At 40.0% G+C, this 72,089-nt stretch overlaps 1 protein-coding gene across 1 annotated transcript; it reads right to left on the bottom strand.

The window, feature by feature from the left end:
* Positions 1 to 29,655: 29,655 nt before the first annotated feature.
* LOC124805482 (tryptophan--tRNA ligase, cytoplasmic) lies at positions 29,656 to 53,830 on the bottom strand. Its single transcript, XM_047266049.1, has 7 exons — positions 53,591 to 53,830; positions 53,236 to 53,464; positions 52,615 to 52,797; positions 52,222 to 52,432; positions 43,500 to 43,673; positions 41,836 to 41,976; positions 29,656 to 31,331 (listed from the first exon to the last, which is right to left on the bottom strand). The coding sequence occupies exons 1-7, from the start codon at positions 53,730 to 53,732 to the stop codon at positions 31,167 to 31,169; spliced, it is 1,245 nt and encodes a 414-aa protein (XP_047122005.1). The 5' UTR covers positions 53,733 to 53,830; the 3' UTR covers positions 29,656 to 31,166.
* Positions 53,831 to 72,089: the final 18,259 nt, after the last annotated feature.

Raw genomic sequence — 72,089 nt, 5'->3', positions numbered from 1 at the left:
TGCTGAGGTCATTAGTCCCCTAAAACTTAGAACTAGTTAAACCTAACTAACCCAAGGACATCACAAACATCCATGCCCGAGGCAGCATTCGAACCTGCGACCGTAGCGGTCTTGCGGTTCCAGACTGCAGCGCCTTTAACCGCACGGCCACTTTGGCCGGCACCGTCTTCGGTCTCCCCCTTACCGTCGGGAGCTCCGGGACTTTTCTCAGGTTGCCCAGCCTTGGTACGCCTCAGGAGAACACGTATACTAATTTCTTACTTTCATATTACTAGAAGGTACAATAAAGGGAGCTGTGTATTAAATATTCAGGGCACCCATTCGCTGCGTTCTTGTCTCAGCAACATTCAAACAGGATTAGTTTCAAGTGACTGAAACAGGTGTGGGTTTTAGGAGTGTGTGCAGTCTTCAAATTCAATTCCTGCAAATTCCTGAGTAAGGGAAACCAACAGTCCATCCCATCGTGCAAATGAAAACATAAATTATTAATAATTCGACAGAGACACTGATACTCAATCTGATATTTCCGAGTACGCATAAAATTATGGTGATGAGTTCCCGCTTCTCAAACTGTGAAAAGTTGTTCCCAAAGGAGGGTTCTCTAATTGGTCGCTTCGCCTCACAGTTGAATAACGGAGAAAGGAAGGAAGGAAGGTGAGAGTTCAGCGCGCCATCGGCACATACGTCATTAGAGAGGCAGTTCTAGTTCACGACAGCAGCAGCTGGAGGGACGGGGAGTTACAGGGGCGTACAATACTCATTACAGAATCGCACGCTTCGACATTTACATCTACACTCTGCAAACCACTATGAAGTGTGTGGCAGAGGGTACTTCCCGTTGGACCACTTCGTAGGAGTTCTTTCCGTTCCATTCACGAATCGAGCGCGAGAAGAATGCCCAAACGCTTTTATGCGCACTATAATTAGTCTAGTCTTGTCTTCGCGAACCCTAGGAGCGATATGTTGTAGGTTGTTGCGTATTTCTCACGTAAAGCTGGTTCTTGAAACTCTGCAAGTGCGCTCTTCACAAGGTATTTTGGGTCTATTTTTAAGGGCCTGCTATTTAAGGTTTTGCATTTCCATGTGTCTCTCACATGGACCTAACAATTCGTAACAACTCGTGCCGCCCTTCTTCGCACTCGTTAAATACTCATTGTTAGTCTTTTTGATACAGATCCCACAGATGTGTCCCGAGAGCGTTTTGTAAGCAATCTCCTTTGTCGACTGAGGGCGTGCCCTAATATCCAACAAATGAACCGAACAAAGTCTGACACTTGCTTTTCTACGACTCTGCCTATTATGAAATCGTTGTTCCAGTTGTGACTCTTCGTTATGGTAATCACAAAGTATTACGTTTGAGTGTGTGTGTGTGTGTGTGTGTGTGCGTGCGTGCGTGCGTGTGTGTGTGTGTGTGTGTGTCTTGTGAAGTGCAAAATTTTACGTTTTTGAACAGTCAAAGAAAATTGCCAATATTTGCGTAATTTTGGTTCTCTATCAAAATCAGACAGAATGGTTCAAATGGCTCTGAGCACAATGGAACTTAACTTCTGAGGTCATCAGTCCCCTAGAACTTAGAACTACTTAAACCAAACTAACCTAAGGACATTACACACATCCAAGCCCGAGGCAGGATTCGAACCTGCGACCGTAGCGGTCGCGCGGTTCCAGACTGTAGCGCCTAGAACCGCTCGGCCACCCCGGCCGGCTCAGGCAGAATGTTTGTGCAGGTTTTTTCAGATTGTATGGTACTTCATTACAGATAAGTGAATCATCTACGAGAAGTCTGAGTTTACTACTAATATTGTCAGCCAGGTCATTAATAAACAGCATGAAGTGTAGGTGTCCCGACGCTCTTCGCTGGGTCAGGCCTGAAGTTGCTTCTACATCCGTCGGTGACTCTCCATCAAAGATAATATGCTGTATCTTCGCTACTAAGGAAACCTCAGCTCAGTCATAAATGTCGCTTAATACCCCATATGATAGTACTTTCGATAACAAGCGTATGTGTGATACTGAGTCAAATGTTTTCCGAAAGTCGAAAAATACTGAATCTACTTGGCTGCCTTGATTTACAACTTTCACGAGGTCGTGTGAGATAAGCACAAGTTGGGTTTCAAATGACCGATATTTTCGGGATCCATGCTGGCTGGCATATGGAGGATGTCATTCTGTTCGAGATACCTAATTACGCTTGAGGTTAGAAAATGTTGTAGAATTATACAACAGTCGGATGTCAAAAATATTGCACATTAGTCTTGTCCATCATTGCTGCTACTACTCTTGTAGTCTGGTGTACGTATGCTATCTTTCAATCACTGGCCAAAGTTTCTTGCTTGAATGATCTACAGTATATTGTGGTTAAAAGAGGGGCTAACTCAGATTCAAATTCTGCACGGAAATTGATAGCGATTCCATTGTGCCCTAGAGATTTGTTCAATTTTAGCGATTCAAGCAGTTTTTAACGCCACCGACACTAATATGTACACCGTTTGTCCAAAACGCTCCAAGACCGATTCTTTACCTGGCATATAAGCGACGTTAGCGTAGTAACTACGGTGGCAGCTTGAACTACCAAATTTAAACAGCAGATGTGCATTCGACCAGTCAGCTGTGAGCAGGCGGTGTTAAGCACTGGATGTGCGACCGCACTGTGTTGACGTTGTTGTGTCACAAATCGCAATGGCGTAACATCTCTAAATCAAGTGTTGCAGACATTCTCCAGAATGTTTCGAAGAAGAGAAAAGAGTGTGTAAAGTTTGTCCCTCACACCTTAACTCCAGAATAGAAACAAAGAGACGTGAACGCCTGCCGCAATTTGATTGAAACGCAAAACGCGGACAGTTCTTTTCTGGAAAAAAATCATCACTGGGGACGAGACTTAGTGTTATCGATATGAACCTACCACAAATTGACCCAGTGCAGAAATTCACACTAAGGGTCGAGGCTCTGATGACTTTGAAATCATATGCTTCCATTATAGAAACACGTGAGATGTACTCAGCCTTCAGTGGAGTTTCTGATGCTGCTCGTATGATCTACGAATGATGGAACATTTCGAAATGTCACCGGACAGCAAGAGTCCCTCAAAGCAACACACATCATGAAGTCGTGTCAAAATGGACTCCACTATTTACATAGTCCGTCATCTCACCATGGATAACACTGTCATCTATTTAAATTCTTACCCAAATATCTACCTATCAACCTCAATACAATTAATAACTTTTGTGAGACAATCAAATGATAATTTTAAACACAAAACAAAAATAATGATATATTATGTTCCTACTCGGGTAAAAGAGATTGTAACTATACAGCACGCAAAATTCTTAGTCATTCAACCTGTGTGGATTACAGCTTGCTAGAGTCGATGATGTTTCTAATTTGTTACCAAAGAAAGAACAACAAAAACAGAGTGCATACCGAAGGAGAAACACAGAACTATATTAACGCTAGCTAGAAGGATTGTCTACTTAACCACAAGTAACTGTTGCTTGCTTTTACCAGCAGTGCACAAGAACTTGGATGACATAATCGTAAGAAGCCTGAGTCAGCAGAGTAGAAAAACTTATAAACAACAGCAGTTGCTGTTCTCCATCATTCAAGTATGGTCTGGTAGAGCATTTTGTAAAAATCTAAGGGAGTATCCGGATTGGGAAGGAGCGCCTGGTCCCCGGCACGAATCCGCCCGGCGGACTTGTGTCGAGGTCCGGTGAGCCGGCCAGTCTGTGGATGGTTTTTAGGCTGTTTTCCAACTGACTCGACGAATGCGGGCTGGTTCCCCTTATTCCGCCTCAGCTCCACTATGTCGGAGATTGCTGCGCAAACAAGTTCTCCACGTACGCGTACATCACCATTACCCTACCACGCAAACATAGGGGTTACACTCGTCTGGTGTGAGACGTTCCCTGGGGGGTCCACCGGGGGCCGAACCTCGCAATAACCTTGAAAGAGTGGTTCGGTGTGGGGTGGCGGACGGGGTGAAGTGGTCTGCGGTAGTCATCGTGGGGTTGTGGACCACTGCGACTGCTGCGGGGATAGAGCCTCTTCGTCGTTTCTAGGTACCCGGTTAACATACAATACAATGCAAGGGAGTAGATATAAATTTAGAGACAGCTGGCAGCTGTGCAGCAGGAATGACAGTATAGACAAATCATGTTAAATGTCAACTATACAACAAGGCAAATCGAGTCTAAAAATAATTGTATTGTTGTTGTTGATGATGATGATGGTGATGAAATAGCTGACGTTATCACCATGCAAGATCTCGTAACATAATTCTAAAAATTTGTCAACATTTTCTTGTAGGTCGGAGCTAACTTTCTACATGGTCCAGATTCTCCATCACAATTACGTGCCACCTGCATACGTGGCATTATCCAAATGGCTACGCTCTAAACTTTTTGTGCGCTAGTGGGCAACTGAGGTAGAGACAACTTGAAATGTGTCAGACTGGAACCAGGTAGGCTGCAAATCTCGTACGGGTCATTACTTCCAAAACACAGATACACCGCTGAGCCAAAACACGAACACCGCACACCTGGAGTCTGGATGGCCTAGTTACGAAAGTGTATAAGCAGAGCAAATACGAACGGGGAATAGTTCTGACAATACGGGCTGCAAATGGGACCATCCACTACATAAGCGACGTTGACAGAAGGGAGACTGTTGTGGCCCAGCACCTGGAGAGGGCATCTCTGAAGCAGCGAAACTAGTCGCCTGTTGGCGTGCTACTGTCGTGATCGTCATGGAAAGTGGCTGAGGAACGAGGAAACCACGACTAGGCGACAAGTTGTCGGACGTCTACGTGTCATCACAGAACGCAGAGCTCGCTGGATTGCCTGCTCTGTAAATCAGGATAGGCGGCGATCTGTGGCAGATCTGCACAACGTCGGTGCAGGATCAAGTGTGTCGGAGCACACCGTCCAGAGTACATTGTCGAACGTGGCACTCCGCAGCGGACGTCCTAAGAGTTCCAACGCTGACCCAACGACGTCGTCAATTACGATTCCAGTGCACATGAGATCATCGATACCGGACCACGGATCAGTGGAGACGTGTCGCCTGGTCACATGAGCAGCGTTTCTTCCCACACCAGGTCGCTGATCGTGTCCGGATACGCCGTCGACCAGGCGAACGACTGCTCGAAACGGGCACCCCGGCCACTGCTGCGGCCCGGTAGGAGCAGTACTGTGCTGTGGAGGACGTTCACCTGGGCTTCCGTCGGACCGTGGCAGTAATCGAAAGGACAATGACATCTGTAGAATACATGAACGTTACTGTGAACCACTTGCGCCTCTTCACGCTTGAAGTCTTCCCCGACGGCCGCGGCATTTCCAGAAGGCTCACTGTCCGTTTCACAAAGCCAGAATCGTGCTACAGCAGTTTGAAGAAGTAATTTTTTTGAAATCCCCTCCCCCCATTATTTTGTTTTTCATTTCGACATTTGACTAATAGCAAAATACATAGATGGCATCGTTAATACCAAATTCAGTCATATATGATGAGTGGTATTCCAAAGACACATTTGTCAAAAATAATCTAGAAATATCTCTATGTCGCTGTACACATGCCTGATATGTGTCTGCTTCAGTGCCAATAATTGTCAAGTTGAGTTGTTTAGTGTTTCCCAGGTAAATATATTCTAAATGTATATTCTACACGTATTGTACTTTATATTTGTTTCTTTTAATTCCTTTTACATTTGGTGTATTTTTTGCTTTCAAGTTGTAACCTTTTCAGATTTAACTATGTTATAATTAAAACTGTTTGTACGTTATTGTAAATGTGTACTTATAATGAGGAAACGCAGAATCGTTCGGGGAAAAAACAAAAAATGCCCAATGTACCGGGCGGTTATAATTAAACGTTCCCTATTTAACACGTTATAACACGAAAACTAATTACCGTCGAGTACCAAATTTGGTATCATTAATGTCAAGGAGATTAGGAAGAGAAATAATGCAGAATCAATTCAATTGAAACGCTTTTAATGTGCTGCGACAGTACATCATACCATTACATACCGACACCATTACTGCTACAAAGGGGGCCAATATGGCGCCCATTAATGTCCAGCAGGGTCTGAAAGCACAGGATTGCATTCTACACAGCAGAACAAAGTATCTCCGTAGGTATGTTGGTTACCTCTCTTGATATACTGCGCTTCAGACCAGCACATGTATGAATGTTCCCCTCGTAAGCCCTGTCCTTCATAAAGCCACACAACCAGAAATCACAGGGAGTGAGATCAGGTGATCGTGCCGACCAAGCATTTGGAAACGATCGGCTGATAATTAGATCGTTTCCAAATGTGTTTCGCAGAAGCAGGTGAACTTCACGAGCGATGCGTGGTGGGGCCCAACCTTGCATGAAAACTGTTGAGTTCAATGCGCCTCTCTCTCCCGTAAGACGGGTATGACATTCTGGCGAAGCATATCGCAGTATCGCTGTCCAGTCACACTGCACATCTTTGGTCCTTGAGCGCCAACCTGTTCAAAAAAGAATGGGCCAATGATGAATGTAGCCGTGAAGCCACACCAGACGGTCACACGTTCACCGCACAGAGGAACTTCATGCACTGTGACTGGAGGTGAAGATCCCCCCACTTCACCCTTCAGAGAAAAAAGAGCTTCGTCTGTCGATAGGATGGTCCAGGGCCAGCCCTCGTCAGCTTCAATCCTAGCTAAGAAGTGGAGAACGAAGACAACACGTCGTAGTGCGTCCTGTGGAGCAAGCTGCTGTACGATACGGACCTTGTACGGTTACCATTTGAGAATGGTTCAAAGAATCTTCCGTACAGTGGACCACGGGACGTTCAACTGTCGTGACAATACGCGCGCTGCCTGACGATCGGGAATTGCGTGCAGCGTTGTCTGACATAGCAGCAGCGATTTCATCAACCACATGGGGTGCAACCGGTCGTCGGCCTCTTCCAGGAGCGACGCCCAGGTCTCCGGACGATTCGAACTTCTTCATCATGCTCCACACAGCAGGTGGAGAAAGAGGATCCTTCCGTAATCCTTTCAGCCGGCGATATTCTCGAAGTGCATCTGCAGCATTACTGTTGTTTTGATGATACAGCTTCACCAATAATGCCATATCCTTGTGTCCGAGCTCATGTTGGCACGTCAACAAGTGCAGTACGAACGGTGAGGTGTGGAATGTCGAAGTGAATAACAAAATAGTGGAGGAAAGGATTTCGAAAAAAAAAAGACTTTTTGCCAATCGCGATGACTGGTCACAGTACCCGGTGGCCATAGTTAGAACTGGACGGTGGCGCTGTGACGCATGGAAACCATGCACCCCATACTCTGGACATTAATGCTACCAAGTTTGGTACTCGTACGATACTTTGATTTTGCGCACTAAGCACATCGGTCAGTTGCAATTTTATGATAGGACAACGTGAAAAAAATACACGAAATGTAAAAATAAAACACATATACAACACAAGATATTTTATGTTCCATAAAATTAAAAGAAAAATATACAGGGTGTTACAAAAAGGTATGGTCAAACTTTCAGGAAACATTCCTCACACACAAAGAAAGAAAATATGTAATGTGGACATGTGTCCGGAAACGCTTACTTTCCATGTTAGAGCTCATTTGTGAAAATCTACAATTTGATCACGTTGGAATGAAGCCTCATCCGTAAAGTGAACATTTGCAACGAAATGAGGATTGACACATTGTTGGATGAACCATTCGCAGAAGTGTACCCGTGGAGGCCAATCAGCTGCTGATAGTGCCTGCACACGCTGTACATGGTACGGAAACAACTGGTTCTTCCGTAGCACTCTCCATACAGTGACCTGGTCAACGTTACCTTGCACAGCAGCAAATTCTCTGACGCTGACATTAGGGTTATCGTTAACTGCACGAAAAATTGCCTCGTCCATTGCAGGTGTCCTCGTCGTTCTAGGTCTTCCCCAGTCGCGAGCCATAGGCTGGAATGTTCCGTGCTCCCTAAGACGCCGATCAGTTGCTTCGAACGTCTTCCTGTCGGCTATTGCCCCGTGCTAATCCATACATCAAATGGGCATCTGAGAAACTCCGCATTTGTAAACATTGCACTGACTGCAAAACCACGTTCGTGATGAACACTAACCTGTTGATGCTACGTACTGATGTGCTTGATGCTAGTACTGTAGAGCAATGAGTCGCATGTCAACACAAGCACCGAAGTCAACATAACCTTCCTTCAATTGGGCCAACTGGCGGTGAATCGAGGAAGTACAGTATATACTGACGAAACTACAATGAGCTCTAACATGGAAATTAAGCGTTTCCGGACACATGTCCACATAACATCTTTTCTTTATTTGTGTGTGAGGAATGTTTCCTGAAAGTTTGGCGGTACCTTTTTGTAACACCCTGTATATTAGAACAACATATGTAGAATATACATTAGGATATATTTATCAGGGAAAGACTTATTAAACAATCCAGCATGACAACTGGCATTGAGGCGGACGCAAATCGGGCGCGCGTATAGTGCTATAAATATTTCTAGCTTATTTATGATAAAAGCATTTTTGCAGTACCACTTCATCATATATGAATAAATTAGGTATTAACAATACTATACGTTTTGTTATTAGTCAAAAGTGGAAATGAATAACAAAGCAGTGAGGGGAGGAGATTTCGAGAAAAAGGACTTTCCGGTAAATCTTGGTGCACAACTGTCACGCACATTAAAAACCATAGAACTTTTATTTGAATTTCTTTAAATGTCTGTTAACATCTTACCATTTCAACGGTATTAAACTAAATTTTTTTCATGGGGATGTTTCACCCTCGTAACGACCATATGAGCACGTATAAAAAAATGTCTTATTTTGCTCTACACTACAACAATTCAAAGCCGATCAAAATCCAAATGTATTTTTTGGGTAGGTTTACTTCTCGCAATATCATATTTCTCATCTGATCTTCATCTGCTTCCTCTTCTCTTTCATAACACTGTCCTTCAGGTTGTTTCCTTTGTGCAGCCCCTCTTATATGTTCCTTCCTCTTTCCGGTATTCTCTTCTGTGCTTAGTACTGGCTTGAGCTCTTAATATTCATACAGATGCTTCTCTTTTCTCCAAAACATTTTTTATTTTAATTTTCCTATAAACAGCATCTATCATTCTCACAGTCATCCGTGCTTCTATAGCTTTGCATTTCTGCTCTAGACAATTCCACCTCGTCATAATGCACTTCCTGTCAGTGTAATTTCTTAGAATTCTGTATTGCCTTTTCTCTGCATCATTGGGTGCATTTTCTTATGTCTCCTTCCCTCATTAAAATTCAGTATTTCATGTGTAATCCAAGGACTTATACTGAGCCTTGTCTTTTTCGCCTTTTTGATGCTCTGCTGCCTACATTATTTCATGTCTCAAATTATTCATTCGTCTTCTGTCGTCTTCCTTCGTCCTGTACCAGTCAATCATTGCTTTGAAACTTTCAGCAACCACTGATTCTTTCATTTTATCCATGACCCATCTCCTTAATTTCTTACCTTCCCGTTATTTCTTCAGTCTTAATCTACAGTTAATAACCAGTAAATTATGGCCAGAGCCCACTTTCACCTATGGAAATGTCTTGCAGTTTAAACTAAGGGATCTAAATTTCTCCCTTACCGTTATACACTATGCAATCAAAAGCATGCAGACACCTGGCTGAAAATGACTTACAAGTTAGTGGTGCCCTCCATCCGGTAATGCTGAAATTCAGTATGGTGTTGGCCCACCCTTAGCCTTGATGACAGCTTCCATTCTCACAGGCATACGTTCAGTCAGGTGCTGGAAGGTTTCTTGGAGAATGGCAGCCCATTCTTCACGGAGAAGAGATATCGATGTCGGTCGATGAGACCTGGCGCGAAATCGGCGTTCCAAAACATCCCAAAGATGTTCTGTAGGATTCAGGTCAGGACTCTGTGCAGGCCAGTCCATTACAGGGATGTTACTGTCGTGTAACCACTCCGCCACAGGCCGTGCATTATGAAGTGTTCGATCGTGTTGAAAGATGCAATCGCCATTCCCGAATTGCTCTTCAACAGTGGGAAGCAAGAAGGTGCATAAAACATCAATGTAGGCCTGTGCTGTGATAGTGCCACGCAAAGCAACAAGGGGTGCAAGCACCCTCCACGAAAAACACGACCACACCATCCTAATTTTATTGTTGGCACTACACACGCTGGCAGATGAGTTTCACCCGGCATTCGCCATACCCACAACCTGCCATCGGATCACCAAATTGTGTACCGTGATTCGTCACCCGACACAACGTTTTTCCACTGTTCAATCGTCCAATGTTTATGCTCCTTACACCAAGGGAGACGTCGTTTGGCATTTACCGGCGTGATGTGTGGCTTATGAGCAGCCGCTCGACCATGAAGTACAAGTATTCTCACCTCGCGCCTAACTGTCATAGTACTTGCAGTGGATCCTGATGCAGTTTGGAATTCCTGGATGGTCTGGACAGATGTCTGCCTATTACACATTACGAACCTCTTCAACTGTCGGCGGTTTCTGTCAATCAACAGACGAGGTCGGTCTGTGCACTTTTGTGCTGTACGTGTCCCTTCACGTTTCCACTTCACTATTATATAGGAAGCAGTGGACCTAGGGATGTTTAGTAGTGTGGAAATATCGCATACAGACGTATGACACAAGTGACACCCAATCACCTGACCACGTTCGAAGTCCGTTGAGTTCCGCAGAGCGCCCCATTCTGCTCTCTCACGATGTCTAACTACTACTGAGGTCGCTGATATGGAGTACCTGGCAGTAGGTGACAGCACAATGAGCCTGATGTGAAAAACGTATGTTTTTTTTGGGGGGGGGGATACTTTTAATCACATTGTGTACTTGTTAGATATTGTATGACATATGCATTTGAGAGAGTTTACAATACTGAAAAGGAAAAACGATTTTTTATATTACCTGCTACGTGCGCGTCCTCGTTATGACTTTGGCCATTTTTCCGCGCAAACTCACTACCTGGCAGGGCTGTGCACAGCAACACACTATTTAGGTTCTTGGCGCATTAACAATGGACGTTGACTGTGAACAAAAATGGTTCGAATGGCTCTGAAGCCCGGCCGCGGTGGTCTAGTGGTTCTAGGCGCGCAGTCCGAAACCGCGGGACTGCTACGGTCGCAGGTTCGAATCCTGCCTCGGGCATGGATGTGTGTGATGTCCTTAGGTTAGTTAGGTTTAAGTAGTTCTAAGTTCTAGGGGACTGATGACCACAGAACTTAAGTCCCATAGTGCTCAGAGCCAATGGCTCTGAACACTATGGGACTTAACTGCTGTGGTCATCAGTCGCCTAGAACTTAGAACTAATTAAACCTAACTAACCTAAGAACATCACACACATCCATGCCCGAGGCAGGATTCGAACCTGCGACCGTAGCAGTCGCGCGGTTCCAGACTGTAGCGCCTAGAACCGCCCGGCGACTGTGAGCAAAGAGTGAACATTAAGTTCTGCGTTAAGCTAGGGGAGACCATTAGTGAAATGTGGAGAATGATTAAGCAATCATATGCAGGTGAGACGCTCTCAAGAAGTCTTGTTTTCGAGTGGCACAAAGGTTTCGTGAAGGCAGAGATTCAGTGCAAGACGATCCCAGAGCTGGTCGCCCATCTACAGCACATACCGATGCAAACGTGGAGCGTGTAAGGCAGTTATTGCAAGAAGACCGTCATGAAGCTGTGTGTGCGATATGAGAAGAACTTAATTTGGATGGTGGTGGTCATAAGATTTTATGCGAAGATTTAGGGAAAAGGAAACTTAATGCAAAACTCATCCCTCACACACTAGCAGCTGAACAGAAAGTGGAAAGACAAAGAATTTGTGCTGAATTACTGCATAGAGCCACTCGTGACCCCATATTTCTATCAAAGATAATTGGTGCGGATGAAAGTTGGTGCTACTAGTATAACCTCCACACGAAGCGTCAAAGTGCTGAATGTCGGAATCCTGGATCACCAGCCTCGAAAAAACTCGAACGGCAACCTTCGCTAACAAAAACAACTTTGATCGCATTCTTTGACAGTAAAGGATTAGTTCACGATGAGTATGTTCCTCCAGGTGAAACAGTGAACCAAACTCTTTACAAGCAGTTCGATGTCGCCGCCCTGATTTGTGGCGTTCTCTGGACTGCATGACAACACAAGAACCCATACTGCTTTATCTGTTACCAAGTATCTGACCAGGCATTCTGTGCCCAAAGTAGGTCAGTTCTTGTTTCAGTATCGGATCCTCCAGGGAGCAATTTCGTTTTATTTGCTTTAATACTGACCTACTCGTTCTCTTAATGTTTCATGGAACACCACTTTTCCTCCAACACCAAAATTCAAAGCTGTCTATTCTACGGCGTTCAGCCATTCTTATCATCCAGCTCTCACATCTGTCCATCACAAATGAAAAGACCACTGATCTTAGTATATAGATCTTTGTCGATAAAGTTATGTCTCTAAAAGTAACAAGCATCCCTTGATTTCATTACTGCAGTCACCATCAGCAGAAATCTGGGCGACGAGATACATGAACACAGAAACTACCTCAATTGTTTCTCCTCCTATATGCCAAGAAGCGATAGATGTAGCTGCCGTAATTCTGTTGCTTCTTCTTTCACCTTTATTAAGAGGATCTTCAACTATTCTTCACTTTCTGCTATCAGTGTGGTATCATCTGCATATCTAAGGTTACATTCATTCCAGCTATTTTAATTCTGGTTTCCTCTTTATCTAACCTGGCTTTCCTCATAATGTGCTTTGCGTACCGATTGAATAAACAAGGTGACAATAATCAGCCTTGCCGTGCTTCTTTCTGAATCGGGTCACGTTTAGTTACTCCATATATGGTTCTCATGGTGGCTTCTTGGTCCGGGTGTTAATTGGCACTTGTCACTAATTTCAGATCTAGCAATGATATGTACATGGGAAAATGCCACGTTTCACATTTTTTTTGAGACGACGCTAGAGTGTAGGTCGCTCAATAGGTATGTCAGTCCAAGGGTAGAGGAAAGGTAAGGTCATATCACCGCTGACATGACTATGCCTGTTAAAGCATTGCCGTGTTCAAAGCAGCTTTCAGATTGAGGACAGTTTTACATTAAGGACATGGTCCCGGCGTAAACTACTAATTCTTTGTTTATGGCCACAGACGTGTAATACTCGAGTTCTAAAACTTTTGCATACCCTCGTGCTTTCTGCAAAAACCCAGTTTACGCCAAACCAAATCTGACTTATCATACACCAAACCTTTTATCTTGCCCAACTTGGTTGATCACCATTTAGTAAGTAACTTTCCTCCTGCTCCTCGTCATAGTTTCCAGAGCAATTAAAGGCGCGTTTCTTGGCGGCATCTGTTCCTGCGGAGCTTTTATTTCGATGGTGGATACCGACGTCTACTTCTCGATGCAGGGATTTCCACCAAATAAACATGAGGACTCTTCTTTGCTGTTGGCGGTTTGGTTGAGAACTTTTGTTGCGGAGATAACCACGAAGAAGACGAACAACACTGTGGGGCCGGCGCGTAAGGTGTTGGGCGGGCAGTAACGCGATTAGCGCAGCCGCCGCTGAGGGGCTGCCGAGCCGACCCTAATAGGATGGATGCACCCACCCAGCCACACCGGCCGCGGCACGCCACCGCGGAACCTCTGAACACCAGCGCTCGACGGCTGCACAACTCATTTGCAGTCGACTGGAGCCCAGGAGTGATCGTTTACCTCAAACGCTGCCACCTTTCTTCAGCGCCACGGTGGTTTTAACTGAGTTTCATAGGCATTCATTCGTCCGCTGCGTTTCAGAGAAACCGAGGACAATGTGAATCGGGGTAGGCATACAGTGGACTGAAGCTGTCTTGCCGGAAAATGTAGGAAGGAAAGATGAACTTTTATGTTACCGCCCTAGCCTTTAGCGACGAAATGTTACCAGATATATAAGAGGGAAGAAGAAGTCGTCGACAGTACCGGCGTTGCAAGTGTCGCCTTGCGTGGTTCTGGAAAGCAATGAAAACATACAGTTGCCCGTATCTTGCCGGGTGGACGGAGATGTGAGTTCTACTCCTTCCGAGGACGTATCTGCAATCATTGTGCAATTTCACTTTGTAATTTATTTGGTAACACAATACGGAAATAGTTTTTAGTTCTTGAAATGTCTCCAGCGCACCCAGGTGCATGGAAGTACAATAAAAAATGCAGAGTACTTACCACTGATACAAGAAGCATTGAGGTGCTGATTGGTCCTAAACCTCGAGTACAGGGAAAAAATAATCTTTTCCACTTATTTAACCCAAATATTTACAGTTTCAGTACAATTGCTTGTACAATATATGCAAATAGATTACAGATTTACAGCTAGTGTTTCTGTTTTAACTGACACACCGAGTCGGACGTTACTTAAAGGTTGCTTATACCAAGATCAAAGGCTATGTGTATCTATTTTTAGCTGTTATTCAGTTCTTAGCCATGCTTGGGGGTGGCATAGTTACGCTATATTTATCGCTACACCGTACGTACATTTCCTTCATAGTGTCACTGCGAACAAAATTGGGTCAGTCATAGATTAACCACTCCACATAAAAGACGAGTCCAGTGCTTTTCCGACGTTTAATATTACTTGCCACTGACGGACAAGGTGGACCCAGTCGTAGAAATGGCAGGTCTTGTTCTGATTTCACACTCGAAATAACCGAGAATACGTTATCTATTCGGTTTTTTTAATTTTGCGAGAAGCAATCGTTTTTTTGGAGGGATTCAAACTATTGTATCTAGTCCGAATAATAAGAAGTAGGCCGTTACCATAACGCCTCCTGTATTGAACTTCATACTGGGAACAACGCACATTTATTTTGCCGGCCCGTAGGACTACGAAGAAGGAGTAAAATAAGAATTTAACGTCCCGTTCACGAGGAAGTAATTATAGACGAATCAACAGCTGGGACTGGGAAAAAAGGTTATTAAGTCCCTTTCAAAGGAAACTTAATGAAATTCGTGTAAATAGATTTCGAGGAAACACGAAATATCTAAATATGGATTACCGGATGGGGATATGAATCCAACTTCTCTCGAAATCGGGTCCAATGCCTCAACCAGGGCACCGCCTCGCTTCCTGCTACAGACCTCTCACCGCAGGTATATGTTTCGAACCTCCTCTATGGTTTTTTTTTTTTTTTCAGGATACACGAGTAGGGTACTTTTCATCATTGTAAATTGGAGGCAAGGGTTAGTTTTCTTTAGTGTTCGTTGCTTCCTGCGGTGTAGCTCGTTCAGAAAGTCCACATACTTCTAGTTCCCCGACGAATGATTCGAATGCTTTCAGATACTCACCGAAAGTATGTAGCTATGGTATAACGAAACTAGACGAAGTGAGTTTAAAGAAATTCACTGCTCCTCATTATCAAAGTTTTGACTTCCTGGATTGAAATATGGAATTTATAACTACCAAGACTATACATTAACTCTATGTTGCACATGCCATCTGAGACTTGCCAAAAATCTCATAGACGCAAGGTCGTCTTCTACAACTGTGTTTTATCGAGCGAGAGTAGCTTCACACAAGCTCACGCCATGCTTGTGTTAAGTATGCTTAAATGTTGAGCACTCTATTACCTACGCTCGACGTTCTGGTTTCTGTGCTGAACAATATCTCGACTTTACCTGAAAAAAGAACGATTGTGAGAACTTAATTTAACGTGCACAGCAAACATCAAAACTGGATAAGCGCACAAATTTCTAAAATAAAAACGATATTCAAATAGGCATCTATGACGGACAGACAATGTGTATGATAACAAGAGCCGTTTTTCAGCGTTACACTAAACTTTAGGAAGTCACGCCGTGGCATAAAATTTCAAAGAGCTCTTCCTATTCTGTTTAGAAGACGAAAGAAAGTCTACCTCCAAGCGTCCTCGTTTCTCTATTTTTACACTCGTTCAGTTTATTAAAAGGTTTTAACATGTCCTGAAGGAGCTCTCTCAAGATCTCTAAATGAAATTATGCGCGTATGTTACGCTTGATGACTTACTTATCTCCTGCTATTTCTGTCATGCTGTCCAGCTGAACGAAAATACCGTGACAAATTGCACAACTCTTCCCCAAAAACTCACTCACTCTCTCTCTCTCTCTCTCTCTCTCTCTCTCCCCCCCCCTCCCCCCCAAAAGAAAAAAGTCCTGTTGACAAGCAACTAAGTCAGAGGCAAAATATCCTAAAATTGACAGTATTTGTGGAAGCAGTTTTATCGATGGACTTCATCTTCTCATAAGTCCTTCAATCAATCGCGTTGTGACAGTCGTCACCTCTATCATCACATCCTAACTGTTGCTGCTGGACATTCTCGGCCAGTGCCTCACATCGGGTTCTGATCTGGAGTGATTTCACGAACGCCTACTCTGCCAAGCCTAATCACCCGTTTTAGACAATATCGATTACCTGCAATAGATTTTAGAGGTCTATAGTATGGCGAAAGAGGTGAAATTCCTCTCGAAATATTTCACGAACTGTATGAATTTAACACGCGACTGATTACAGCTGCGTGACGGACTGGAGGAGGAACAGATGTTTTGTTAACGATCAGTATGTATGCAGTACCGCCGTCATCAAATAATCGATAAGAATTTCATTTTACCGGGATAAGGAAGACGCTAGGTTAGCTTCTATATTTATATCTATAGACATCTACATCTAAATTTTTGACGAAGCCGACACTTTTGTTACAGAGTTACAGTAGATTCACTTTTATCTGCTAGGAAATTCTGCGGAGCCGCATGTGTGTTCAGACAGCTCATAAAAACGTGTTATGTTCACTACGTAAGTGACTTTTAACAAGGTTTCTGTGTCTGTCGCCGGCTGATGGGGCGACATAAGCGTGGGCGGTGTCCTTGCGCGCTGCTGTTTCTTATCTTTGCTTGAGATAACGCTTCTACAGCTGCGCGCGAGTGACTGCGCTGTGCCGTGCCGTGACTTGGATAGGTACGGCCCGTTCTCGGGGTACGATCTTCAGAGGGTGTACCTCCCGTAAACAGAAGAATGGACCTTTCCTATTATGAGACGTAGTGTTTAGCTCTCATCATTTTCACATGACTGTTTACACAAGTTCTTAGAGGCCATTTTCAAATCTAATGGTTCAAATGGCTCTGAGCGCTATGGGACTTAACAGCTGATGTCATCAGTCCCCTAGAACTTAGAACTACTTAAACCTAACCAACCTAGGGACATCACACACATCCATGCCCAAGGCAGGATTCCAACTTGTGACTGAAGTGCCTCGAACCGCTCGGCCACAACGGTCGGCTAGGCCATTTTCCATGAACTAGGAGAAGATGGGAAGTCTTTTTGAGTGTGGCCAGAAAGATAAACATTGGTGTGCTTTTTAGGTATAGTTTTCATTTACAGATAGTCAGAAGTGACTGGGAGGGCTAGTTTTATACGAGTGTTATCAGTGTCTTAAGTAGGAAGTTCAGATAAACAATTGTCAACAGGACAGAGAGAATAGTGTACTGTAGAAAATTCCCATGATGATGATGCCAATCATCCAAACACTTCACTTCGGCTGTATTCTGGAGATCTGATTAAAACATTAAATCAACATGAGTTGTTGGTATAAGATGAGAATCATTAAAAAATGTCTATTAACGAAGTTTCAAGAACCAGCTTTAAATGATTACTCTAGGGATATACTACAGTCCCCCCCCTCCCCCCCCCCCCCCCCCCACACACACACACACATACTGCTCACACAGGTGTCATGAGGATAAGATTAATACAATTACTGCATTCACAGAGGCATTCAAACATTCTTCCCATGTTCCATACATGAAAGGAACAGGAAGAAATCCTGATAACTGGTGCAATGGAATGTACCCTCTGCCAAGTACCTCGCAGTGGTTTGCAGAATATAGATATACATGTAGATATAGTTTGCTCTGATGTGACTATACGCCTAACAAATTTTTTTATTCCTCCAGATGCTTAATTGTCTGCTGCAGTCAACATGTGAGAGGCTTATTTCAATAGTGGTACAAGTCCATTACCTCCACTTTTCTGTCTATAATGCTTTTGAAATTAATGAGCCAAACAAACAGAAAGAAAGGTTCATCTCTAGCAAGAAGCCATGTGCTTGAATATTTCTGGTATCTCAACTGCAGATTTTTCAGTGCTCATTTAACTTAAGGACTCTGTATCTCAATATGAACACAAATGGACTTGTACCACTATTGAAATAAGCCCTTCATGTAATGGTTGTAAATCTGCAATAGGAGCATAATTAGCAAAACTGTCTATGAACTGGAAGCTTTATCAAGAATCTGTAAATGTGGGTGATCAGGATTTTAAACTGTTTGTTGAGAAACATCAGTAGGCCTTATCAGCTATCATTTGTGCCTGACAAAGCTGAGTTTAGACAGTTGATTAGTATCCTTTTGTCATCAACAGTATTTGAATTATACTTTAAATTTATCGGAACACCATTCATATACATAGTTTAAGAACAGGACCAAATCCAGCATGGGTCCTTGTGGATTCCACAAAGCATTTTCTCTCATCATGAATTTTAGTTTTAACCCCAAGGTACAGTCTGCAGTGTCATACTATACTTCTTATTATGTTGAGTACAACTGTAGATCTAAAGCAGTAGGGAAAAGGAACTGATAATGCTCTTTGTTTTGGCAAATAGTACTTCCAAGAAGCTTTACATGAGGCTTCAGAGTTAATTTACAATTTCAGGGCAAAGGCTCTTTTCTTAGAGAAGTGCCTTGAGCCACTTCCCATTCTCATGAGAAGCCCAATAAATGCATATATGTTCCTGTACATTCAACTCACGCCATTCTGATCTCCAAGAAATAAGGGGGATGCATTTTATAGATGTTGGAACTGGAATGTTAAACAACATATTGTGTGTTGTAGGGCCCTTGGCCGGTAATAAAGATGGTAATCGTGCACTGTTTTGTATGATGGATTGTGTCACATGGAAGTAGAGACTACAGTTCTGTGGTACTTATAAGTCTTAATGACTCTACCATAGAAGAGCTAAAGCTATCATCTGGTACTGTAGTGGTCAGCCTAGAAGAAGCAGTGAAAGATGAAGCATAGAGAGAGCTAGACTCTTGAGACCCTTAGTTGGAAAAACATACTAATGCCACTACACTGAAAGACAAGTCATCACACTTGCAACAGGATGACAGAGAAAAGGTACGAATAGGTATTCCAAACCGCTCAGTCCTGCAACGCTTAATTCTAAGTGTAAGCGAGTGGCATGTTTATTTGGAACTTTATCACATTTCACATCATGTTAAACATGTAGTGAAACAAAGCATTACATAACAGCTACATGATGATTTTACAGAGTACAGTACATGTCAGTGGACTTCACCTATGACATTTGCACCTATATAAAATGCGGAGCCAGCTAAGACCTGTGTGTTCCATTGTGATAACAGACATGTCTACTGACACACTGTATCTAATGTTTACCCACTGTCAACCATAAAGAGATTTTAAATAGTCTGGGGCACATCTGAATTTTACCAGGGATTCATGAAGTTGTTATCAGCAACTTACGATACCACCAGAGGATTTCCACATATTTGCACTTAACAGCCTTCTCAGGACACTTCAGTACCTTAGGATGAGCACTGGGCTAAAAAATGAACCAGCAGTGTTCCAACAGCTGCTACACAGAGTGTTATGCTTACTAAAGCTGGTACAGTGCATGGTGTATTTAATTAACTTTTGCTTTCCCTAAATATATTGAAGAACATATACAGCTATGCAGTCAATGGTTAAGGGCCCCATGCCTCATACTGAGGTTGTAAAAGTTCCACTCTCTTCTTGAAGGGTCCGAGTGAGGCGATACAGTGGTTAGGACATTGGATTTGCATTTGGGAGGATGATGATTCATATCCCTATCCATCCAGATTTAGATTTTCGCAATTTCCCTAAATTGCCCAGCAAATGCCAGGATGCTTTCTCTGAAAGAGAATCGCTGACTTCCTTCCAAATCCTTTCGTAATCCGAGCTTGTGTTCCTTCTCTAATGACTATGCTGTCAATGGGATATAAAACTCCAATGTTTGTTTCTTCCTTTCATGCTTGAAGGAACTTGATGTTTGGGACATATCATCAATCAGGACAAAACCTAGCCAAATACCCAACTACTACATGTGAACCTCCAACACTGAATTTGACAAAAGAATTGCAATCTTTCCCAGACTTGGCAAGTAATTACCAGTGGTTTGTGTCTGACTTTGCAGGGATTGCAAAGACTCTGGTTCACTTGCTAAAGAAAAGAAAAGTGTCATTGTACTACAGAGAGTGAAGAAGTCCTAACATTTAAAGAACCTTCTGACGTCAGTCCTTGTTCTGTCCTGTTTTTCTATCTAGTGATGCCAGGAATTACATCTTAGGGTATGCCTGAAATCATGAAATAAGAAGACAATAGCATCTGGTAGCTAAATTCCACAGCAGCTTAACAAAACCAAGCAAAATTATGTAACATCAAAAAAGGAAATGCTACATCTGTATGAACCGTGATTTTAGGTAACCACCGAACATGCCAAGACCAAAATCACAACTTGAGCAGAAAGATCCAACCAGTCACCCAACTAGGTTGGCTCCAGATTTCAGTAAGTCTGATCATGATCCAGCTCACCAGCCTGGAAGAACATTCACCCTTGCAGGCAGATAAAGCCACTAGGTATGTGGTCAAGGGCAAGAAGAATGTTGAAGAATGTAAATAAGCTGCATGAGTGGAAAAAAGTGAAGCACTCAGAGCCAGAAAGTCAACATTTTGCATCAAAGCATGGGTATCAACATAAATTCATCCAAATGTGAGAGGGATGGGGTAGGAGAATTCTAAAATTATCATTTTTTTATGTAATTGAGGCAGAGTGTTTGATGTGTCATACCTTAAATCATTTTCAACATGATTACAACACCAGAAACCAAAATAATTTTATGCTGCCCACCCACTGTTTAAAACTTTATGCTCAGACTCCACATTATATGAGTATGAAAATTTATAACAAAGTGAAAGGAAGAGAATTGCCCAGCATAAATTTAGAAACACTGAAAAAATCCTTATATGAGAAACTAGTGCAGAAATGTTATTATTCAGTAAAATAATTCATAAATGACAACTTGAAAAATTGAGCAGGAGAGAGCAAGTACTTAGGACTGTTTCTAGAATGAAATTTTCACTCTACAGCGGAGTGTGCGCTGATACGAAACTTCCTGGCAGATTAAAACTGTGTGCCAGACCGAGACTCGAACTCGGGACCTTTGCCTTTCGCGGGCAAGTGCTCTACCAACTGAGCTACCCAAGCACAACTCATGACCTGTCCTCACAGCTTTACTTCCGCCAGTACCTCGTCTCCTACCTTCCAAACTTTGCAGAAGCTCTCTTGTGAACTTTGCAGAACTAGCACTCCTGGAAGAAAGGATATTGCGGAGACATGGCTTAGCCACAGCCTGGGGGATGTTTCTAGAATGAGATTTTCACTCTACAGCGGAGCGTGCACTGATTTGAAACTTCCTGGCAGATTAAAATTGTGTGCTGGACCGAGACTCGAACTCGGGACTTAGGAATGTTAATTTTTAAACATTTGTTACTTCTGAAGAAAAATTATTAATTGCCTAATTAAGTAATTATTCAGTACCATGTATTATATTACTGGTATTACAAGGAAAATTGTAGACCAGTTTTTGTGTTTTGCCAAGTCTCCTGTACAAGTCAGTGGATGGAAATTATATGTTACAAGAGAATAAACTTCTATTCTATTCTTAATTTTACATGAGATGCACATATCTGAGAGATTTGATAGTCATCCAGTTTTTGCAGGTAGATTACTACGATACCTAAAAGGTGTACATGTCATTAGCAAACAGGTACACTAAAATAAAATTTTATAATACTGACACAATTATTGTGTTCACTTATTTAATTATATGATCAAATATTACGTACTAGCATTGTTAAATAGCAAGTATCCAACTAAATTATCCACAAAAGCAAAACTATACGCCATTCACAGAGAATATTTGTATCATTATTTTTAGATCAAACAATGGAAAGCCCTGAATGGAACAACAACAATATTGGAAAGAATAGATTGCTACTCACCACTTAGAGGTGGTGCTGAATTTCAGATAATCACAATGAAAAAGACTGCTAATATATTAAACGTGAGGACAAAGTACTTCTTTTCTATTTCAGAAGAAGGAAATTATCCAAAAGCTTAATATTTTGGCAGTTTTTTCATTGTGCCTGCTTCTCAACACCACCTCTATGTGCTGAGCAGCTTTCTATCCTTTCTTGCTTATTCTGATTCTTAGATTGATGCTAAAAATAAAAAATTAGAAAAATGCCAGAATGACTGTGCTAATTCTGATAAACATCACTGGAAATAAAAACTCAAAGTGCCATTGAGTAACATTCCTGAAATGACGAGAAGCAAGAAATAAACACCAAAACATAGTTTTTCCAACTCAGACGCCATTTACAGGGTGTTTCAGAAATACTTAGGAGGGAACATCCAGACTCAAAAAGCAAGAAGAATTTTGATATAAATACAAATCCAAAAATTTCATTTATTTTTCAATTATAATGAAAGTTTAAGATCAATGCATTCAAGGTGAAGTGCACCAGCTGAAGTTTATAACAAATACTTAAAATCAGTTTCTTTTTAGTTATGAAAAATGACATCATTACACAATTAAAATATTTTATTTGCACTACTAGTACTGCCCATCATTCCCAAGTGAAGAAGAAGAAAATGATGCACCATAATAAAAACAGAGCAAAAATATGAAAGTCACGTAACTACTTTGGATGTAGTGCCACATGAATGGTAAGGGCTGCAAGGCTGCACAGTTGTATCTATAATCTACATCCATTTCCAGACAGAATCTATATGACTTATGTAATCTTTACTGCTCTTTCTAACCACATTGTTAATACAGATTCCCTGACCATATACACTGGAATCAAGGTAGCCCAAGGTTTGTTCGTATGCCCGATGAGAAAAACAGAGTTCATATTTTGTTGGAAGATCCAGTTATAAGCACAAGACACATCACCGCAGCATGTGATACATCTTACAGTGTCACATGGTGTATTCTGTACTTCATGGACAGGTCATACAGGTATGTACTTCATCTTCGAAGTGTACAGTTCACCTTTTGTTTGCTCATACTGCCAGTCCACTGTTTGTATCATTTGGATGTTTTAAGCTAGACACAAGCACTATTTAAGATTGATATGTGTACTGAAACGACAGGTTACTGCCTTTTCCCAGCACGTGTTACAGGTTATGGCTGCAAAGACTTTTCATAACAGTCTTCCTTACTTGGTACAGGGTGGCACCTGAAAATCAGAGGAAGCAAATGGTTTATTAAATGATGGAGCTCCCACACATTTCAGTTACATTGTTTGAGATGCATTGGATTGTATCTTTGACAACAGATGGATACGTAAGGGAAGTACTACTTTCAAGACATGCACATTCCCCTGGTCTCATTTCTTTGTAGTGTTATCTGTTGGGCCATCTAAGTCACTTGGTTTATCCACCAAATGCATCATTAAAGTGTCAAGGAAATGTGAAAAACCTTTTTACACCCATCTGGAGTGCCTGAAAGAGTGCCACATATGTGTAGAGGCAATCGTAGCATACACTGTACGTTTTCTACCAGATTCTCCCTTCATAATTTTGAAGAATACTATTTTACATTAATAATTTAAAAATTCAAGATATTCAGAAATATACTTTTGTAAAATATTTTCTGCTTTTGGTGGAGGATGTTCATGGATGTGTGTGTTACTCTCACACCCTTGATTTTAATGGATTTTATGTAATATTTCCATGCTTTCTATTTCTTAACACTGACTAAAGTAATCAGACTAAAGTATCAATGTGTTTAAAGATACACATTTTAGGAGGTTGGTGTAAAGAATAATCCAAACTCAAACTTTATCTAGATGTATGTAGTAACCACATAAAACTACTTACAAATTGTTTGGTACAACCAACTACGTAACATGAATGAAACCAAGATAGCCCCCATATTATCAATGTGGTACATTGTTGTGCAGCCATACTGGGTTGCAGTATTTGCAATTCTATTTCTACATTAACAATGCTGTTGCCACCTTGTTGAATTTAAGAATGTGGTAACTGCAGGACAGAATACCTTTTCAAACCAGGTGAAAATTTCTGACTGATACATTTGGGCCTATGACTTACAGCATAGAGTGCCCTTAGTGTATCATACAGTTGTGTTTTTCAGGGTACAAATCTAAATGGTGATGGATGAAAGATATTTACAGCGGTGATTAAGATTTTCAGGGGGAGGCGGTGCCGTTGTGGGAATTGGTGAGACCTGTCAGCCAGGTAGCTTGTGCTCCCTCCTGTTTGATGTAAAATTTATTATGTACGTTTTACTTCAGTTTTTGACCAAAGCATTTCCACTGAAGACAGCCTGGACTAAATTTGGAATAGGGAGATTTACCACAGTTCACTTTCAGCACTAAGTAAATGTTCCCACATGTTCATACTGTTGCTTACCTTCGATATCATTATCAAGACTTGCGTACTGAAATAAGTTTGATAAAAAAGTTGTTTTCAATATTTCTTGTTTTTTTTTAGGTCAAGACACAATAACTATAGTTCCTCTATGAATTTCAATCTCTCATAACAGTTATTGCAAGATTATAAATAATCACATTCACACCATTTATATACAGTATGTACTTTTAATTTTTGCTGTTAGATGAAATTTAATGGTCACTCTAAAGATAATTTGATTCATCAATATATTTTCTTAGTAAAAATGTCTGGTTGGTGAATCTGTCCATAGTTTAACTGTCACTTGTTAATAATTAATTTTCATCTCATAAAACTCCATTTAATTTCCACAAACTTCATTGAAAAAGTTACAGATTCTCAGTATAATTGACTATCCATTAAATAGTTCAAATCTAACAAATTCAGCAAACACCAGCATGTTTCTTATCTACACTTTCTGAGTCTGCCAAGCTACCATTTCTTTTGGAGAACAACCCAAGCTGTATGTGCATATTCCTTGGTGTTCAACACATCTACAATGCTAACCTCTTCCACACACCAACTCCTAGACCTTAATATTTCCTCAAAGTACAGACATTACACTATCATTTGTTGCATGAGCATCTAAGTCCAGCCACTCACAAGGTAGCAAGGACCAGTATCAGCAGCATTTTGTTTTGTTTAAAATGTTTAGTTACTTTAGTGTTTTTCCCATGAGCTTCAGTAAAAAAGTGAAAATTATCTGTGTGTTAGTGTGGATTCACTAGTGTTTATTTACATTTCCTAAGAGCTTGCAAATTTTTTCTCATACATTGGAATGTATGTGAGATAACTTATCAGTGAGAAGCAATGGTTGATCAGTCTGTTTTCAGTAGTGTAATGTATTTTTGTTTTAAGAGCTTGCAGATTTTGAGAGCTTAGTGTAAATTTAGAACATTGGAGAGCAGATTTTAGTGTTTGGTTATTCGCGTCATTTATATTTTGTGTGCATCCCTTCTTCAGTATTGCCAGTCAGGTAATTTTCTGTCTTGCTTAAGACAGTCTGTTCTTTCTCAGTATGCCCTGACTGCTTTAATTGTATTTTTTTACATTTATACAGTTTTTTACAGTCTGATATGGGAAGAGAATGTGCTTGTCATGATGGACAGGAGAGTTAGTCACTATCTGGAAATAGCTGCAAGCTACGTTGGCCACATGCGTCAGGCTTCGGGTTGCTGCTCAAAGCTGCAGTGACACTGGGGCAATAGCGATGAAACCTGAGGCACCTTTGGTGCCATTGGAATACCATGGTAGCCTTATTATCACAGTGTGTTCAATAAGCAACATCTGACTTACCTGTCTCCACTCAAGAGTAGATAGTGGGCAGTGGTGGGTCTGCATATCTCTGGGCGTTGTAAAGTGGGAACTGGCCACAAGGCTGGATCCTTTCACTTTAACAGATATAAGATGCTACACAATACTGATAACACATCTGAGCTAGTACAGGATACCTCTCCTGTTGGGCCAGTGGATGACTTTCCTACCAAGTCTGGACAAGTGCAAACGGCAGGTATGCTAGTCACTGGGAGCTCCTCAGGGAAACAGCAAACAGGTTGGGAAAGAATGCCAATTTGCTAGGAGGACCTGTGTGACATTGAGGTGGCTCTTCTGGTGGATAGCAAATGCACTGGGTGCAACCAGCTACAAATTGTAACTGATATTGGCATGAGTGATGCCCACCATTTGGTTTCTGATGACATCCTGGATTCCTTCGGTTGTTGCTAACTTAGTGAAAGTAGCTAGGATCAAACATGGTGTGCAGGCTAGGCCATTTGTAGCAGTACAGCACTCGGTGGTCTTCTGGTTTGGAGCAGAGTGATAGGTCTAAATCAGAGACTCTGACAATTTCGCAGCCATGTCAGATGCGTATTTCTTGTCCTCTGCTATCATGGAGAAAACTGTAGGGACCCCCTAAAAATGGCCTGATGTGCACTACCCACAAGAAGTGGTTATTGGAGTGGCAAAGTATGTGTGAAACGTACATGGGGTTTTCTTAGGGTACAGGAACATCCTCTCCCCCCTTTCCCCCACCCCCACATGTACAAAAATGCAGGAGCATCTGTGATAACATCCCAGAATTAGTGTCATTTATTAAAGGTAATGATGCCAAGATAGTATTAGGAAGAGGAACCTGGTTGAAACTGGAAGTAAATAGCAACGAAAACCTAAATACACAATGACATACATTCCGTATTGATAGTTAGATGCCAGTTGCAATAGCATATTTATTTCAGAAAAAATTCAATAATATCTATTGACATTATCTTGGATTACTCTGGGGAATATAAGCATCAAAGATGGGTCAGAAATTGTAATCAGGTGCTTTTATAGACATCCGGTGTCAAGAGTTGCGGTGGTAGAGCACTCTATTCCAGAATTTAAGAAATAAGTTTCCTGTTCATGCTACTATAATAGGGGAGACTTCAATCTGCCAGCTATAGAATCGGAAAGTCATGCAATCACAAATGGTGCCCAAGACAGGCATTAAGGTGATGTTATTCTGATGGTTTTGTATGAAAATTACTTTTAGAAGGTAAATAATCAACTCACGACAGTAACATCTTAGACCTCCTAGCAGCAGACAGACCTGAAACTTTGAATCAGTTAATATAGAGAGGGCATCAGAGATCATAAGGCTGTGACAGCATTAATGATTATGGTGTTATGACTGTTAAGAAATGTTGGAAAATATTTTTGCTTGGCAAGAGTGACAAGATACAAATTTCCAAGTGTCTGAATAGTCAATATCATCTTCGACAAGTATTTGTTGAGAAAGGTTTTAATGGATGGGAAAGACTCACCATGGTTTAATGATCATGTCTGCTATGTAAGCAAAAACAAATTCATCACAGAATCAAGAGAAGTCAAAATTTAGAAGAAAGCTGAACGAAGTATAAATAAGTGTAAAGAGAGCAATGAGGAGTGTCAACTTTGAAAGTAAAAATTTGCCAACTGATCTGACAAAAACCCTAAGAAGTTTTGGTCTTATGTAAAATCAGTAAGTGGATCAAAATCATCTATTCAGTCACTCAGTGACCATATGGGCACCAAAATGGAAGATGACAAGAGACAAGGCCAAAATACTGAATTTGGTCTCCCAACACTGTTCCACCACATAATATCGTAATATAACCCCTGCTCTCAATGACTCAAAATGACAGATATCGAAATAAGTGATCGCAAAATATACAAGCAACTACAATTGCTTAGTAGTGGAAGGCATCTGCACCAGATGAGATGCCCATAAGATCCTACACAGATTACACGAGATAACTTGCTCCCCTTCTAGCAGCAGTTTATTGTTGATGACTCGAGCAACAAAGGGTACTTAGCTCTGGAAAAAAACATAGGTCATTCCCATTTCCAAGAAGGATCTTACGACAAATGTACATAATTATAGGCCTATAATGCTGACGTCAATGTTATAGAATTATGGAACATGTTTTACATTCAAGTATTACAATATATTTGGAGAAAGAAAATCTCCTCTATAAAAATCAACACGGATTCTACAAACTGAGAGATTGTGAAACTCACCTCATCCTGTTCCTCTGTGGAGTCCACAGCTTCTGTAGGCATTGCTACTTAAATCACGCTCTGTTCCTTGACTTCATGAAGAAATCTGATACAGTCCTGCACTACTGTTCAGTGAAAAAAATACACATTTACCAAGAATTGGACCAGATTCATGGCTGGATTCTAGACTTCCTAACGACAAAACTCAGCATGTCACACTTAAGGCGACAAAACTAACAGGTCTGAAGGTAATTTCAGGAGTACCACAAGGAAGTGTGATAGGACAGTTACCGTTTACAATAAATATAAAATGATCTAGTGTGAAACACAGGAAGCTCCATGAGGCTTTTTACACATGATGTGGTTAGACCAACTGTTGCCTCCTGATACCTTTCTGTGTTGCTGCCAATCAACAAATCCATCACCTCAGGCCACAAGGTCAGGCTACACTGGTCTTTCCTGGCAAAATCAAGCCTGATCCATTAGGCTATGTCTGAAATACATTTTGTTAAAACTAACTGGGTTGAGTATACAAATCAACAGAGCAACCTTTTGAAGTTGTGTGTTTTACACTTTGTTGGATTCTGACCATAATGTTGACAAATCAGTTCATGTTTTCCCCCCACTTCCATTTTGAAGTTGCTGAGTTTTTCAGCTACGAGTAGAGTAATTCTGAAATTACCTTCAATGCTATGAGAAAATAACAGAAAAACTATCATTCTCTAAAGTCAAATTGGCATTAGTCTTGCATTTTTCAGAAATTTTCCACGGGTATTAGATTAATTACCGTCCAAAGACAGTGATCCAAATTTAAAGCACTTTATAAAATAGGGGGGCTTAAATGATCACAATGTGCCTAGTTTTTGATTTGTCAAGTAAAAAAATTAGGCACAGACATTTTATCTACTTCTAGACTATTTCATCTATTTCCTAAATTATTTCAACACAGGCTGCTACAGTTTATCCTGTTTCACTGGTGGGTGATTGACTCCATAGGAAATATTATTCCACGCCAGTGTGCATACCTAAACTGGGATGCTTCTTCATTAACCACAACAGTTCATGATAGTACTGAAAGGACTCAACGTGAATCAATGGTGTGTGTGTGTGTGTGTGTGTGTGTGTGTGTGTGTGTGTGTGTGTGTCAGCAACCAAGTTAGTCTGTGAATGGCTGCAATGAAAATTTTACATGTTTGCACTATTTCAGTGAAATATGAAGTGATGGGCTTTCGAATATTTTTGTGTAATGTTCTTGCTATACTTAAAAGTTTTAACTAGTTTGTGTTGTAACTCTGAGGTCTAATCTGTTAACATTTGGTCTGTGTCAACCTGTAAGTTACCAAGCGACAAATGAAACTTATCACAATGCAAGAGACTTTTAGAAAAGGCACATATGACAGCAGATAATATATAAAAATATGAACAATGATAGTAACTTCACCAGTTCTCCAACTTATTTTACATCTAATGATGTAGACTCAGAGCAGATCAGGCGTCCGTAAGTCCAGAGATGGAAAGTACATTTAATTAGAGTAAAGAAATAATAAACATTTACTTTCAAATTACATTTAATTTTAAAATGTGTTCTTGTATAAAATTCAAAAGCTTCTGCAACTTGCAAATTAGAGATGCGGGCAGTATTGACAAAAGTTTACATTAACTAGGAATCATGTATTCCACAGAATGCAATTTTGTGACTTATTTCATCTCAATAACACTTGTTTCAACAAATACTTTTCATAAGCCTGATACAGGCTGCTATGGAGCATCACCAAACTGAAATAGCAAGCACGTTCTTAAGTCTCCAATCTCCTTAATCACTTATAACAAAATAAATAAAAACAAGGAGAGTTTAAGAGATCTTGGAATAGTCATAATGTTGGTAAATAGTCATGTATCTGAATGTCAAACTCTCTTATTTAAAGTTTTATGGTAGCAATCTCTAGCATCAGTAATGCTTCTTTCTGTGCATAATCAACAAAGATAATTAATTTGATGTACTTGCTATACCATGATTTAAACTGCAGCATCATCATCTGTACACATATCAAATCATTTTGGAAAACAAAGCAAATGATGTGGAAAGTGAAATTTTTGTACTGCCCAGTGGTCTACCATAACATCCTATCAACTTGCAGTCAAATAATCCTTATTGCTTTCAAGTATTGTTATGGGTACAGACTATTTGCAGATTACATGACTATTCAACAAAATATAAGTTTTAATATATACATGAGGATAGATCACACTTCTCAAAAAATGGAGTTGAGCAGCAGCAAGTAATGCTTACAATGCATTTGTCTCTGCTCAGTATGTCCTTTAGTAGGTGAATAATGGTTACTCCCTCTATTTTTTTGGTTTTTGCTTCTAGAAAACTCAGGTTGTGGCGTTGGAGGCCCCAAAAGGAAAAAAATTGACAATGAATCTGAAGAAACCACAAACAAACATTAATTTCCATGATGTAAGGACGAATCTCCAAGAAGTAAGGACAATAAAGAGCAAAAATTGACTGCATAATTATCTTTTCTTTGCTATTTCTCCAAAAGAGAAAAGAAAGAGAACGTTTAACATAACCTTTTTCACCTATTTATCACAATTATTACAAAGGTATGCAGTGTTAAGATCATCAGTAATGCGTGTGTACAGCTTTATCATAAATGTGAATCAGGATTCCATTACTGGATATAGTAAAGCTGATCAACAGCGCAAAATGCGTTACAGTATTCATCTCACACTACATTATACTTAGTATGGCTCTCACACTTCCAAGCTTTAGAACTGCAACAACTGAAAGACATCAATATTGTAAATGCAGGTAGGTAACAACTGTACTGAATCTGCACAAAACAAGCACAACTTTTTGGTTAAGTTTATATCTTACAGACAATTGTAAATGAGAAAAAAAAATTGCACACAAAATAACATATCATACATCACACATACCCACATTCTGTCTAAAACTTGTAAAGTAAATATCACAGGGAAGTTTAAAAGAAGTACTGATGCAATGAACAACATAAATATAAAATAAATATAACTTTCAACATAAATCAGGCAAGTATCACGTTGCGCTTTTAGTAACAAGAGGATGTAATGCCATGAACCGATGAACAACTTCGTCTGTGATCAGTGCTCTGCGTGCCTGATGTTCTGCTACAAGAGTCTGAAGCACATCTATCAGTTCCTTCTTCAGTTCACCAGTCAACATGGCTCCACTTGTATAATCCTAAAATCAATACAAAGAACTGCTAACAAACATAAAAATGCAACAAATTTAACACAGATTATGCAAGAATTATTTTGGTGTTTTATTATGCAATTATTGTTAAATTAACACGTAACACACAGCTCTTAGTTTGAACATGTATATTTAGCTTCAAGGAAATCATGAATGTATCAATTCTGAGTAACACTTATGAAGCTATGCTTACTCAGATAGATTGTGTGGATAGCCACATTATCCTTCTGAGCCATATCTGATGGCTAACTTTTCAGTCACTCATTTCTTTCCATCACTCAATATGACCAGTTCTACAATAACTTACTCAACCTAAACCAGCAAAAATAATTATGAATTAGAAATATCTGTACAAATTCATACCTGCTTCATGTATGTCTATCAATAACCTCAAACCACATTTCACAATTTCCTATATGAAATTGCACTGTTAACTTCATCTTATACAGTTCACTGGAATGTGGTATTTAACATGTTTAAGGGAATAAAGGTAACAAGACACCACATAGTAGAGGCACTGAGTCATCAAAAGGCATATAAATGAGATGGAGAGCTTCGTTAGCTTTAGGAGAAAACCTTCTCAAAGCTGTAGAGCATACACAATACTCTTCAGCAGTGCAGCTGGACCAGGGTGAGGAGAGTAGGCGATGGGAGGGGGGAGGATGTGGTTAGTGGATGGGGGGGGGGGGGGGGGCGGGGGAGGGTTTGGGGAAAGGTGGCTCAAAGTTTGGAGGGAGAGCCAGCAGCAATATTATTTTGGACAATTTGTCACAACATAAGGCTTCAACTTTTACCCCAGTTGCCTTGAATGCTTTGAATATATTGCCTGGATCGAGCCTGATGAACAGTTAGCAGAATTGGTGCATCTCACCAGACATTGAGAATGTCATTCCGGGATGTATGCCAATCGAAGACTGGTTTTTGTTTTTTGTATGCTTGACTTATTTAGACCACAGCTGCCTAAGGAATGAGAGCCACGGTGGGCTGCAGTGGAGGGTTTCCCCAAGATGGTTGTATTAGTGAAATCTAAAGCTGAAAATCCATTGCCGAGGGCACTAGTTGTTTGGTGGCACCACTAGACTTCCCTGAACAATGCTGGCCCCAGCATAGACTACAAATGGATATTTGGGTAAAGCTATGGGGTCTGGTGAAGGCTGTTCTCTTACTGGTAGTACTTTGAAGTTTGGTTCCTGACATTTTTGATCTGTGGTCTCACGCTGCAGAGATACTACACAGTTTCCTTAATGACCAATATAAAAGGTGTGTAAGAAAAGTAATGAGACTGAAACACTGTGACCAATCTAGTAATGTTGTGTTGTTCTACTTGTGTAGGCAGGTGTGTTCATCCCTTCCAGATACTCAGTCCGAGTTTCAGCTCCATAGAGCCAACATGTGATTTTTGATAGTACGATCAGTGACATTGTGCCAAGTTGGGGAATCTATGGGTTTGATCTTTAAAAGTTGAAACAGGCCTATGGGGAGCATTCCTTATGAAGATCACAAGTTTTTTTGCTGGCACAAATTATTTTTGGAAGGCTGACAACATATTGTAAATGATCCTCACTCAGGGCGATCCTCAGCTTCAAAAGCTGACAAAAATGGTGAAAGTGTGCATCCATAAGGAATTGTTCTTCCAGGACAAACTGTCAACCACATGTTTTACAAAGATGTCCTTGAAGGGCTCAGGAAAAGGGTGAACTGAGTAGGACCGGATATTGCAAACAAGTAGATGCGGCATCTTGCCAACGCCCCATGTCACACCGCTACTTCCATTACAGAATTTTTGACTTCAAAAGGCTTTCCTGCTGTTCCAAAGACCCCCTATTCACCTGGTCTGAGTCCTTGTGACTCTTTTCTGTTCCCAAAATTGAAAAATGCCATAAAAGGACATCATTTTGGGACTCAGGACAATATTCAAAAGAATGTGACCAACATGTTAAACAATCTACCAATTGAAGCTTTTCAGCACAGCTACCAAGGCAGGGAACGATGACTCCACTAGTGTATAACTGCTAAATGAAATTAATTTGGAACAAAACTATTGTCTGAAACAAATAAAAATTTTACAGATCAGTTTCATTACTTTTCCCACATATGTCCTAATAAAATCAAACACTGGTGAACCTGTGGAACATAATATACTGAAAACCTGCTCACAATTTAAATTTCCAAGCTTAATTGGCATCCCTAGTACAGTGTGACGGCATCCTTATGTTCAATTGAGAACTTCACGTCTAATGATTGTTTTTCAACAGCATGTTCTCAACAGATATTTATCTCACTTTTCAGTTGAAGAGTACTCATCTACAATGGGGAGTGACCAAAAAAACAGCTTTACTTAACTGGGACAATATTAAATGTTTTCAGCCTGCGGTTGAGATTGAGGAACTTGCTGGGTCAGTTACAACATCCAGTACACGGAAGTCTCTGCCAGTGAAATGTGAAAAATCTTGAATTTGCCACACATCACTCACACTCGAAGAATAATGTAACGATCAATAATAAACACACTTTGAACAGCTGGGTTTAAAGTAACTAATTACTGTTCCAATACAGAAGACAGTAACCAGTCTATACTAGGGAGCAGCGAAACTATTGGTGGGAAGGGAACGTTACTTCTCCCAGCCCTGGGATTCCCTCCATCTGTATCCTCCAATTGGAAGCCTTTGGCACTGTCCAGATTTTCCATGATTCTAAGAGGACACTGTTGCTACAGTGCCAGGCATGCCAGGTAGGTAGTACAGTAAGAAGCAAGACCTCTAGAGAAACATCCATTACTGACAGGGGTCATGTGGCAATATTGCAATTCATTCACACAGTTGCTGGCATGACTGTGTAACTTTATTGCTACCAATTACTCATTTACACACTTGCCATAGGGAAACACTCTTTTATGAAGAGAGCTGTGATTTTCATAGTATATTATAGCTTTCCTTGTTTATGAGTTAAGGTGACACAATTAAAAGTCACACTGAGGGAGTCATATACATGGTGTACAAATTAATTTGTAATCTTAAAGACAGATGAGAGAAAATCTTAATGGTACCGCAGACTGCAATAGTCAATGTATCTGGGGACTGTGCACCAAACTGTACAGAGTATATGTGCAGGATAACACATAACGGTGCTGTGATCAAGAAATGAAGACAATGCCTGTTGCATCACAAAATAAAATTCCTAATTTGCACTCAAATAAAGAAAATACTGAGCAATGGCTAGAACATAAACGGCTATATGAAAAAAAAGAGATATTGGATGATATCGGATGCCACAAGCACCTTTACAACCACTTTAAACTTGATAATATAGCAGTAGAAATAGGCCAAGAAATTTTGTGGCTTCCCCCTTACCACTGGCACTTCAACCCAACAGAAAATATATGGGTGCTAGTGAAATAAAAAAACATGTTCAGAACTTGCCCATTCGAAAGTAAAGATTTGCAGAGTTTACTTTAGGAAGCTATTAATGATGTTACTGTGGAAGACTGAATTATGTGTCTAAGCCGTGGAGAAAATTTGCAAGAAAATTACTTTGTTCAGAACTTGCCCATTCGAAATTAAAGATTTGCAGAATTTACTTTAGGAAGTTATTCATGATGTTACTGTGGAAGACTGAATTATGTGTGTAAGCCATGGCGAAAATTTGCAAGAAAATTACTTTCTGAAGAAAGACAGCTGAGAAAATTTTTATTGAAAGCCTTGTCACTGTTTCAAATGACACGTTACATAATGAGTTTCTGCAAGCACTTAGTTCTTTAGGACAATTAAGCAAAAATAAACTACATTAACTTATGTTTCTTATTCTTTCATTTCCCCGAAGTCCCCTCTTTCTGCTTCCTTTCCTGTCATCTTTCCCCTTCCTCTAACATCTCCAAAATGTAGCACTACAAGGCAGAACAGCTTCTGCATGCACACTGCCTGTACTGGCATGTTTGTCAGTGGCAGTTGTGGGAGTGCAAACCCATATTTTCTCCTTTGTTTCCAGGTTAAAACTAACATGTACAGCTAATAATGCAAAAATATTTACACTATAAAAACTGAAATAGCTTTGTGATTTAACAAATGAGAATAATAGTGCATGTTACTACAAGATACCTTATAACTCACACAACAAAACATTAATATGGAAACACTCAAGAACAGAGCTATGGCCAATTAACACTGAAGTGTATGGCAAGAACACGAGCAGGTAAAAGGGGGTTGGTGTACTAGTGTATTTGCCCCTCCAAACACCAGCTTCACTTCTCTGTAGTACACTGCTCATACAAATGCATAATATTCTTTAGTTCTCTATCCAAAGAAGAGAAGGATTAGGTTCTAATACACAATCTATGAGGAGGTCCCATTTTGTGGAAGGATGGGGAAGAAAATCAATCAGGTTCTTTTCATAGGAACAATGCCAGTATTTGCCACAATCAATTTAGAGAAATCAGAGAAAACCCTCACAAATGTAGAGATTTGAACCATTGTTCTCCCAAAAACAAATCCTGTGACTTAGCACTATACCACCCTCTTGTGATCAGAACAGAACTCTGGTCAGACACCCCACAGACTGCAGTGCGCACACACACACACACACACACACACACACACACACACACACATCCCAGCACATGTGACTATTTGTTGAACACAGTATCTGAAATCTTTTCCAGTACATGGGGACCACCAAATTCGAGTAGCAGTCACATGAAAACATTTAGTAGCCAGAAATCTTGGGAGATGTTCACAGCTTCCCCACGCCCCCCCCCCCCTTCCCCCAACTGCAGGAATTTTTTAGCATATTCTAAGTTTGAATATAATACTTTTCCTTAAGAAAGAAAAGCTTCTGTCAACAAATCAGTACAGATTTAAAGAGATTTCCCATTTTCAGCATGATATCCTGCGAACCATGAATGAAGGGCTATAGGCAGATTCCATATTCCTTTATTTCTGGAAATCATTTGACACAGCACCCCACTGCAGACTGTTAAAGAAGGTCAAAGCATGCAGAATAATTTATCAGATATGTACATGGCTCGAAGACTTCTTAAGTAATATAACCCAGTATTTTGTCCTGGGTGGTGGGTGACCATCAGACACAAGGATACAATCAGGAATGCCCCAGGGAAGCGTGGAAGGATTAGTCTTGCTCTCTAAAAACATACAGGGTCTGGTGGATAAAGTGAGAAGCAATGTGCAACTGTTTGCTAATGATGCTTTAGTGTATGGAAACATGTTATTGAGTGACTGGAGGAGGATAAAGGACAACTTACATAGAATATCTATTTGGTGTGGTAGATGGCAGATTGGTCTAAATGTAACTTAATGCAGCTGATGTATGATGAGATAATAGACATGGAAGAAATAATTGGAAAAACGGGCTAAGGGGGGGGGGAGGGGAATTAAAAGCAGAAACTGCCTGTTAGAATTCTGCACAGAGAATAGTTTAATCATAGCTAACACTTGCTTCAAGAATCATGAAAGAAGGTTGTATACATGGAAGGACCCTGGAGATACTAGAAGGTTTCAGATAGATTATACAATGGTAAGGCAGAGATTTAGGAACCAGATTTTAAATTGTAAGACATTTCCAGGGGCAGATGTGGACTCTGACCACAATCTATTGGTTATGAACTGTAGATTAAAACTGAAGAAACTGCAAAAAGGTGGGAATTTAAGGAGATGGGACTTGGATAAACTGACTAAACCAGAAGTTGTACAGAGGATCAGGGACAGCATAAGGGAACAATTGACAGGAATGGGGAAAGAAATACAGTAGAAGAAGAATGGGTAGCTTTGAGGAATGAAATAGCGAAGGCAGCAGAGGATCAAGTAGGTAAAAAGACAAGGACTAGTAGAAATCCTTCGGTAACAGAAGAGATACTGAATTTAATTGATGAAAGGAGAAAATACAAAAATGCAGTAAGTGAAGCAGGCAAAAAGGAATACAAACGTATCAAAAATGTGATCGACAGGAAGTGCAAAATGGCTAAGCAGGGATGGCTAGAGGACAAATGTAAAGATGTAGAGGCTTATCTCACTAGGGGTAAGATAGATACTGCCTACAGGAAAATTAAAGAGACCTATGGAGAAAGGAGAATCACTTGCATGAATATCTAGAGCTATGATGGAAACCCAGTTCTAAGCAAAGAAGGGTAAGCAGAAAGGTGGAAGGAGTATATAGAGGGTCTATACAGGGGCAATGTTCTTGAGGACAACATTATGGAAATTGAAGAGGAAGTAGATGAAGATGAAATGGGAGATATGATACTGTGTGAAGAGTTTAACAGAGCACTGAAAGGCCTAAGTCGAAACAAGGCCCCGGGAGTAGACAACATTCCATTAGAACTACTGACGGCCTTGGGAGAGCCAGTCCTGACAAAACTCTACCATCTGGTGAGCAAGATGTACGAGACAGGCGAAATACCCTCAGACTTCAAGAAGAATATAATAATTCCAATCCCAAAGAAAGCAGGTGTTGACAGATGTGAAAATTACCGAACTATCAGTTTAATAAGTCACAGCTGCAAAATACTAATGCGAATTCTTTACAGACGAATGGAAAAACTGGTATAAGCCGACCTTGGGGAAGATCAGTTTGGATTCCGTAAAAATGTTGGAACACGTGAGGCAATACTGACCCTACGACTTATCTTAGAAGAAGGATTAAGGAAAGGCAAACCTACATTTCTAGCATTTGTAGACTTAGAGAGACCTTTGGGAATTGATGGATCGGCTGATCTGGCCCTGTAGCCTGGCATCCCAGTTCATTTGATCTCACTTGTCTGGATTTCTTCCTCCGGGACCATATCACGTAGTTTGTGTATGAAATCGCTGTGGAAACAAAAGTAGTTCTTGTCGCTAGAATTGCCATCATTGCTGGTACTACTGTGGACATACCATGAATCTTCGAATGGACATGACAATCAATGGTCTGATAATGTACTAGGTGCATAAGACCAACGGTCACACATTCAAGCAGTTCCTGTGAATACCACTGCTGCAATTAACTTGCTGAGCTATCTTTTGTGTAAATCGTCCCTAGTGCCAGAAACTGCCATCAGGGACCATATGCACTATAACTAAATATATTTGTTAGCTGTTATCTACCTCCTATATTAAAGTGAACGAACAGTTCCAAAACACCCTGCGTATGTTGGAAGGGACCTGGAGACAATGGAAGGATTCAAATGGTAAGGCAGAGATTCTGATTGCAGATTTTACACTATAAGACATTATTGGTTATGGACACTAGATTAAAACTGAAGAAACTTCAAAAACCTGAGGTTGCTGAGAGTTTCAACAGTAGCATTAGAGATGAAATAGTGAAGGCAAAGGGAATCAAACAGGTAGAATGACAAGGCCTAATACAAAAACTTGGATAGGAGATACTGAATTTAACTGATGAAAGGAGAGAATTATAAATGCAGCAGGAAACAGGGAACACAGATATCTAAAAAATAAGATAGATCAAAAGTGCAAAATGGCTGAGCAGGAATGGCTAGAGGACAACCTCAAGCATATAAATGCATGTACGACTAGGGGAAGAATGGATACCTCCCTTGGAAAAATTAAGAGGCCTTAGGAGAAAAGACAAACAGCGGTACGAATATCAAAAGCTCAGATGAAAAACCAGTATTTAAAAAAAGAAGGTAAAGCTGAAAGGGATATATAGACGAGCTGTACAAGGAAAATGAACTTGAAGGCAGTACTATAGGAAAGGAAGAGGATGTAGATGAAAATGAGATGGGAGATATGATATTGCAAGAAGAATTTGAGAGAGCACTGAAAGATCTAAGTGGGAACATGATCCCCAGAGTAGACAATATTTCCTCAGAACTATTGATATCCGTGGAAGTGCCAGTCATGACAAAACTCTTCCACCTGGTATGCAGGACTTCCAGACATGAGGAATAGACTCAGATTTTAAAAAGAATGTAATAATTTCAATTAAAGAAAAAAGCCAGAGCTGGCAGGTGTGAATATTATTGTACAATCAGTTTAATAAGTCATGGCCACAAAATACTGCAACAAATCCTTTACAGAAGAATGGAAAAACTGATAAAAGCCAACCTCCAGGAAGATAAGTTAGGATTCTTGAGGAACATAGAAGCACGCTAGGCAACACCGACACTACAACTTCTCTTAGAAGATAGGTTTGTTTATTTAATTGTATGGCTGAAGATAGGTTAAGGAAATGTACACCTACATTAACAGCATTCGTAGACTGAAAGAAAGCTTTGAACACCATTGACTGGAATACACTATTTCAAATTCTGAAGGTAGCAGGGGGTAAGATACAGGGTGTGAAAGATTATTTGCAAATTATACAGAAATCAGATGACAGTTATAAGAGTTGAGGGCACGAAATGGAAGCAGTGGTTGAGAAGGGAATGAGACACAGTTATAAACATTTCCATGTTATTCAACCTGAACACTTTGAAAGCAGTAAAGGAGGCCAAATAAATATTTGGAGAAGAAAGAAAAACTTTGAGATTTGCCAACAACACTGCAATTTTATCTGGGACTGGAGAGGATTTGGAGGAACAGTTGAATGGAATGGACGGAGACTTTAATGGGAATATAAGATGAATGGCAGCACCAAAAGCAAGTAATGGAATGTAGTTGAATTAAATGAATGGGAATATAAGATGGCCACCACCAAAAGCAAAACAAGAGTAATGGAATGCAGTCAAATTAAATCAAATGATGCTGAGGGAATTATATTATGAAATTAGACAGTAAAAGCAGCCAGTAAGTATTGCTATCTGGGTAATAAATTAACTGATTATGGCCACAGTAGACAGGAGACAAAATGCAAACTGATAACAGCAAGAAAAGCATTTCTGAAAAAGAGGAATCTGTTACCACAGAATAGAAATTTAAATGTTAGGAAATGTTTTCTGGAGGTATTTGCCTGGAGTTCAGCCTTGCACAGAAGTGAAACATGGATGATTAGAAGACCAGAAAGGAAGAGAATATAGGTAGAAGCTTCTAAAATGTGTTGCTACAGAAGAATGTTGGAGTTCATACATAATTTGAAAGTGAAGGAGATCACTCAATGAACAGTAGAAGCATTGAGTTGTTAAGAGGCACACACAAATGAGAAAGAAAACTTCCTGGCTTTAAAATCGTACAGAGAGACCAAGGGTTGAAAAAGTAAGTAGGTTCAAATGGATGTAGGTTGCAGTAGTTATTTGGAGATGATGAGGCTTGCACATGAAGAGTAGCATGGAGAGATGCGTCAAACCAATCTTTGGGCTGAAGACTACAACGACATTTGCTGTGTGGCACAGTCACATTGATTAAACATTTGGGCATAATATTGCAAAGCAATATAAAATGGAATGAACATGTAAGGGAGGTAGTAGAGAAGGTGAATGATCGACTTCATTTCTACTGAGAGAAATCTAGGAAAGTGTAACTCATGCATAAAGGAAACCATGTATAAAACACTAGTGCAACCCATTCTTGAGAACTGCTGGAGTGTTTGGGATCCTCACCAGGTTGGATAAAAGGAAGAGACATCAGCAATTCAGGGGCATGTTGCTAGATTCATTACCAGTAAGTTCGATCTAAGCAAGAGTAACATGGAAATGCCCTGTGAACTCAAATGGGAATTCCTGGACAGAGGAGGATGATCTTTTTGAGAAACAGTATTCAGAAAATTTAGAGAACCGGTATTTACAGCTGACTGCAGAATGATTCCACTACTGTCAACAAACATTTTGCATAAGGATCATGAAAACAAGATAAGAGAAATTAGGATTCATATGGAAACATACATCTACATCATACCCCGCAAGTCATCTAACAGTGTGTGGTGGAGGGTACTTCTGGTACCACTAACTGATCCCCCTTTCCCTGTCCCACCCATGAATGGCACATAGCAAGAACGATTGTTGATAAGCCTTTGTACCACCTCTAATTTCTTGAATTTTCTCGTAGTGTTCATTTCCAAAGATGTATATGGAACTAAGCAATATGTCGCCCAACTCTTCCCAGAAAGAGCTCTCTCAAAATTTCAGTAGTAAACCTCTCCATCATGCAAAATGTCTCTCTTGTAGTGTCTGCCACTGGAGTCTGTTGATCATCTGTGTAACACTCACACGTGAATTAAACGACCTTGTGACAAAAAGTACCGCTCTTCACTGGATCTTCTCTCTCCTCTATCAGTCCTACCTGGTAAAAACACGCATTGGTTGTTGTTCCCTCATTCTGTTTATGAGTGGAACAGCAAAGGGAATGTAGTAGTAGTAGTAGTACAAAGCACGTTCCACAATACACCATTGGTGGTTTGCAGAATATGTAGATCTCCAATGCTGGCAATGACAGATGGACAAGTAACTATCAATCTTAATTCGTAACTCAGATATGAGTATCGCGAGATTCTATTTTCTTTTGTTTAGTTATCTCTTACTTAATACTGGCTTCATAATATTGTTCCTGTAAACAACTTTTTATTAATTGCTTAAATTTTTCACTTCCATCCCTAGATAAGTGATACTCACCTCTCTTATTTTTTTTAATTTTTCATCATCATCAAGGAAGAAACGTAAATACTGGTAAGATATATCTATGTCGCAGTTTCCACCTTTCTCACGATGTTCTTCAACAGTGGCCTGACCTCCAGAAAAGGCATGTTTGTTCACCTGTAGAAACAAAATGAATTTTATGTCTATTACATATGGACTGCCATATCCATAACAAAAGTAATTAATATTTCTGAAAAGTGTAAATAGGAAAAGTTACAAATAATTTGTTCAGTTCTTTTTAGACATATCTATGTGCAATACTTGTATCATTTACTCCACGACAAACAACCACTGCTAAACAGAAAAGATATGACAAAAATAAAGTTACAAATTTCCTCTTAACATCTATTTGTTAGCTGCATGTGTGGATGAGGCAAAAACCTTGAAAACAGTAAGAACTCCTCATAAGAATGGGTGATACGAGTTATGCCATGATCAAATGGTGTGTTTCACCATGTATAGCTTGTTCTCCATCACTCATCCACCAACTGGTTCACAAAACCACCCTTAACTGCATCTTATGTCAGCTCTTGTCTATGACGCTGCAATGTTCCTTAGAGACCAGTGCAATAAAACCCCTTCTTCTGCCTTTGTTTCTGGAGGAGAGAGTCTTTATACTCTGGAGTTGCTGGTCTGCAGTGTACAGGTCCTGGACAGCTACTTGGGGATAGAGAACATACAAATTTCATAACACAAATGTGATGTCTGCTTCAGCAACTTCAATATCAAATTTAAGATGAGAGAGAAGAAAAAGACAGTGAATTTTTTGTTGCTTTAAGTAAATTATGAGGAAATATCCAGAAACTGTGGCAATGAGTGGAGAATGAATACATCCATGGTTAAGAACCAATCTGATTGGTTAAGAACTGATTTGGTTGATTCAAATTGTGGTTTAGTTCTGCTTTGTGCAGGTCCCTCCCAATGGCATCATCACTTTCATTAGTAAGCAATGAAATGAAATACTGTATATTGTGGGTCTGACAATACATTGCAGAAAGTTACAGAAGGTTAATGAGGAATCACCACTGGGTGGCATACAGTTCCTCGCCACACTCATCAGAGGTAAGTAAAGGATTGATTAAAAGCACCAGAACTTATCATGGTGGACCAACACTTTTACATTGTCCCAAATGCACCTAGACCAGATATGTTCTGGGATGAAGGTGAATAAATACAAGTAGATCATAGCTCACAATATGATACAAATGAAATGTGAGGTGTGGAAGGAATGGTTGCCTTTAAAAATACACTTTGATGGTAATTAACTGTGGAGTTTTTCCATCAAGTTGAATCTATGATGGATGTCACAACAGTTAAAAATATTCACATGGCCTTCCAAGGACAAGATCAGTCTTAATTTCCTGAGTGTGAGAATACTGTTCCAGTGTTTTCTATCTGGAGCCATTTCCTAATGAACATGACATTTTTCTATTACTTGAGTCCTCTGTTTAAATTTAATTCATAATAGTAGCAAATTCAAAAAGATTTAGCTTTTATGTAACATAATAGCAAAGTACAAATACAAATTTTAGTTATTAATCCCCCATCAGTTAAATCACAATCAATCAGGAAAGCCTAACATGCGTTTTAATTGTATGTAATAATTTTGCCATTGGCAAAGAACGTAATGCAGAACTCACCTTATTCTTGATCATTTTTGGGGTGTCTGTGAGGAAAATTGATGTATTACTATCACTTGCAGACATTTTTGTCTGAGCACCTTGCAAAGCTGGGAAAAATACTGAGTGCAAAAGAGCAGGTTTGTTATATCCCAGTCGAGGAGCAACATCACGAGTCATTCGGAAGTATGGATCCTGTAATCATTTCAATTTGTATCACTGAAATGCAGATTTGTAAATGTCACTTCCAATTTCGATATGATTACACACAACTTTAATAACACATATTTAAATAACGTAATAGTGATTTTTATACAGTTAATTGCCCACACATTACGGTATTGGAATTTTCCAACCTACATTTTTAACAGAGTTGCCACAAGTTACTCCAAGTGAAATTCCCTGATATTTCCCTGATTTCCAGATAAATTTTAGCATTCTTTCCTGACAAATTTTGAGATCTCAAGGGTAAGTTGAGATGTAAATTGGCGATCAGTCTTTGCAGCCCGGTACAAGTGTTTCCTGATGTGATCAAAAATCTGAAGTACTAACAACAACATCTTTTGTTGTGAACTGTTTTGCTGAAAAAAATACGCATTTCCTTGGAGTCACAAGAAATTTAAAAAACCTTCGCTGATTTCAGAAGTAGCCTCAGAAAAAAGTAGGCCTCTCGAAAGAAGTGTATTAGGCCAGGAAGAGTTGAGTAAACCAACACTGTACGTGACTGCCAATAAAATGTTGGTTCTACTATGTTCATTACTGTCGGTTATTACCCACTGTGTTTATCTATTATTTTACACATATTTTTTGATTTTTCTTTCGAGAGACTTCCTGTGAGAGACTAAATGACAATTAACAGTTATGCTGTAGCCATGAATGAAAAGTGCAGTGGTTGTCACAGACATAGCACAAATCCTGTCATAGAAAGGATTGGGATGAAAACCAAAACTGGCATTTGTCAAAGCACATCCCAACACTACCTTAACTCATTACAGAAAACCAAAGGAAACAAAGCCTCACACAGCACAGACTATGCAATGTTTGAACACTGCTTCAGTGTACAGAAACTGCACAACTGTGGAGGTTGTTCGCTCTTGAAGGAATGGATCCAAACGAACAAGAAAGGAATTAGGAATGACTAGTAAAAGGCGAACTTCCACTATTCACTTTGGTCAGTCTCATTCCATCACCTCTCTTTCAGTACTGATTAGTTGCTTTCTTCACAACTTTTGTTTACCCTCTGTTCTTCAGTTTCAATCCATTCTTAGAATCTCAACTTTGATTCTTTTCATGCATCATTCAGCACCCACAAACAGAAATTCATGGTCTTTTTATAATTACATATGTTATTTAAAAATTGAACTGACAGAAAAAAAATCGCAACACCACTGAGGCGTGCGACATAAACAAAGAACATTCCACTGACCCCAACTCACTGCAATTTGTGACTTCAGTGATGTCAAGCGAGAGCTCACTGGAGGACAGGGTTTTCTGATGAAAGCTGGTTCTGCCTCGCTGCCAGTGATGGTGGTGTGTTGGTTAGGAGGAGGCCAGTTGAGGGCCTGCAACCGAACTGTCTGCATTCTAGGCACACTAGACCTACACCTGGAGTTATGGTGTCAGGTGCAATTTCGTATGCCAGCAGGAGCACTCTCTTGTTGATCCTATGCAGCCTGAATGAAAATCTGTGTGTCAGTCTGTTGATTCAACCTATTGTGCTGCCATTCACGAACAGCATTATTCCAGTGGGTGTGCTCACCCACATACTGCTGCTGTAGTCTAACATGCTGCACAGTGTGTCGATCTGTTGTCTTGGCCTCTTCGATCATGAGATCTGTCTCCAATTGAGCACATATTGGACGACATCGGATAACAACTCCAATGTCATCCACAATCAGCATTAACCATCCCTTTATTGAGAGATCATGTGAAACAGGCACAGAACTCCTTTCCACAAACTAACATCCAGCACCTGTACGACACAATGCATGCATGTTTGCATGCTTGTGTTCAACATTCTGGTGGTTACACCAGTTTATTAACGTACCAGCAGTTCAGATTTACAATGGATTATCTCACGCTTAAACTAACCTGTGATCCTGCACTGTTAATGACTTCAATATGTTACACAGACAAATGTATTCCCAAAATTACATTCCTCAACATTAATTATTTTTTTGAAGTCGCAATTTTTTCCGTCAGTGTAGATTATATATATTATATACATTTCTTTAGACAGTAAAAAGATGAATCTGCTTAGGTGTTCATTGTTTTGATGCACTGTAAAACTGATACTTAACACAAGACAAGGTCTTTTCTTAATTTTTTAAAATTCGTAGAGTTTTAGAACGCCACTGCTTGATTTGAAACTTCCTGGCAGATTAAAACTGTGTGTCAGACTGAGACTCAAACTCTGGAGCTTTGCCTTGCGCAGGTAAGTGCTCTACCAACTGGGCTACCCAAGCACGACTCAAGACCCGTCCTCACAATTTTACTTCTGCCAGTACCTCATTTCCTACCTTCCAAACTTCACAGAAGTTCTCCTGCGAAAATTGCAGGACTAGCGCTACTGGAAGAAAGGATATTGCGGAGACATCGCTTAGCCACAGCCCGGGAGATGTTTCCAGAACAAAATTTTCACTCTGCAGCGGAGTGAAAATTTCATTCTGGATTACTGCTTGATTTACCTACTGGTTTTAAGATGACTATTAAGATAAATAATTTTTTAAAAAAAAGTTTTAGTATTTATTAAAATAACTATTTTTTACAAAATTGTACTATTTACAAAGTGAAGTGATTTTTATGATTTTTTTACAAAAATTAAACATGATATATAAGGGGGTTCTTATTTTTCAAATTTGAATCCATTGCTCATTAGGCAAAGGTGCCGCTCAGCACCTAAATTTGGAAAAAAAAATGCAAAAATCATATAAAACCAAATTTACTTTGGCAATATGGAAGTGTGTGATTCTGCCTGCCTGCTTTGACCTATGAAGTTATCTAGATGGTGGACATGCCTATTTCCAGCACAAATAATATGACAACCATAATGACACTACATGCACCCATGAACAAAGATATCAATGACACAAAACATTTCACTCCTGCAATAACACAAAACAAATGGGACAATCATGGCAACTAGGGGGTATAGGGTGAGGACGAGCTCAATATACAACAATAAGAATGACGTTACCACTTCAAAACACACAAAACCGAAAAATAACACAAACAAAATCCTCGAGAATAACCCCCCCCCCCCAAAAAAAAAAGATACCAAAAGAAACGCACAACTGAAATCGTACATTTCACTGACCCTTTACTTTTATCTAAAAAATTGGTTATTACTTTCAACTTAATTATTAGTAATGATACATTAACTTTAATAATACCATCTATAAACCTATTATGTACACAGCTTATGAGGTAAATATAACAAGAAAAATCATATTTTCCTTTTAAAAATTCTTATTCATTGAAATATTCTTTTTTTATGCCTTGGAACTTTATGGAAATACTCAGAAACCACAGGAAGAGCATAGCGCTGCTTCTTTTTATTTTTTGTAAATTGTTTATTGTACTCTTTGAGCTTGACACCTCTCTCAGCCAGATTATTTACATATGTCAGTTTAATAACTAGCCCCAGAGCACTGAAGACCCCTTCATTTTCATGTCTCTTGGAAGAATCTATCGTCAGAAACTTGTCAATCAAATCAAATCTGTTAAAAGTTCAACAACATGATTCTATTACACATGAACTGTTCAGTCACATTGTTCATAGCTTTTGGGCTCTAACCGGTACATGTTTGTATCTTTCAAATATTTTCATCTGTTCTTTATGCTTCATGATTCAATGTAATGACTTTACATTTTTTATTAAGAAGATCATATGTGGTCAAAATAACACAACACGGAAAAAGTACTACACATTACTGTCAACTTTTGCAATGCCACAAGGAAAATGCTTCAGCTGACAAACTAATATAAAGTTTTGAAACAATTCTGGAAAACAAATACAGTACTTTGGCTTCAGAACACACACAGCGTCATATTTTCATACATAATGGTAAGAAAAGTGTAAGTATAACAAATTGTATTCTCTCCCTGTGGTCATAATTCAACTTCATTGTGGAACAAACATTTTCAGCTAACAGTTTTGCCATCCACCTTGCTTGATGAAAAGCACATGGAACACAAACATATACTCCACAATATGGCTCTTCAACAAGAAAGAGTACAACTATTTTTAAAATTTGAATTAAAAAAAACCTATGCGTGTTTTCTCTGAAAGTAAGTCAAACCAAGTATTCGAGATGTATCTACTTGATCCAAGTGTTCCTTGACCAGTCCATGCTGAATCCAAGTTTGCAACTGAGTAACATCAAGCCCAGGTACACTGAAATTTTCAAAGGCTGGTATGATGAGACCCATATTTATGTATATCACCTTTCCCTCAAAAATGTCTCTGAGAATAATTTCACATATTGTGGGCTTGCAAGGTAAAGACAAGCGATCACTTTTTAGCCTCTATGGCACAGGGAAGAAAATCACCAACGTTTTTGATTTGAATTTCAAAAAATTCAGTTACCACTTGAGTTTGGCATGTACAAGATATTCATCCAAGCATTTCAATTTTTAAAACGACAACTTTTTTATTACCTATATATATATGGTTTTTATAATAATGGAGAACGTGTCATGAGTCACAGAGTTTTCATACAAACATCTATAAATTTTCAAGATATGAATATAATAGAAGGAAACATTCCACGTGGGAAAAAATACATCCAAAAAAAAAGATGATGTGAACTACCAAACGAAAGTGCTGGCACATCGATAAGACACACAAACACACACACAAAATCCCAGCTTTCGCAACCAACGGTTGCCTCGTCAGGAAAGAGGGAAGGAGCTAACTTAATGGGGTCGTTATGGGGGTGTTGTGAGGGTGACATGGTATTAGAAGGTGGAAAGTGTAACATGAGGTTGAAATGAAAATGAAAATAACTGGAAAAAGTAACTGCAGATCTGTTGTGAAAGAAGGCGAAAAAGTGTTGGTTAAAGCTGGGCTATGTTGATCCTGTGGTGAACATGGGTTGGTAGACAACGATGTGCACAAAGGTTAGGTGGTTGTGTTGCCACCAAAACATGTTCAAGGATGGAGAAATTCGGGAAAATTTTGAAAAAACTGCGTGTAAATGTATTAAAAGGAGTGGTTTTGTGGTGGCAGATTATGAAAATGAGGCTAACAATTGTCTGGTGAAGAAATAATGACGTTAAAACCCGTGGGAAGCGGCTAAAAATTATCAGTGATGTGCGAAAAACAGAAATGGAAATAAAGCGAAAGGTATCAGAACTAGACGAAACGGTTGTTTAATAGGTGAAAGGAACTGTTTGTGGACTAGAAACGGTGGATTTTATAGCAGCAGTAGTGTTGAAAGCGGAAAAAAATTTTTTTTGGTTATGGTTTGGAAGTGGGTGACGTATTGTTGAGTATATATAGGCGGGATAAAATTGTATAGTAGATTACGGTAAAAAGGAGAAGGTGAATACAAAGTGAAACTACTGGCAAAAACAAAAAGAGAAAATAAGACGACAGAAAAGATTTCGAAATGCAACAGTGACAATAACAAACGTAATTGTTGGGTTCAAATTAATGATATGAATATAATGGAAGGAAACATTCCACGTGGGAAAAAATACATCCAAAAACAAAGATGATGTGACCTACCAAACGAAAGCGCTGGCACGTCGATAGACACACACAAAATCCCAGCTTTTGCAACCTACGGTTGCCTTTCCTGACGAGGCAACCGTTGGTTGCGAAAGCTGGGATTTTGTGTGTGTGTGTTTGTTTGTGTGTGTATCGACGTGCCAGTGCTTTCGTTTGGTAGGTCACATCATCTTTGTTTTTGGATGTATTTATAAATTTTCACTTTAATAACTTACTGCAATCTTTATCCAGTATTCTAAAATATAGCTGTGGAAGGGCACAGTAGTTCTAGTTTCCAAAGATAGATAAATTTGTCCACCTGAACACAGCATTGAGTAGTAGCATGTAGTGCATCTGGTAATACCTAGATAGTGCCAAAACGAATACGTGGTATTGGTGAGCACTTCCTATATGAAGGGTGGGGTATGCACAGAAAGCACCTAGTAGGTGAGCAAGTGTGGTTTCTCTAAAGTGAATGTATGACAAACAAATTCACTATGACCAATTCTTTTGACAATGATGTGAATTACAGTGCTGATAAGCTCCAGAAATATTTTGGTTTTTCCATTTAGCAAAAAAATCATTAAAGACTAAAAAATTTCACTGGAGAAAAGTGGGCTGAAATTTAATTCATTTGCAACTGAACAGAATCTATTATTAAGTGAATTAATGCATAATTTTCTAAGGGTAGAAAGAACGTCAAACAAAATATTAGCTGTCCTTATATACTTCCAGTTATGAAGTTATAACCTGTTGGATACTTCCCTATGACATTCTCTAACAATACCAAAAATCATCAAACACCAAGTTCATAGATTGCTATATGTCCTACTACAGCTCCTGGGTTGTATTTTTTCTCAATAAAATGTGTGTGAGAAAAGTAGTAAGGCTGATTTTTTTGTCTATAAAAGTTTCCATTTTTTTGAACAACAATATTGTCCCCTTCAAATTAATTCTCCCCGGCAGCTGTATATTGCCGGAGTCGTCATTCCCAGTCATGGTAATGGTGCTGAAAGGCTTCAACAGGCACGACCCATAACATGTTGGTCACATTCTTTTGAATGTTCTACAGAGTCCCGAAGTGCTGTCATTTTAGCACATTTTTCAATTTCAGGAAAAGGAAAAAGTTACAAGGTCTCAGATCAAATGGAAAGGAGGGCTGTGGAACAACAGGAATGACTTTTGAGGTCAAAGATCCCTGATGATGACTGGTTTGTGGGATGCTCAACTGCGCGGTCATAGCACCCGTAAAAAGTTCCAATTTTTACACAGTCCAATGTTTAACTCAATCCAATCTAGCAACTGTCACAAATGATGATGATGAGGAGGAGGAGGAGGAGTAAATGATGAGGACAACACAAACACCCAGTCCCTTGGCAGAGAAAATTCTCAACCTGGCCAGGAATTGAATCTGGGACCCCATGATCCAGAGGTAGCAATGCTAGCCACTACATTATGAGCTGCGGACAAAAAAATCCCTAATGGAAGTGGCCATGTGACATGGGGCATTGCATGCTGCCACATCTACTTGCCTATTATGTTCAGTGTCACTCAATTCACCCTTTTCCTGAGTCTTTCAGATACATCTTTGTAAAACACTTGGTTCAGAGTTTGTCCTGGTGAAACAAATAGAGTCTGCCCTCACAAGAGGATCACACATTTGACATTTTTGTCGGTTTTTGAAGCTCATATTCAACGTGCTCTTGGCCTTCCAAAAATTATTTGTGCCTTCAAAAGCTTGTGATCTTGACAAAAAATGTTCCCCATGGGCCTCTTTCAACTTTCCAAGTGTCACACTCAGTGATTCCCCTAGGTAAACACAAAACTTGATTGCATAAGGTTGCTCTAAATTCTGCTATTCCATTTTCGTAACACATGACAAAAACACAACTTCGCTGATGGCATGGCGCTCTCAAAAACTGCGTGATGGCTGTACGGAGCTGAAACTTGGATTGAGTACCTGGAAGGGATGAACACATCAGTCTACGCATGTAGACAAGAGCTTTGCCAGATTGCTTGCCGTGTTGTCAGTCTCATTACTTTTCTCATACACCTTGTACATCACCAAATAATTATCAGTTCCGTTACGTAATTTGTACTTCTTTTGTTTCCATCTCGGATATCGTAACCATGTTTCTTAGTGCAGAACTGCTAACAAAAGCTCCAGAAACTCATGTAGGATCTACTAGGAATGAAGGAACTCTACAGAGACATTCATCAGCTGATCTTGACATATGCCGGAACATCTTAATGTTGCAGTATTAGTGGAGAGACTATTCACTGCCCATGTACGTACCTCATGAACACGGCTGGGCACAATATCGGATGCTGTTATATAATTTTATTGTCACACTTCATTCAATGAAGTTGAAATACAAAATCTCCGTTACAAAAGGTCAAAATTATTACACAGATTAAAATGAAGAGTTATTAATAATGAATATAACTGTAAATTTTGATTTTATTTAACATCAGCATATCATTATTGAAGAAACAATGCCATGTAAGTCTATTGCGTTGCCCCATAAATGCAAAAGAGTATGCAGCCACAGCAAAGTGCTACTGCTTGTTATGTATCATTCCACGATGGAGAGCAGTTCTTGCATCAAGGCTTCAGTTGATGGAAATCAACAATGTCTCACAAGATGATTCTGTTTCAGAGAAATAACCTTAGCGCATTTGAAAGTAGCGAGTTATTTTTGCGGGTGACTGCCAGCTGCCAGCACTGTACTAATTGTTGTTGACTGATCATCATACTGCATTTAGCTACATTATTCTGGCTATGCAAACTTCCAACAGACAACACCACCATCTACCAACAGTTTGACCTTGTTTGGCTTGTGACAGTCTTTCTATTGTAAAAATATTTAAAATCCGTGTTCTTGTGCAGCAACAGGTGTTAGTGTCAAGTATACCAAACTACAATTTGGAAAACTGGCCGTATCAGTCATATAGTATCATTTCTTCAACAGCGATATGTAAAATTAACATTGTATGTGACTGTGATGATACCTTACTTGTGGAACATACCTGATCTATTGCGCAGGGTATGAGACATGGTAGCTTAGATTTCCCAAATATAAATGGGAAAGATGTTGAAAATGCTGGAGCAGCTTGAAAAGCCGGAAAACTTATTTTGCCGATAACATCACTGTCCCCAAAACCAAAAATTCCCTTCACCTGATTGAACGTTACAGATTTCTCAATACGAACAACATTCTGGTAGAACTCTGGGCATTGTCTGCAATAAAATGTCAACATCAATTAGGATTCAAAAGAAGGGGGGACATAGCAGTGATTCACAAGCTTCCTCTCTAACGCATGGAACATTGCAACAGGGAACAAGAAGCAAAATAAGTTTAACTCACTAAAAAATAAACTAATGTTCAAAGATAACTGTATTAATTTACAAGTTTTACTCACCCAACAAAAGTCAAGTCAGAAAATATGAATGTGTTCTTTTCATCAAATCCACATGCAATTATATCCTTAGCATTTTCAAAGGCCAAACTTATTGCTTCTTCCAATTTCAAGTCCTTCCACAGAAATTTTTCATCATCAGTAAGTTGAATGACAAGTGGCACATTAAAGACATCTTGCAGCCACCTAAATTGAATAAGCATTATTAAAGATGATGTGAGAATGCACATCCATTACACTAACCACTCATGAGGACATTACTAAATTTAAAATTTTTATATATCGTCTGCTGCAACAAAAGGTGTTCTCATTTCATTCAACATCTGACAACAGCTTCCAATCTGTATACACTAATGTAGCACCATTTTCCTTAAAGTTCACTTTATTTGTGAAATGCAATGTACGATGAAAGTAGACAAACTTAAAACTGCAATCTTCCATAAGTAATGGCATCATGCCCGAATATTGAACTCAATGCTCTGCTTAATATTTTATCAAACTACTTATGTTTAAAAGCGTGATGTTATTGCAGGTACTGGGGACTAGGACACAGGGCATCAAGGGATGTTGGAGTTGCATGCTCCAGCTGAGGCTGTTTGTATATGCTAAGTATTGTTCTCTTACTTGGTGAAGATGAACGGTACTAGGTGACCTAGATGCATTGCCTTGGAGGATGGACCCCTGCCGGTGTACAAATAAAACGGCTTACCAGCCTCATAGAGATTGAGTAATTGATGGATGTCACGGTGTGAGAAAAAGATTCCTCGCCGTAAAAAATGATGAGCTGGTCTGCCGGTAATCTTTTCGAAGCGTGCTATCAGTTCATCATCTATTTTTGAACTTCCAAATCTTCCTTCAAAGCAAAAACATCTTTCTTAAAACTTCAATTATATGAAAAACTACAGCAAACATGAAAACAACCGCTCTTACGAGATCACAGAACACATAGTTAAATTAATTCTCAGTAATATAAACTTACTAATTAATTTGTCATAATCGACGCCAGTTTCCGATTTGCTAACTACGTTCCAAGGATTCACAATATCGTCATCTTCTTTACCGGCACTGTCACATTTCTCCAAGTTCAAGTTGTTGAGATTATTCGTAACATCATTTGCCATTGGGCTGAATATGTTTCCGTGCCACCAACAGATTAAAATTACGTAAACTTCAACACACGTAAATAACGTGGGCACTGTATACGCTGGCAAGTGTCAAATCAAAGTACATTTAGTAAATAGTAAAGATATCACTGCTAATCAAAGATAATAAATGGCCACACAGTAGAATTACACATGCCGGGTTTCACACGCAACTTAAGTGTCGCTACAGCTAGCGACATACAGCAGCTGGGTGTGTTAAGCCCCAGATTGTAGTGGCGCAACTTAAGAGACGGAAGTTTCGTCACGCCATAAAAATGTTCAGCTTAGTGCACTTCGTTATGCCGCTTTCCTGCCACCACTGCTCCTCGGCGTCAGTATTTCTATCGAAGTTATTGTGCAGTAATTGCTGCTGTACTCCATTCGATTTTCATGTGTTTTTTATTTTATTTCTGAAAAAGTGAAAACAATGGTCGGCAGGTACACTCTCGCAGCTTCTAGAACTACGAGAACAACAACCTACGTTTTGTGTGTGCACGCAAACCAATGACATATCCCACAAAGGACTAAATAAAAAAAAGAGTGTCGTATAAATTTCGTAATTTGTGAGACCAAGCATTGTATAAATTGTGGATTAATTGCAAGAAACAGCTCCAGATATGACGTGGCAGCTGTTAAACTAAAAATTAGTAATTCGACATGCCTATATCAAACAGTACAATGAAATTCTAAAATCTTGGAAGAGCGGCGAGTCTGCAGATGATATTTACATGTCAGGTGTTGGTTAGTTTGGCACTGCAGACAGAATTTTCGTCTATGAGTGTTATTTCTTTTATAAATGCGTTTCTTTCCCCTGATTTATCCCTGTGCAAGATCTATTTTCGGATCCAGTATTTGGGTTTCATCTTCCTCGTATTTAACTCTTGTTACATCTCTACGCTATGGGCCAATTGTATAATTTCGGGTTCAATCCAGGGGTAGCTAACTGAGGAATAGGCTAACCATCGGTTAACTGAGCACTGATTGAGCTGACTGATGGATTCTTGACCTCTATATTTCCAAGGCCCACGGCAGAATAGTCCCTTTCCTTGCGTTGGAGTTTGGTTTCTTGGTTGTGATGAACTCGTAGAAAGTGGTGCCTGATTGTCTAAGATTTTCAGGATAACTACAGGGGTTTTCCGGATGTTAAGGTGTTGGTATACATGAGTGTTTGGAAGGTAACAGGGTGCGTTGACTGTTATTCTGATGCATCAGTTCTGGAATGTCTGGATTTTCTTCATGTGGGTATCCGCTGTCTGTGTCCAGATTTCGGATCCATATGTGATTACTGGCAGTATGAATATGTTGAATAGTTTTATTTTGGTTTTCACCGATAAACCATAGCCTTTGATGAGGGGGTATAATTGATATACAGGGCCTTGTCCCTCGTTGCATATGTGTTCCACGTGTTTTCTGAATGTCAGTCTGTTGTCTAGGATTATGCCTAAGTATCTGATGCCTGTTTACCATGGGATGATGATGTCATTTATGAGCAGTGTAACGTTCAGTGGTATGGTTTTGCAAATAAATATAATGGGCTATGTTTTTGCTGAGTCGATCATTATCTTCCACAGCAGCGCCCAGTGGTTGATAGCTTCCAGATGCTCCTGAAGTTTTTTTGCTATGTACCCATGGTTGGAGCTGCTCCTGAAGATAGCAGTGTCATCTGTGAAGAGGGCTGGTTTGTCCTCCCATTTGCTGCGGAATGTTGTTTGTATATAGTGAGTAGATTGTGGGTCCCTTGATGAAGGCTTGTGGTATCCCTGCAGCAATTTGTCTTTGTTGGCTGGTGCTGTTGTACATGGCAACAAAGAATTCTCTGTTACATAGGAAGGAGTGAATGATTTTAATGATGTGGAGTGCTCAGTTATAGTTAAGCAGTTTGTAGATAAGGCCATGTGCCATACCTTATCAAATACTTTCTGTATATCTAAGAAGATAACGCCTGTATTGTGTTTTATCTGCCCAACTGAACAGATATACTCCACAAGCCCCATCGTTTGTTGGACGGTGCTGTGTTGCTCTCTGAAGCCAAACTGTTGTGGTATGATAACGTTGTCAGTGAACAGGAACTACTTAAGGTCGGAAAGAATTATTCGTTCGAGAATTTTGCATGGACCGTTTAGCAGGGAAATCGGACGGAAGTTCTGTTGGAAGAGTTGATCTTTTCCTGGTTAAAGCAATGTGATTACTCTAGCCACCTTCCATGGTTTAGGAAAGTATAGATGTCGTAGGCACACATTACAAATTTTTGTGGGGAAATCTCTTGAGTTTGGGGGCAAGTGTTTCAGCTGGAGTGGAGAGATTCTGTCCAGTCCCAAGGATTTTTTATTTTGGAGGCCTCTTATGTAGGCATATAGAGTCTCTGAGGTGATTGGAGAAAACTGGGTTGCTGCAGGAGCGCGTAGGCTTCGGGTCACACAGCATAGCACCATCTCCTTGTGGTCATCTGCTTCTGGATCGTTGGTGTAGTGAATTGGAGTCCTAGTGTATCCGTCATTACCTCTGCTTTAAGCTGGGAGTCGTACACAAGCCAGTTTGGTCCATGGAGTGGCTTTACTGAGGTCGTCTGGCTCTTTCTGGCCTTAGTAATTCGCCAGAACTTTTCTGGGTTTGTCTTCGCGTCTTAGAGGGTTTCGCTCCAGCGTTAGTTTCGATATTCTTTCAATTGGTTTCTGATGTGTCTGCCAAGCCGTTCTGCCCTCCGATGATCAGCTTGGTACCTATATTGCTGCCAACGTCACCTGAAGCATTTTTTGTCGGCGAGGAGGTCTTGAAGGTATTGTGGGAGCGCTGATTTAGCTGTGTCGAGTAATGGTTGTGCAACCTTCGGTGAAGGTGTCTGTAAACGTTTTGATAGCTGTGTCAATGTCTTCTTTGGAATTCAGCAGCGGATTTTCGGGGGTTTAGTTCTCTACGAAAGTGTTGAAAGGTTCCCAGTTGTTGTGTGTCGTTTTAATGGACCCTCAAGCACTGTAGTGATGGGTGTCTCCTCCCAGGGTGAGGATTGCTGGGTTGTGTTCGGAATCAGGATCATTTATCGCTGTTAAATGTGGGTTCCACCTGATGTTTTTGAGGAGGGAAATGTATAAAATGTCGGTGCTGTAATGGTAATTACAGTTGAAGTGTGTGGGGGATTCTGGGGCTGCAATTGTTAAGTTTTTATTTGCATGAAATCAAGCAGGATTTTGCCATTCCTGTTCGTGGCCAAGCAGTGCCATGAGCCTTCCTTGGAATTTAAGTCTCCAACTACTATGAAGTTTTGACCCAGATTGACTAACGTTTGTATGTCTGATCTATGTATCAATCGTCCTGCAGGCGGTTCATATGTTGCTATTAAAGTCACTGTTTTACCAAGAATTTGTACGTTGATTGCTGTGACCTCTGCTCCTGTCAGGGGAGGAGTGGTGATTTCGCTGCGACCTATATGGTTTTTGATTAGAATCGCTGCACCTCCTCCACAGCGGCCTGGTCTATCAGTTCTATATGTTAAATAATTATGGATTTTGGAGGATTGGTGCAACGCTAGTTTAGTCCCTCTGATTACAGTGACGTCGACTCTATGGGGATCTAAAAATTCTTCCAGTGTGTTACGTTGTTGTAGAAAGTCGTCGGCGTTCCAGTTTGTGATCGTGAACGCTCTTTCGTGATTAATCTGACCCATCAAATAGACTTAGGGCAGTGGGGCAGATAATACTGAATCTGGAGAGGACTCTTGCGGCTGTGGAAGTTCTACCACTGGCCTTTGTGTGGTGATAACTATTTTGCGGATGTTGATATGTGAAACTAGATGCTGTAGTGCTTTGATGTCGTCCCTAGTCCCGTGGATGAGATGGCGTTGGTTGGTGTGGTTTTTGTTGTTGTTCTTGCCTCTGTGTAATATAGGGGGCGGGATTTGGAACTGGTCTTGTTCAGTTTTGTAGCCCAGGGAACTGTGAAGGGTCCAATCCGGATTTTGGTGTCTGTTGAGTAGTGGTTGCCCTGCTTGCTCGTCTTGCATCCCATTTGTTCCTGATTTCTAAATACTTGGGATACCTACGGAGGTGTGGTTATCGACGGTTTCTTACATTCCGCGGTCTTGTGGTCTGTGCCACACTTGACGCAGCATGGCGGAAGGTTCCAGTATCTAGAGTCATGATAAAACTGCTGGCAGTTGTGGCACTGGGACGGACGTTTCGGCGCTCTATAGAATTTCAAGGCAACTTTTAGATGAGTAGGGAGTGCAAGTCATGGATACACTTCCTGCTTCTGAGTTTTCTAGTTCTACCATAAATTCTGGTTTGAGGCGTCTGCCTGAGCCATCTCTGGCATGTTCAGACATTTGGGCAACTTTTGACATTGGTAAGTTCAGTGCTGTGAGGCAATCGTGAATGAGTTAGGGCTCCATGTTGATAAGTAACCTGTACATAACTAGTTTTAGTAACTTTTTTGGATTGAGCTCATGTGTGTAGTGTAGGATTTGTTTCTCCTTGAGTAGATTACACATGGTTCTCAAGTCATCTGGTTCACTAACATAGTAAGTAATGTTATCTTTCGCTGATTTTGTTTTTTAAATTTCCTTTAATCTGAGGCCTAATTATTTGGAGGATCTTTATGTAGACTTTCGTATTATACACTACGATCGGAGGAACCTGTGGTTTGGGTGGTGTTTGTTTGTGCTGTGGTGCAGGAGCGTCATCCGGCGCTTCTTGGGGTAGTGCCTCATACCTGTTGGACATCAGAATGTTGGGAACAGATAAGTCTTCCACGTCGGTGTCCTGATGGGTGCTGGTGTCTTCGTCGTCACGATCAGAATTTAGTGGGACATCTGCTACTTTGCGTTTTGCTGCAGTGGAGTCGTCGGAAATGCTGGGGCCCCAATGACTTGAGTCTCGTCTTGGGAAGCCTTCCTTTTTGTTTCAGATCGTGCTTTCCCCGTCATTCTTCCGTGTGTGATTGTGGCGCATAACTGACGTGTGCGTGCACTGTGGTGAAAAGGAATGGGCTGGTTTATAGGATCGGAATTTGCCTCGGAAATCCCGGCGGATTCCACGGCGGAATGGGGTGAGTCGGAACTATGCTTAAGAGTTGGAAAGGTTCTATACTCTCTGGTCTTTGCCTCTGAGTACGCAGGCTGGTCCCACGTGAAAGGGGCCCTGGCACTCGTAATCCTTAACTATCACCAGAGTCTGGCTAGCCCAGAATCGCCGCCTAAATATCGTCGATGAGCAACGTGAACAGTGTCGCGACACAGACAATTTTGCGCGCCTGTGCGCTCGTAAAGAGCGATAAGCGGTCGAACGCCTTGCGGCCTGAGGTCGGCGACAAAGCACACGATCTGCAAGCAGCAGAAGTGGCAGTCGGGATTTCCCAGAAGAGATACCGAGTGAAGTGACGCAGTGGTTATCACAATGGACCGACATTAGGAAGGACGACGATTCAAACCCGCGTCCGGCCATCCCGATTTAGGTTCTCCGTGATTTACCTAAATCGCTTCAGGAAAATTCCGGGACGGTTCCTTTGAAAGGGCATGGCCGGCTTCCTTCCTCTTCCTTCCCTAATCCGATGGGACCGATAACCTCTCTGGTCCCCACCCCTGAATGAACCAACCAACCAGAAGAGACAAAACAAAGTGGGCGGAACCAGCAAGAATAGCGTCCGCTTGCTTCACGAGCTCGACTCGGAATGGGCAAACTTGGAGCACGCGTTGAACGACGCCATTTTATTCCGTAGTTAGTTATTCCCGGAACTGTGTTCCCGTCCAGTTAAGCAGGCAACGACTTAAGAGCACACTGGGTATTTTCGCGTACGTCATTTTATATTTACTTTAGTCTTCTGCAGAAATAGCGTCTCTAACGTGAGCGATAAGTGTTCCAGATCGCAAAATAAATTTGTTTGAGGGTATATTGCGGCTGGTACATAATGTAGACGAGTTCAAGAGTGTAGCAGAAAACACGAAAACTTCTGCGCTTCCATTCAATGACAACATTACTGTAAAACATTTAACAAAGTTTATAGGGTACTTGCATGAATAACAGAACTGTATAACGATCTAACGTAAACTTAGTTGGCGGATCAAGTATTTGTTGTTTGACCAGTAAGAGAGCTTTCTGGGTTTCTGAGTAAAGTATGTGAAAAAATGTGCAACAGTTTCCACTCATAAACAACTGTACAATCTCCGGTTAGCAGACGGTTAAGCGCTATTCCCGGAATATCGCGAGTCACGCGTTGTGCGAACCCGGAATAACACCTAACCAGAGAATAAACGCGGGATAGTTTTGGCTGATTAGCCAACTTAATGGGGAGCAAGTTTTCAAGATGGCAGGAATAGTGACAGATGCAGTTGGAGACAGCAGTAACGAGATTTTTGTCTGACCTGTTCATGAGAATGAGGAAGGAGAAAACAGTGAAAAGACGCCGATTCCGAGTTCAAAATTTCGATTGTTAAAGGAAGTTGTACTTTGTCTTTCAGTCTTCTACTCGAGAAACTGGAACATATTACGGACAGGTGATACTAGTTCTCTGTTTTCTAAAATAATACTGTTTCTTTGTTATAATAGGCATCTCATTTCAGTACTTCGTGGATTCCATCGTGTTATTTATGTAAATCAGTCACACAACAACTCGTGCCAAAATAGTCTTATTTGTCTAGCGTGTGTTACACTTCCTGCAGTAGTGGAAAGGACTTCCTTAGTTATGGGTACTATCTATATAAACATCTGTTTCAGTTTTAGACGAAAACGCTGATTTTTCACATAGCAAATTTTTTTGATAAAGTGGTAGTGTTCCAGTTTCATTCAGCTACATTACTTCAATATCACAGAATGTTCCACTGTATTAGGAATGATTCTTTTTGTAAACACCACAGCAGTGTCAGAATAACTTTCGCCTTTTAGTGAAAATGTTGGGATTAAAGGCTGATTAATCCTTCAGAGCAACGACATTGTATAACACCTACCATTATTCACTGAAGTCTGTGAACTATCTGTGCTTATTCAAGCTAAGTTTAACACAGTAACTTTTACAGGAAAGTTAGTATTTTTTTTAAAAAAAAAACGGCGATTTCTTCTCAGCTACAGAACATAGCACTTGTGTTTCGCAGTTATCAGTATTATCCACATAAAACTCTCCATATTTATCATAAAATAATAGCTATATGTGTATGTTATAGGAGCAGAACAGGAATCTAATTAATAAATCTACACAATTGTAGCATGTGGAAGGAGTGCCTGGAATGTTATGGTTTTTATCTGTCCTTGAATATCAAATTATTTTCAGTGTCCTCCTATATTTCAGACTGTAGCTAGCTGAAGGTAACTTAAACTGAAATATCTTATGTTGCACTTCTATGAAGTATCATTTTTCTGAAATGTTTAATGTAAAGAAAAGTTTGATAGTATACTAATGACCAGTGTTCACTCAGCCACATCTATAGCAGAAGATGTTTTTCACTCTTATCTCCCATTGGGACAATAACTTTCCATATTTTAGTGAATGTTTCAGAACAAAAGAATTATACACCAGAATTATTCCCTTAAACCACTGTATTATGAATGACATAGAATTATTCTCTTAAACATATAAACTATCTGTGCTTACTGAAGCTCAGTTTAACACAGTAAAATTAATAGGAAAGCCATTTTGAAAAACGAAAGCTATAGGGTATAGCTGCTGTACTTCTCAGTTATTAGTACTATCCACACAACCACATCCATATTTATCATAAAGTAATTGTTGTCTGTGTTCGTAAGAACATAGGTACTTGTCATAACATCAAATCTATTGAATTTTCAAATTTCTCTTGATTTGTCAAATTGTCAATGTCATTCTTTTTCTTTCTTTCAGAAACGACTCTTTTCCACCAATGACACAGCTACTAAGGACTCTCAAATATTTTACCTCTGGTGATTTTTTTCTGCCCATTGGAGAATTCATTGCTATTGGCAAGCAGGATTATTAAGACGATGTGTATGACACTGGACAAGAAGCATAAGATACAGTTTCCTTAATTATTTCAGTTCTCTGATGTAATTAGTGAAAATAAAATAAACACATACATGGTGTGTCAAAAAAATGCATACACACTTTGAAGCGTCATAGAAAATTTATTTCCCGTTCTACAATGTTAAATTTCTGGAAATGGAAACCTTAAAGTCCAATTGGAAAAATAAATGTACTTTGCAAATGTGGTTAATGTCCAAACTGGTGGCTTTCAGCATCAATACATTTTTGAGTACGAGTCACCACTGTTTCCGTACATCATACCAAAGTGTCCAATGAGATTTCTGCACACACCGCCTGAATCTCATTCCAAAGTGTGTCCAGGTTGTTAAAAGAAAAGAAAAAAAATTCCTTGAGGTCTATGTTTATGTGCTACTCCATGACTCTGCTGTCAATATCTTTATTCTTTGATTTTGTGTAACTTCTGTGTTTTTTTTCAGTAAATGTGTTTTTTTTCATATCCAGGGTGTAATTTTAAAGTTAATAAAATGTTTTCTTGCCTTTAAAATAATATTTTTCATCAGGTTATGGGCCCAGTACATGTGTAAAGGCAAACAACATACTTTAATTAAACCAGTATTTGAAATGAGCCTATGTCTGTAAAGAAACATGATTGCTAGCGGCTATTATAAGGTCAGCATTGTTAAGCTTGAAGGACCTAAGGACTGGGCCATATGGAAATGGCACATTCCTATGGTGCTGCATTCATATGGACTAGAAGATATTATTAGCAGTACGCGTGAACGTGTAGAGTTGCCGCAAGATGCGACAAGTGCACAAAAAGAAGCGTACGTGGAATGGCACAAGGACGACGCAAAGGCAGAATGTCTTATAGCAAGTGCGCTAAGTAAACCTGTTGCAGAACTCGTCTTAATGTGCAAGAATGCTAAAGAAATCTGGGACAAATTACGCGCCCGATTTGAACGTAGCAGTACTCAGCATTTGAATATGTTGATTGAAACATTTTTCCGTGTTAAACGTGATGAAATGGAAGATATTAGTGCACATGTGGCCAAACTGTAAAAGTTATTTGTGGACCTGAACGTTTAATTAGCAGAACATGACGAAAATACGCTATCTGAGAGAATCTTAAATGGTAGAATTTTGTCTACACAGGGAAAAGACTACAACAATTTTAAGGATCTCTGGCATACGATACCGACGGGAAAGCAAAGCTTGAATTTATTAATTGAAAAACTCAGTACTATTGAACTGCGTGAACAAAACATTAATGGAAGTTCAGCTTTCGTCGTTTCTAAAACAAGAAAACGGCAAACAAGTAATCAGCAAGTAAAGATGACGAAGTCGCAATTAAAACAGAAGTTTCCATGTAATATATGCAAACAATTAGGTCACTGGGCAGCAGAGTGTCCACAGAACACTCGTGACAGCAATAAAAGGCAAGAGAATTAGCGAGAAAGTGAACACGCTGCATTTACTTCATACACTATGGGTGTGTGTACCAGTAATCACAGTGACCCAAATAAATAGTATTGCGACAGTGGCGCTACAAATCATATCACTCCTGAAGAACAGCATTTTGTTTCGTATAGTGAATTTGATGCTCCTCAACTAATTTCATTGGGAAAACAAAATGTCAAAATATGTGTGTATGGTCAAGGAACAGTTTACATCCAAATTCGATGAAACAATAAATGGTACAATGCTAGAATGGACAATGTTTTGTATGTCCCTGAAGCAAGTGCTAATCTGTTTTCTGTGAGAGCCATTGCCTGCCGAGGCTACAGTACTAATTTTAGTTATAGTAATGTCTGTGTTCGAAAACAAGTCATTGGCAATATTGTTATGACAGGTTATGTGAAAAATAGACTTTATCTGTTGAACATGCGTGTTTTTAGAAATGCAAAAATGAATCATGTGAATTTGATGACTTCATCCAAAACATTGGAAGTGTACCATGAAATGTTTGGTCATCAAAATAAACAACATGTAAAGAATATTTTAAAAGGAAGGAACATTAATGTGGAAGATGCCAAGAGTGAATTTTGTGACAGCTGTGTGGTTGGAAAGATGCGTAGGGTGCCATTCAAAACACGAACAATACGCTCTATCAGTACTGGTGAATTAATCAACGTGGATGTCAATGGACCAATGAGCACGAAATCTTTTGGAGGTAAGCATTATTATGTATGTTTCAAATACGATTTTAGTAAATTTCGTCGAATTTTCTTTTTAAGACACAGAAGTGAAGTGTGTACTGTGCTTAAGCAGTTTTTAAATGAAGCACGAACTAATGGACATGTTGTCAAACAATTTAGATGTGACAGTGGCAAAGCATTTAACAATAAGAATGTTAGTGTATTGCTGGCAGACAGGGGAATAGATCTTCTGATTCTTCCTCCTTACAATCCTGAACAAAATGGTGTGGCTGAATGGGAAAATAGGACCATTGTTGAAGCTGTCCGGTCAATGCTAAATCCGAGTAAATTACATAAAGGGTTGCGGGCAGAGGCATGTAACACAGCAATCTACCTAATAAATCGTACTGGAAAATCTTCAATTGAAAATAAAACCGATTATGAAAAATGGTTTAATCGACCAGTAGGGCGACTCGACCATCTCAGAATTTTTGGCACAGGCTGCTATGTTCACACTGACAAACAATTCCGTTCCAAGTTTGATGATAAGGCAGTTTTTTGACGACTTGTTGGATATGTAAATGACAAGGATGGGTTTAGAGTTTGGATTCCATCTAAAAGAAAAGTGGTGTTGAGTCACGATGTGAAATTTAAGCCAGAAATTGTTTGTGATTTACATAGTAAACATATTGAATTTGAAGTCCCTCAGGAAGAGTTTAATGATCCGAATTCATCTGAAGATGACCAATGTAAATCTCCTAGATTGTACACTTCTGGAGGTAGTCAAACTCAAGAAAAAATTGCCACTCTCGATTCTAGAGAAAGTCAAGAGTCGAGTGAATCTGATGAAAATAAAGAATTAACAGAATTTCTAAAAGCAGAAGCTGCTGAATCTTCTAATGAAGAGAAACAGAAGAATAAAAGACAACGAAGAAAACCAACCTGGATGGAAAGTGGTGAATTTTGTATGGCAATAAAAATTGATGTACTTGAATACAAAGATCTAAACTGTTTTCAGAAATATTGCAGTCAAACGAGAAGGAAGAATGGATGCAAGCTATCAGTGAAGAACTTCAATCATTAAAGAAAAACAATACCTGGGTGCTGGTTGACTGTCCGAAGAATGCCAAAGTATTGCAAAACCACTGGGTTCTACGGCGAAAGGTCGCAGTCAATGGAGGTACTCACTTTAGAGCCAGACTGGTTGCAAAAGGCTGTATTCAGAAAGCAGGAATTGATTATGATGACGCCTTTAGGCCTGTGGCACATTATGACACCACTTGAACTCTGTTGGCTGTAGCTGCTTCAAAGAAAATGCTGCTGGAACAATTCGATGTAAAGACAGCTTTCCTGAATGGAATACTTGAAGATGAAGTATATATGGAACAAACAGAAGGTTTCGAAGATGGTACAGATCGAGTGTGTTTCTTAAAAAAGAGTCTTTATGGGTTGAAGCAAGCACCACGTTGCTGGAACAAACGTTTTGTTGAGTTCATGAAGAAAGCTGGTTTTTTAAACAGTGATGCAGATCCATGCCTATTTTATCGTAGACAAAATGGAAGTAGCCTTTATGTGGCAATCTACATTGATGATGGCCTGATTGTCAGCAGTAACAAGAAAGAAATTGCTGTTTTTATGGATGTTTTACAACATGAATTAGAAATAACAACTGGCAGTCTTGACAATTTTCTTGGCATAAAAATTGATGAAAAATATTATTTAAAGGCAAGAAAACATTTTATTAGCTTTGTAATTACGCCCTGGATACGAAAAAAAACACATTTACTGTAAGAAAAAAACACAGAAGTTACACACAAGCCAAGAATAAAGATATTGACAGCAGAGTCATGGAGCAGCACATAAATATAGACGTCAAGGAATTTTTTCTTTTCTTTTAACACTTCCTCCAAAAGAAAAAATCATGAAATTATTGCTTTGTCTCTTGCATGCCAATTTCTGAACATAGAAAATTAAATCGAACTCGTTCAAGGGGTTTCGTCAAAATATCTGCCAACTGGTTGTGTCCATCAATGTGTTCCAAGAAAATCTCACCGTTCAGATATCTTTCACGAACATAGAAATGTCGGACCTCTATAGGTTTAGAACGTCGATGATATTCTGGATTTTTTGCCAACTTCAATGCACTAGCATTGTCAATGTAAAGAACTGGAGGCTGCCCCGACATTTCCACTAATTCTGATAGCAGACGATGTAACCAAACTAACTCTTTTGCTCCTTCACTAGCTGCAATTATTTCCGCCTCGGTTGTGGATGTGGCCACTACTTTCTGCAACTGACTTGTCCATGACACTGCACCACCTGAGTACTTTGCAAGAATTCCAGTTGTTGAGCGCCTTGTCCGGTTATCACCTGCGAAATCTGCATCCGCGTAAATCTTTAACTCTTCTTTTTTATTATATACAATTCCAAAATTTAAGGTCCCTTTCAAATACCGGAAAATGCGCTTTACTCTATTCCAGTCTTCAGTGGTTGGTTTCTCTATAGCTCAGGCAGCTTTATTGACTGCAAAAGTGATGTCTGGACGAGTTACTGTTGAAAGGTACATGAGACAACCAATTGCTTCACGGTAGGGTACAGATGACGAAACTTCTTCGTTTTGATTATTGTCCTCACGTCCAATAGGAGTTGAGATTGTATTGCATTCTGCCATTCGAAATCTTTGCAGAATTTCTTCTGTGTATTTCTCTTGACTTATCATTATTGCTCCATCTTCATATTGCTTTATTTTTATGCCAAGAAAATTGTCAAGATTGCCAGTTGTTATTTCGAATTCATGTTGTAAAACATCCATAAAAACAGCAATTTCTTTCTTGTTACTGCCGACAATCAGGTCATCATCAACGTAGATTGCCACATAAAGGCTATTTCCATTTTGTCTACGATAAAATAGGCATGGGTCTGCATCACTGTTTGAAAAACCAGCTTTCTTCATGAACTCAACAAAACGTTTGTTCCAGCAACGTGGCGCTTGCTTCAACCCATAAAGACCTTTTTTTAAGAAACATACTCGGCCTGTACCATCTTCGAAACCTTCTGGTTGTTCCATATATACTTCATCTTCAAGTATTCCATTCAAAAAAGCTGTCTTTACATCGAATTGTTCTAGCAGCATTTTCTTTGAAGCAGCTACAGCCAACAGAGTTCGTATGGTGTTGAAACGTCCCCTTTGAACAATTATACATGACTGTGCTTAAACTGACACACAATATTTTGTTAGCGCAACGCAATCTGACTTTCAAAATTCCCTACAAAAGAATGGCCCTGACTAACATTAAACTATACCTTTCACAAATCACTTACCTCACAAAAATCTTCGCTGCTCAAGCTACTGCAATACAGCGAGCGCCACTACTGCCAGCTAAATAAAAGATTCAAACTACGGAAGGCACTAACTACTGATAGGGATAGTTAGCAAATGAAAGATATTAATAGAGAACAAACAATGTATTTACCTTAATATCATCAAAAGTCATAATATACACTCCTGGAAATGGAAAAAAGAACACATTGACACCGGTGTGTCAGACCCACCATACTTGCTCCGGACAGTGCGAGAGGGCTGTACAAGCAATGATCACACGCACGGCACAGCGGACACACCAGGAACCGCGGTGTTGGCCGTCGAATGGCGCTAGCTGCGCAGCATCTGTGCACCGCCGCCGTCAGTGTCAGCCAGTTTGCCGTGGCATACGGAGCTCCATCGCAGCCTTTAACACTGGTAGCATGCCGCGACAGCGTGGACGTGAACCGTATGTGCAGTTGACGGACTTTGAGCGAGGGCGTATAGTGGGCATGCGGGAGGCCGGGTGGACGTACCGCCGAATTGCTCAACACGTGGGGCGTGAGGTCTCCACAGTACATCGATGTTGTCGCCAGTGGTCGGCGGAAGGTGCACGTGCCCGTCGACCTGGGACCGGACCGCAGCGACGCACGGATGCACGCCAAGACCGTAGGATCCTACGCAGTGCCGTAGGGGACCGCACCGCCACTTCCCAGCAAATTAGGGACACTGTTGCTCCTGGGGTATCGGCGAGGACCATTCGCAACCGTCTCCATGAAGCTGGGCTACGGTCCCGCACACCGTTAGGCCGTCTTCCGCTCACGCACCAACATCGTGCAGCCCGCCTCCAGTGGTGTCGCGACAGGCGTGAATGGAGGGACGAATGGAGACGTGTCGTCTTCAGCGATGAGAGTCGCTTCTGCCTTGGTGCCAATGATGGTCGTATGCGTGTTTGGCGCCGTGCAGGTGAGCGCCACAATCAGGACTGCATACGACCGAGGCACACAGGGCCAACACCCGGCATCATGGTGTGGGGAGCGATCTCCTACACTGGCCGTACACCACTGGTGATCGTCGATGGGACACTGAATAGTGCACGGTACATCCAAACCGTCATCGAACCCATCGTTCTACCATTCCTAGACCGGCAAGGGAACTTGCTGTTCCAACAGGACAATGCACGTCCGCATGTATCCCGTGCCACCCAACGTGCTCTTGAAGGTGTAAGTCAACTACCCTGGCCAGCAAGATCTCCGGATCTGTCCCCCATTGAGCATGTTTGGGACTGGATGAAGCGTCGTCTCACGCGGTCTGCACGTCCAGCACGAACGCTGGTCCAACTGAGGCGCCAGGTGGAAATGGCATGGCAAGCCGTTCCACAGGACTACATCCAGCATCTCTACGATCGTCTCCATGGGAGAATAGCAGCCTGCATTGCTGCGAAAGGTGGATATACACTGTACTAGTGCCGACATTGTGCATGCTCTGTTGCCTGTGTCTATGTGCCTGTGGTTCTGTCAGTGTGATCATGTGATGTATCTGACCCCAGGAATGTGTCAATAAAGTTTCCCCTTCCTGGGACAATGAATTCACGGTGTTCTTATTTCAATTTCCAGGAGTGTATATAGCAGTTCATCACAAATTACAAAACTCCGCCATCTCTCTCCCCACATCCACCACTGCTGGCGGCTCACCTCCAACTGCGCAACGCTACGCGCTGTTCACAGCCAGCTGCCTAACACTACAATGGCGAGTATTACAACAATGCAAAGCAGCCACAGACTGCACACAGCACAGCCAGTGATTTTCATATTGAGCGCTACGTAACGGCGGCGTTACCAATATAAGAACCTAAACAGCCTACTTACATAAGGAAAACATAAACAGCCTACTTACATAGAGAAAACATAAACAGCCTACTTACATAGCCCCCATGCTCCCCACAAAAAATTTTACAAATTGGGTTGGGCAGTGGCCAATACAGATTTGAAAAAATTTTTCATAATTGCAATAACAAAGATATCAAATGCACACACTTATTGATACAATGTTGGTCAAAAGCTAAAAATTTCTCACAGTCCATAAAGATAGTCCTGATCATTCATCATAGTAAAAATGCAGAGTTTTTCTCAAAGTCTGAGCAGTAAAAGAAAATGCACACAGAACTAGTGGATTTCCATGCAGTCTTGAAGAAGTAGTGTTGTCCTTCCAACGGAAAGACAGTGCTGACTCGACATGCAGACAGGTAATGGGCCACAACAGAGTAAACCCACAGAAGAGTCAGTCGACGTTTTGAAGAATATTGGTAGTTAGGTCATCACAGAGCAGACTCACTGTAGTCCTGGTAGAAATTACGGTACTGGTGGGCCACCAGAGGTGCAGACCCACTGCAGTCCTTGTAGCAATTGGTGGGCCATCAAAGATGCAGACCCACTGTAGTCCTGGTAGAGACAGCCAGCAGCCATCTGTTGCAAATGTGCAGGTGCACAATCACCATCGAAGAGTCTTGCGGACAATATAGCAAGTCCATAACCACCACTTGTGCACTCACAAAGTTTTTTGGAAGTGTCCTTAGAACCAGCAATGCTGTTATCCAGTCCCTTGCTGAATTATTAACACACGTGCAAACACTATCAGTCCCTACTTCTCACATATTGTCCATATACTATGACCAACTGAAACGTATGCAGTGAAATGTAACTTACAAGTTACTTAATTTGATGAACTGGTAACAATTACAATTTGATAACATAAAAATACAATAACAAAGGTACAAAATACATCATTAAAGAACATAACAATACAGAGAACATTTGTAGTACAAGCTTTACAAAAGAATCGAAATAACATATATGTAAGTGTTCCAGGAATTATGACATGAGTACATACATAAAAGATCAGAATAACTTTCGAAACACCAACTTCACACATGAGCATTTAAACAGAATGAATAATGTCTAACATCTTTACAAAGTAAATAACATATTATTAATGCCAATTATATTTGAGGATAACAGTATTCCTCATCATAGTGAATGTAACTTAGTATTAGAAGAGAAAAAAGTTCTATGAAACAGTACACAGAGACAGGAAGAAAACAAATACACAAGGGTACACAAACATATAGTGGGATAACACAAAAGGGAAAGGACAGGGTTTGTTTTACTGCAGTATTTTGCATGGAGATCTCCCTTTGTTCATCATTATTCCCAAAAAGGTCCTATCTATACCTCTTTTCTGTATTCTAACCATATTTCTTTCAAAAGAAATATGGCTCATTGTACAATACTCATTTAGGCCCAAATCGTTTTCATATAACTTTCAAAGCATTCTTTCCCTGTTCTCCATAGTTAGGTTCTTATATAGTCTACCCCCTCTTAAGCTAACTTAAATCTACTGAGCTCAAATATTAAACTAAGGGACGAAGCAATGCCGCAGCACAAAACAATTAACACAAACAGCAATGACAAAAAAACGGAAATTTGCAAAGCAAGCTACAGTGAATCTAAATTACCAAGCAATGCAACATTACAACTAATATGAGCCAATATGCAGCAATGAGAAAAATAAATGAGTAGTAAAACTGGCTTAGCAGAGTAACACAAAGTCAAATTCAGTAACACTACGCCTGGCAAACAGCAGTAACTTATACCTAAACATGACATAGCTCAAGCAGAAAAAAATATTACAGTAAAAACAACAATGCAGATAAGGGAAATGCATATTCACATCTTAATGTCTATGTAATTAAAGTGATGCACCACAACAACTTATTGTAAAAAAATATTACCATGTACTTGAAAAGAAAATTATGTGTCCAGTTACTGTTACTAGTCCCTTCTTATTGTTCTTTCCTTTCCAAGTGCTCCTTTTTTTTTAAAGAATGTGGATTACAAAATTATCATTTAATAGATCTGTTGACAGAAAGTGTTCACATTAGCAAATGCATCTAAGTTTATTTTATAAAACTAATGCTGTAACACAGCTGGAAAACAGGTATCAAATGAAATAAGCAATTACGCAAACCAAAGCATACAAATATCATTCAATAGTCATGTGACATTTCATAAGTTAGTAGAAATTCTCTCAACTCTCGTAGAAAGACGCTTGTCGTAATCAGGTGTGCAGATGTAAAAATATTTCTTGTCATTTCATTAGGCATTTCAGTAAATATCATAAATTACGAGCTCCACAGTATGCTTTCAACAAGGAAATCTCAATAGCGAGGATAATGGCCTCCCCTTTTTTTTTTCTACCTGTGCTGCTGAAAGGCTAATGGCTTTTTTTTCGGGCGGCTGTCGCCCAGGTGGGTGCCCGCGACGCATTACGTGCAGGTGGTCACTTAACTTTCTTACGGAAATATTTATGACAACAGTTTCCGCTACAGTGACAGTCTCACATAAAAATATTTCACAGGTCAAGAATTAGCGTTGCAAATCTGTAGAAAGAAAATCCTATAAATATAAGTGTCCAAATAAAATATTCGTCAGCATTGTGATACAGTCACGCATTTACGCACATTTCATAACTCTTAAAGTACGATTCTTGGTTTCCAACATACTTCTTATTCCTCATATACGGTAGCATCATCTTATTGATCATAAACATATCTCAACAGCATAGTACACATCGTCGTCGTAATAATAACATCATAACACCTCAGTCAAATCTGAAAAACGTCGTAGCTTTCTGCAATAATTTCAAACCCTAAAAAAAATTCTCTGCTCATTTCAAACGTGACATCTACCTCAAACGTACTTTAAAATCATGCTCCCTTACCAAATACATCATTCAAAGCTCTCATAGTATCACAATGATTCCGAAAAAATATGAACAGTTTACAAAGTACAGACAAAATACAGTTTCATAAGTGTGAAGTTACCCAACTGTGTATTGCGTAAACATGTGTCACTGATGTAGTAAAAAAATGTTTATCTCTCAGTTAAATGATCAGATAGC

This window comes from Schistocerca piceifrons, chromosome 1 (assembly GCF_021461385.2).
Source record: "Schistocerca piceifrons isolate TAMUIC-IGC-003096 chromosome 1, iqSchPice1.1, whole genome shotgun sequence".
NCBI lineage: Eukaryota > Metazoa > Arthropoda > Insecta > Orthoptera > Acrididae > Schistocerca > Schistocerca piceifrons.
This window is presented reverse-complemented; position numbering and strand designations above follow the sequence as displayed.

Coding starts and splice junctions, on each gene's coding strand:
- LOC124805482 (XM_047266049.1), bottom strand. CDS start 53,732: ATGGCAAATGATGTTACGAATAATCTCAACAACTTGAACTTGGAGAAA. Junction 52,433..52,614: donor TCTGACTTGACTTTTGTTGG/GTGAGTAAAACT, acceptor ATTTTATTGCAG/ACAATGCCCAGAGTTCTACC. Junction 43,674..52,221: donor TACCCTGCGCAATAGATCAG/GTATGTTCCACA, acceptor AAATGATTACAG/GATCCATACTTCCGAATGAC.